This window comes from Lacerta agilis, chromosome 14 (assembly GCF_009819535.1).
Source record: "Lacerta agilis isolate rLacAgi1 chromosome 14, rLacAgi1.pri, whole genome shotgun sequence".
NCBI classification, from domain to species: Eukaryota; Metazoa; Chordata; class Lepidosauria; order Squamata; family Lacertidae; genus Lacerta; species Lacerta agilis.
In genome coordinates, this window is record NC_046325.1 from 49630500 (window position 1) to 49702072 (window position 71573).

Consider the following 71573-nt stretch of genomic DNA (forward strand, 5'->3'; position numbering starts at 1 on the left):
ATGACTATGCCATAAGATCTGGATTCCCTCCATGCAGACTGAAACCATATTTCTTAAAGCTAGACAGTCTCCGCCGTGTCTTCTATTCTCCCAAGGGACACAGACCCCATGGGCTCTTGCCACCACATGGCAGAGAGAGGGGCAGGCACCTGACTTTTGTAACAATATTATAGTTTGGCCTTCCCCATCTTCCTGAGTGGTAATGTTTTGGGGTCACCTTTTACAAGGTCAGCAAAGAAAGTGTACTAGAGCCCTCTGGTGCTTTGGGAATGTCTGTTTATCTCTTTTCAAAAGATTACAGTAATGTGAAGATAAATGAAAAATGAATTGCAAAGCTTTCCCTCTTTCTAACCCACCACCACATTTACCCTAATATGCTAATACTAGACTCCTTTTTTCAAGTGCCTATCCTTATACAGTAAAAAAAAAGTACCCCCCACGAGGGCACTGGGGAAGCCCAAGATTTGCAGAAGTACAAAATAAAAACTTTAGAAAAAATCCTAAGAGAACCCCTTCAAAATAGCCCAATGAGAATTTGGTTGAGTGTAGATGGACTGCTGAATGTGTGTCGGGTGGGGTAGACAAATCTAGGGAGAAGAGAGTCTCCTGAACAGAAGCACTCTACACAGCAACATTTTCTTGCAGGTCCCTCTTGTTCCCTCTTGTAGATGCGAGTGCCAATGCTTACATTGCCAAAGCAACAATGTCCTCATACAAGAGGGAGGTACCAGCAGATGTGGAGGGAATGCCAAGGTTTGCAGAAGTCCAAAGAAGCTTTAGAGGACAATATTCTAAAGGAGGAACCCCCTTCCATCCCCCCAAAACAGCCCAGGCATAACTGAGTGCACTCCATGACCTATGACCACAGGATGTTGTGACTGACTCTTGGGATGTGAAATGGAAAAAGGTGGGTACAGTAGAAAGGTGGGTACAGTAGAAATGGAAAAAGGTGGGTACAATGGAAAACTACAGTACAGTAGAGGACAGGGCAGACCTGATTAGAAGAGTGAACAAGAACATTCCACAGTATTACAATGTTCTGTTGCTGGATCCACCTGTTCCTCTCCAATTCTACTTTCCTACAATCTTTTAAAATGGATTTTTTAAATAATAAAAGCTGACCAAATTCCTTCACACTGCTCCAAAATCTACTGTGAAATACATCTTTTACCTGAGAAGTTTGATAACAGATTTAATATAAAAGCTAAAAGGAGATAAAAGCTCCCTACTTTTAGCTTTTAATATAAAAGCTAAAAGTAGGGAGTCAAGAGATAAAAGGAACAACTGGCAAGTTTGGCCTTGGAGTTCAAAATGAAGCAGGGCAAAGGCTAATAGAGTTCTGTCAGGAGAACAAGCTGGTCATCACAAACACTCTTTTCCAACAACACAAGAGACGACTCTACACATGGACATCACCAGATGGGCGACATCGAAATCAGATTGATTATATTCTCTGCAGCCAAAGATGGAGAAGCTCTATACACTCAGCAAAAACAAGACCTGGAGCTGACTGTGGCTCTGATCATCAGCTTCTAATAGCAAAATTCCAGCTTAAACTGAAGAAAGTAGGAAAAACCACTGGGCCAGTAAGATACAATCTAAATCAAATTCCTTATGAATACACAGTTGAAGTGAAAAACAGGTTTAAGGACTTAGATTTGGTGGATAGAGTGCCTGAAGAACTGTGGATGGAGGCTCGTAACATTATACAGGAGGCAGCAACGAAAACCATCCCAATGAAAAAGAAATGCAAGAAAGCAAAGTGGCTGTCCAATGAGGCCTTAAAAATAGCGGGGGAGAGAAGGCAAGCAAAATGCGAGGGAGATAGTGAAAGATACAGGAAATTGAATGCAGATTTCCAAAGAATAGCAAGGAGAGACAAGAGGGCCTTTCTAAACGAGCAATGCAAAGAAATAGAGGAAAATAACAGAATGGGAAAAACCAGAGATCTGTTCAAGAAAATTGGAGATATGAAAGGAACATTTCGTACAAAGATTACCACAATTAAGGACAAAAGTGGAAAGGACCTAACAGAAGCAGAAGACATCAAGAAGAGGTGGCAAGAATACACAGAGGAACTATACCAGAAAGATATAGAGGTCTCATGCACTCAACCAGGTAGTGTGGTTGCTGACCTTGAGCCAGACATCCTGGAGAGTGAAGTCAAATGGGCCTTAGAAAGCCTTGCTAACAACAAGGCCAGTGGAAGTGATGATATTCCAGCTGAACTATTTAAAATCCTAAAAGATGATGCTGTTAAGGTGCTACACTCAATATGCCAACAAGTTTGGAAAACTCAGCAGTGGCCAGAGGATTGGAGAAGATCAGTTTACATCCCAATCCCAAAGAAGGGCAGTGCCAAAGAATGCTCTAACTACCGCACAATTGCACTCATTTCACACTCTAGCAAGGTTATGCTTAAAATTCTACAAGGCAGGCTTAAGCAGTACGTGGACCGAGAACTCCCAGAAGTGCAAGCTGGATTTCGAAGGGGCAGAGGAACCAGAGACCAAATTGCAAACATGCGCTGGATTATGGAGAAAGCTAGAGAGTTCCAGAAAAACATCTACTTCTGCTTCATTGACTACGCAAAAGCATTTGACTGTGTCGACCACAGCAAACTATGGAAAGTTCTTAAAGAAATGGGAGTGCCGGATCACCTCATCTGTCTCCTGAGAAATCTCTATTTGGGACAAGAAGCTACAGTTAGAACTGGATATGGAATAACTGATTGGTTCAAAATTGGGAAAGGAGTACGACAAGGCTGTATATTGTCTCCCTGCTTATTTAACTTATATGCAGAATTCATCATGCGAAAGGCTGGGCTGGATGAATCCCAAATCGGAATTAAGATTGCCGGAAAAAATATCAACAACCTCAGATATGCTGATGATACAACCTTGATGGCAGAAAGTGAGGAGGAATTGAAGAACCTTTTAATGAGGGTGAAAGAGGAAAGCGCAAAATATGGTCTGAAGCTCAACATCAAAAAAACTAAGATCATGGCCACTGGTCCCATCACCTCCTGGCAAATAGAAGGGGAAGAAATGGAGGCAGTGAGAGATTTCACTTTCTTGGGTTCCATGATCACTGCAGATGGTGACAGCAGTCACGAAATTAGAAGACGCCTGCTTCTTGGGAGAAAAGCAATGACAAACCTAGACAGCCTCTTAAAAAGCAAAGACATCACCTTGCCAACAAAGGTCCGTATAGTTAAAGCTATGGTTTTCCCAGTAGTAATGTATGGAAGTGAGAGCTGGACCATCAAGAAGGCTGATCGCCGAAGAATTGATGCTTTTGAATTATGGTGCTGGAGGAGACTCTTGAGAGTCCCATGGACTGCAAGAAGATCAAACCTATCCATTCTCAAGGAAATCGGCCCTGAGTGCTCACTAGAAGGACAGATCCTGAAGTTGAGGCTCCAGTACTTTGGCCACCTCATGAGAAGAGAAGACTCCCTGGAAAAGACCCTGATGTTGGGAAAGATGGAGGGCACAAGGAGAAGGGGACGACAAAGGATGAGATGGTTGGACAGTATTCTCGAAGCTACTAACATGAGTTTGGCCAAACTGCGGGAGGCAGTGAATGATAGGCGTGCCTGGCGTGCTCTGGTCCATGGGGTCACGAAGAGTCGGACACGACTGAACGACTGAACAACAACAACAACAAAAGGAGATTAATATTACCGGTACTTGCTTAGATTTATCAAGCCATTTTACTGGTGGTGATGCCTTTTCAGAATTTTGCCTTGCCCCTCAAAAAACCCCGTGTGCTTAACAAAAATATTGTTGACGGACAAGTTATATTTACTGCATCGTTCAGTATCTAAACCAATATTCCATTTCCTTCCATTTCTGATTCTGGATGGCAAAACTGTTAGGTGGTGAGTGAGTGCAGGGACTATCCTCATTAGAGCAGTATCTGGGTATGGGGAACTTTTATTGTCCCCCACCCACCCCACTGCGGGACGGCAACTCATCCCTGGTCATTGCCACACAGGCTGAGGCTGATGGATGATGCAGCTCAGCATCATCCAAAGGGTCCAAATTCCCCTGCTGCTGCAGCAGGCAGGGCTTGCCAACACATCCATTTGCCCTGTGCCTTCCAGGCTTTGGTCTGAGAGGTTTACTGCTCACTGCATCATTTTCCCTGGGAAAACCTGCTGTTTAATGCTGAATCGGAGCAAACATCATCTGCAGGAAACCTGATTGATGTTTGCTGTGTTTCAACAGTAAACAGTGGGTTTTCTGGGGGAAAGCGGCAGCACAAGTGGAAGAGAACACAGGACCAGTGGAAGTGTGGGCGAGTCCTCAGTTGCCCCTGGCATATCTGGATGAAAGAGAAAGTCTTGCAGGACAGAGGCAGGCTTTTAAGCTGAGGCACTTAGCAAAATAAGGTTACATGGATGATTGTTTAAAAGCTAATGAATTCCTACAAAATTATTTTTGTTTGAAGAAAATGACGAAGTGCTTTTTATCCCGCTTTCAAACCCCTGTAGAATCTCACCTCACACTTATCTTTCCAAGAAGGCTTCTCACACACTCTGCTTGCAGCTGCTACATTCTACCGAACTGCTGGTTCTGCCACAGGGTCATTTGCTCAAACCACTGGCTCTGCTGTTGCTCAATTGTCTCAAGCTGCTCAGGGAGTGTTGCTATTCCTCCCTCCATCTTGATTCAGGCACACCACTTCTAACACCAGTGTTGCACGCCACTCCAAATCTCTGAGCAGTGCAAGGTTCCAGGTACTTATCCAGGGTTTGTGTTTCCTTTTGTAATGTGGTACAGCAGACACGGTGTTATTATGCATATATACAACATGAGCCTATGATGGAGGGGCTGACAGCATTAACAGCCCAAAAGAGTCTTGCTTCCCCCATAACTGCAGCCTGGGATTCCAGCAGACATCCAGCATCGCTCCCTCACTTGCTCTATAGACTATAGTTTCCCAACCTGATGCATTTCCACTTCTAGCTTCTAGTTCCCATCACTCTCGTCTCTGTCCTTTCTTCTTCTTCTTTTTGTCAGTTGAATCTTCTTCTTGTCATTATTTTTAACTAACAGTCCGTTGAGGGAAGGTATCTGGCAAAGATCCCCTTCCTTTGTTCCCCTAAGGGCCCATCACCCAGGCCATCTCCTTAACACTGCAAGGCAAGCTGGCTTATATTTCAACACTTGCTGGATCCAGGGGTTAGAAGGGTCGTCCACCCAACACCCCCCACACCCTCCTCCTCCATTCAGTTTATATGCTGCCCTTCATCGGACGATCGCAGGGCCTCCGCTCAGAGCTGCAGCTGCCTAAGGCCAGGGCGGAACCTTCTGGAGCGCCTCTGCTCTGCCACCCTTTTCCCCAACACCCCCCCCCCTCCGCAGGGGCAACGGGGACGGGGCTGCAGCGCCTCGGAGGGCATCGTTAAAAAGGCCAAGCCGACCAATCAAAGGCGAGCGCGTGCGCGCGTTTAAATCTTGGCGCGTTAAAAACAACGATGCTAATAACGGACAGAGAGAGGGCGGGGCTGGGAGGTGAGGGCGGGGCGATACGCGAAAAGCCCGCCAATACTCTGCGGCTGCGCAGTGGCGGTGCCGCGCTGCGAAGCACGGCGAGAATCCCAAGGCGCGCCAGGTTCGAGGCGCGAGGGGGTTCTTCTTCGGCGGCCATTGTGACGAGGGGAATCGAAGGCCGGCGGTTAACGACCTGGCTCGGGAAAGAGAGCGAGCAGCAGGAGGAGGCGCCTTTTCCGGCGGGGGAAATGCGGCGCCTGCGGCGGAGGAGGCTCGCGCCGCAGCCTCGCACCTTCCTCTGCGCGCCGCTGCTCGTCGTGGCGCTGTCGGTGCTGCAGGGCCTCGCCTCAGGTGAAGAGGGAAGGCGGGAGGGGGGCCCTTCGGCTCATCCTGGCAGCCACGGCGGGGGAGGCATGGAATTGTCGGGAGGCGCCTCTCCCGGTTTTGCTATCGGCATCGTCCTGGCTGTAATTAATTGAGCTTGTTCGGTGATTTTATCTTGCAAAGCCAACCCCCCTATTTACGCGCACTCCTTGCGTGCGACCTCTCTTACATACCTGTGTATCAGGTTTTCCTCAAAATGTGCAGAAAGTGCGCCCCGTGCGCGGCTGGCATGGTGCGCCCCGATCATGAGATTACCAGCCTTTTTTGTTTTTGAATTAACATTTCTGACATAATTAGAGGAGGCAGCGCGCAGGCATTTATTCTGGTTTGTTTAGTGCAAAACGTAAGTGCTCCCACCTTGCAGTTATGTTTATATGTATTTACTGTTTCCCCTACTTCCTCCCCAAAATACTCCCGCAGTTGTTCATCATGGTAAGGAGGATGCCATGAGAGAGAGAAAACGGGGACTTGGGGAATCTGAATAGTGAAATGGTGGAGCTGTGGGTGCAAAATATTTCAAAAGAGAGAGGAGAATCTCAAGAAGTCAAGGCTTAAAAAAAGAGAGCACTATACAGTATTATTAAATTAATATACCACCCTTCATTTGAAAATCCCAGAGCAGTATATAATTGAAAGTGGCAGGACAGATTACAAAGGATGGGTACAATAAGCCTACCAAGACCTGATTCTTGTTAGAAATGCTAAGAAAGCACTATACAATAACAAGAAAAGGAAGAACAAAATAAAAAATCCTTCCAGTAACACCTTAGAGACCAACTAAGTTTGTTCTTGGTGTGAGCTTTCGTGTGCATGCACACTTCTTCAGATACCACGCACATGAAAGCTCATACCAAGAACAAACTTAGTTGGTCTCTAAGGTGCTACTGGAAGGATTATTATTATTATTATGGCAGACCAACACGGCTACCTACCTGTAACAAGAAAAGGAAGGTGCCCACTAGCCATGTGGAGCTTTTGGCAGGTAGTTCCTTTACTCTTTTGATGGACTTTTCTGAAGGGGATGTTCTCTCTTGGGCAGAGCAAAAAAGAGAAGTATGTGTGTGTATTGTCTGTGTATGTACTGTTCACGTGTGTGCAAGAAAGTGTGGTGCGACCACTAGGTATATTTTCCCTTCCTATTATTAGATAACAGCATCATTGTGTGTGGAAAACATCAATACGGAGTGATCTCTACAATCAGAACCAGCAGGACATAGCTGACTTCTGTTAGTAGTGGGCTGTTGCACTCTTTCTAACGTTGGGACTGGTGTCATGACACTTCCTTAAAATGTAAAATGTGCCCACTTGTCCTCATAGTTTGGAAATCCCTGCATAATCAGATAATGGAATTGTAAATGGGAGGCTTGACTGGGAAGCCGTCATTACATATATTTAGATGCCATGTGAAAATGTTTCTTTGTAACCAGGCCTTTGGCTGAATAACATCGTACGGCCATGGGAAGTGGGTTATTGATTTGCTTTTGTTTTATTGTGTATCTTGTGTTCTCATTTTGTTTTTTAATTTATGAACCACCTGTGATCTTCAGTTGAAGAGTGGTACACAAATTTAAGTAAATTTATAAATACCCTGACACCTTAGTGAACAACATATACATTCAGTATATCTTTATGTCAGGTAGTAACAATTCCCTGCCTCATTAACTCTCTACTTTTCTTCTAAGTACCGGTAATTGAGCTTACAGAAACTTTTTGCAGATGTTACAAAGGAATTGGGAAACATGGAGCTATAGCTGCTTCCCTTCCCAAACTACCCAAATCAAATCAGTCAGTCCTAGTTTTCCTCTACCTTATATCGCTATATAAACTCACACAAACATAAACTTTTAAGAAATACTTTCTTACCCACGTCCACCTGGATTGTTTTAAGTTTAGTTTGAAACCCCTCTGTCAATTACAGTCGTACCTCGTGTTGCATTTGCTGCGGGTTGTGAATGGCACGGGTTACAAACGCGCCGAACCTGGAAGTAACAGAATGGATTACTTCCAGGTTCGGTGGGTCGCGCATGCGCAGACGCGCCAAATTGCGACCTGCGTGTGCACAGAAGCGGCGCTGCAGACTACTCAGGATGCGAACGGGGCTCTGGGATGGATCCTGTTCGCATCTAGAGGTACCACTGTACTGCCTTATATCATGTGTTATACTGTGGCTCAGTTCACACATAAACTAAGCCAAACCATGACTTCCCACAGACGTACAGGTTTCCAGAGAACAGATTGCAGCCCCTGTGTTCCACTAGTCATGCTGTATTGCTGTCAGGTAAGTCATGGTTTGCCTTACCTATCATCTGAACCCAGGCTCATCATTTATCTCCTCCAGAGAAGCCGCTAGTTGTAAACCATGGTTTATCTTAGCATTACATGTGAGCCAGGTATTATACTGTGGACCGTGAATAAATATAAAAAGCATATTGGTATTTATAGAGAGAAAGTGTAGGATCTATTCAAAATCTCTTTATATTCAAAGTGGTTTCAATAACACTTAAATTACAACACTTTTCTAATATATTTTTCCTTGAGTATTGTCATAAGAACTTCCTAATTATATTTCTTTTCTCAAGGAAAATGTTCTAAATGGTTTTTTTTTTTTCAGTCTTTTATACTCGAAACAAAATAGGAAACAAAATAGGAAATTATTTCCAGTAGCACCTTAGAGACCAACTGAGTTTGTTCTTGGTATGAGCTTTCGTGAAGTGCATGCACACGAAAGCTCATACCAAGAACAAACTCAGTTGGTCTCTAAGGTGCTACTGGAAATAATTTCCTATTTTGTTTCCTATTTTGCTTCGACTATGGCAGACCAACACGGCTACCCACCTGTAACTAGTCTTTTATACTGTTTCTGAACTTTGATTTGATGATTTTTTAAACAGCTTTTTTGGTAAAATTTACAAAATAATGTTTAAAAATAACATATATGCATAATGTTGGTGCATTGTAATAAAAAATAACATTAAACAATTCACTACCGAGCTTTTTTATCAGTACATTAATAAATAGACCATGTGTACTGAAAACATGCTCAAAGAAGTTTGATGTATACTCTATAAATCCGTTTTTTTTATTTATACTACTAGTATTTTGTATTAGCAGTTAAAGTGCTCCATCTTGTGGCTCTAGCTATTGCATGTTTTTCTGTTCAGAATATCTGAAACTAAAAACTTAGAAGTATTGAACAGATGGGATGAAAGTAGCTTGAATAATAGATCAAGCTCAGAATGCTGGAAAAGTACAGGTATGTTGCTCAAAACGAAAATCCCGAAACCACTTTTCATATTTGGCTGATGTTATTTGTTGTTTAACAAACACTCAGTTTTATTTACAATGGATCCAGAAGTTTTAAGGACAAATTAAGTTAATTTTATCAGATGGGATCACATTGCCCCTAGAAGCAATTAGATTAAAACTTCCAAGATGTAGGAACTTGTTGAAGTTTTGTGGTACTAGGCTTAGAAGAAATTACTACTCAAATGATAGAGTTCTAAAAGTGTTTAGATGTTTCACTTGATTAGCCACCTGCCCTTTATGGTGCAATCCCTATAAACACATCCACTCATAAGTCCCATTAAGCACAGTCCCATGTAACTAGTTGCTTGTTAAATATTTATATCACTGTTGTAATTCTCTACTGTAAATAACACCCAAGTAAATACACAAATAATTATATTAATTAGATTTAAAATTTCTGTTACAGAAACATTAATGCAAGGGTCTTTTTGATTAATCCACTTATTAAAGTTTGCTGTCTCAATAATACGGAATTGTGATTCAGTAAGTGCTGTGAAATCTTAAATGTGTTGAATATTCAGTATCAAAGATCTATTTTAATATAAACATAGCAGAGTTTAAGAAAAAATAAATAAAGCAGTATCTTTCACATTAATATATTAACTAGTAGATAAACCATGGCAAACCATTGATTAGCCAGGGGTTAACACATAGTAAAGCACACAAGCCTATTGTGCCAAAGGCCATACGGGATTTCCTGTTAATTTCAGAGTTTATCCATAATTGCAAACCTTTTCTTTAGCTAGATCAGATCTCTTCGTGTTTGACACTTGTACAATCAGGAGCTTTGGTAGTTTTGCTCAGAGCATCTTGCACTTTCCAATAGGAAATTTATTTACTGAATATAGAAAATGTTTAAAGTACAGTCGTACCTTGGTTTTCAAACGGAATCTGTTCCAGAAATCCGTTCAACTTCCGAAAACGTTTGAAAACCAAGGTGCAGCTTCTGATTGGCTGCAGGAGCTTTCTGCACTCAAGCGGAAGCTGTGTTGGATGTTCAGGTTCCAAAGAAAGGTCACAAACTGGAACATTCACTTCTGGGTTTGCGGCGTTCAGAGCCGAAACATTTGAGTCACAAAGCAACCAAGGTACAGCTGCACTTTAAAAAAAGAAGATCCATCCTCTTTCCAAATCTTTATCATTGTTATGTGTTTGCCATCTACAGCAGCTCTTCTAGTAAATCTCTCAGACTTTTAAAAATTGTTCTTGTATGCTGCCCTTCCAAGGAGCTCAAAGGGCTTTTCATGGGAATCATTATATTGCATTCTGTAAGGTTACTTAGGCTGAAAGTGAGTGAGTTACCCCAAAAGTGTGTGAATTTGATTCCAGCAGTAGCATCCACATCTGAAATTCTATCCACAGCACTGCACTGAGGCTGTGTTGGAGTTTTGATGTGATGGGTAGCTCTGGCATAATTCAAGGTAGGTTCTCTGCTCCAAAGCCAGCAAGTGACAGGTGGGGTGGGAGGGGGATGGGCCACCATGGTCCTTGACCACTGCTTCATAAGCTATGATTTATTATCATGTCTCTTGTTACAATAACTGCCTAATTATACTTGCTCAAGTTCATTGATTTTGTTATGATCAGTTGTCATTTTTTTATTCCTAAGAAGCTTGAATTTTTATGCTAACTTTTAAAAATTCTGTTTTGACAGTTCATACTTCGGCCAGTACAGATTCTAGTACATTGAAAGTTGTAGGATCAACCAATTTACCAGGTATACAGTAAATATTTTAAATTCATTCACATTAATCTTTTGAAGTCTTTTGAACAATGAAAATGTTACAGCTAGATTTTAAAATACTGTTTTCTTTAAGGTCAGTTATACTATTTATATGATTATTCTGTGACACATCTAACTTGTGAGGAAGCCCCATTGAACTCAATGGGACTCATATCTGAGTAGACATGTATAGGATTGCCATGTTAGAGTGGTATTGACTATTGCAGAATAATATACTCTCCAAAAATAATTTAATTTTTTAAAATAGTATTTAACTACATTAAAACTTAGAAAGAATGAGGGAGCGTCAAAAACATATTCTTGAGCAGTGCTGCTTTCATTTGATAGGTGGCCAAAGCAATATGGAATGATATAAAAAGGTCTGAAGTTGTACATGTGATTTCATATTTTGACAGAACAATTACCAGATTTTCCCTGTTTCCCCTTTATGATGTACACAATTGTTTCCTGCTACTTGTGTCTAGTATGGTTTAGAAAGCCTTGGTTTTATATTTGTTTAGGGTATGTAGGACTGGATCCAGTTGGCTTTTTAGCAAGTGCCATTAATCATGTTCAAACAGTTCTGAGTTTGTAGGAGAGCTGCCTATGTGTTTGTATCTTAAGTGTCAGGAGGATACAGGAGCCGTGACTTCAGCTGCTCATCCTGCCCCACCAGCATTCCCCTCCTGGCTGACTCAAATGAAAACACACGTGAGCTGCGGAGGGGCAGCTGGAGGTGAGCAGCTGTATAGCATTACTCAAACTTCCATGGTGGCCACGTAAAAGGCAAGACATGGGAGTGTTGGGACAGACGTCGCATGAAATTTATGAGCGGAAAGGAACAGATGCTAGAAGAGGGGAAAGGACAAGACAAGGAAGGTAGAAATAAAATAGACAGACTTCAATTAGAACCAGAAAGGAAAGAGACTGATTCTGGGAGTAAGGGAATATTGCAGAATAGCATGGGCTGGTGAATGGAACTACTGTGCTATGGACATTTAGATGTGGGTGCAGGGAGAAAAGCCATACACCTAGGAAATAAAAACAAAAAGAGGTTCTTGTGAGAAAAAGTCATCTCCTAGCCCTTGGAGTAAAGGTTTCACCAGGCAGTCTCTGAGGTCAAGAGACTATGTGAAGTTCTGAGGATCCTAGGGACCTGGCCAAAAAAAAAAAAAATTGACACCAGCACTGGCAACTTCTAAATATGGAGCAGAATGCACAAGAACGGGTGAAGATGCAAAGTACGGCTTGATTATGCCAGAGAATTAACCTTGCAATCAAAATACTTTTCTGTTTAAAGCATAGCCTTGTTTTTATTAGTATAATTCCATTGAACTTTTGATGTACTTTGCTTTGCCTACAATTGATGATTAAATTATACTGTATTTTCAGTCAAAGTTTATGTCAGGTTGAATCATAACAGTCCACGTATTCTATGTGTAACAAAGCGTCTGAGAAATTCAGAATTGATCGATCCAATATTTCAGTGGCATGGACCTGGGGGTGACCTGGTTACAGGTAAGGTTTCTTTCCCTTTTAAGTCCAGCTGGCTGCATTTGGATGTTGTACTAAACTGTGCTTAGTGAGGTGTGACTGAGTCATGCTACTCTGTATCCAAACCTCTGTAACTGCTTAGAGTTGAGGTAATATCCCCCCCCCCATGAAAAAGAATTCAGCATTTCAGTGATTTTTTTTCCAGAAAAGAGATAAATTCTGGTTAAAATGTTTGCTTACACATATGGGCCAGTTTTGCCCTGCCCTTAAAGACTTTGTTGGTAAATCCATGGCATAGCTTCTGTCTGGGGTCTAACTGTGAATTTTAGGGGTAGATTCTAAACTTGAGGTGGTTCTGTCAATTTTGTTATTTTTGCTTAAAATGTTCGCTGGTCCCAAGTACACACCTTTAGCTGCTTGTTCTAGGCAAGGCTTGACATTTGGCTGGCAGATTTTACAAATTTGATGGGGGTGCTAGTTGGTTTTTTTTCATCATCTTGCGTACATTTTTAACAATGAAAAGTGAATTATTCTTTGCATTTTTCCGTTGTATGGAATCAAATACAATGTTTTGGAATTTGAAGGTCTGCGGACTATTAATAAACTTGAACTGACCCACTTCAGAGTGAAGACTGTGAATTGGATTCTTCTGCCCTTAGCGATGGAGTTGCATAAGTGAATTGTATTGGTTGAACTGGATTGGCAAGGCAGCTATAGCAGTGGCTCGCTTCTCTGAAAGGGTATGGGGAAATGTGATGCTAATGTTTAATACCAAGATGAAGGTCTACCAGGCTTCATCAATGTGTTGAGCCCATTGCTTTATGGAAGTGAGTCGTGGACAACTTAAAACTTTCAGGAGTGATGCCTCAGTGCCTTCCACATGTGCTGCGTCAGGAGGATTTTGGGTGCCACAAGGCAGGACAGAATTCCAAACAAAGATGTGCTTTCCCAAACCCAAATTCCTAGCATGTTTACACTCCTGTCTCAGTGACATCTACGCTGGCTTGCTCATGTCCACAGGATGGAAGATGGCAGGATCCCCAAGGACATGCTTTTGGTGAGCTGGCCCATTGGCAAACCAAATCTGAGTTACAAAGATGTCTGCAAACTTGACATGAAGGCTGGCAACATCAATCCTGCCATGTGGAAATCCTTTGCAGAGGACCGCAGTACCCGTAGTCAGTCAAGTTGTTATTCATTGCAGTGACCAGAGGAGAAATGACCACTGGTGGAGCATAGAGAGAAGAAATGCCATGGTGCATCTGCAACAGCACAACTGGATGCCTTCCTCTACCCCAGCTGCAGCAAAACATGTCTCTCCTGCCTTGGTCTCTACAGCAAACAGCAGGTGCTGCAATCTTCCAACAGCTTGACATCACCTGCAAAGGTGCACTCCTCCCCAGACAGACGGATGCCAACAACATGACAATTTCATTTGCTTGAGATTTATTGGGGGGGGGGAAACAGCAGCCTATAATGGCAGTGATTTGTTGTACAAAAAGTTTCATTTAGTAATTTGGACTCTCAAAAGCCTTTCTTGTACAGAATATGTGCAATCCTAATGATTTCTAATGGTGGAGTTGCAAATGCAATTTTTAAATATGCTTTAGTTGCATCTGGAATTTCAAGGCGGAGGCTTTATTTATTCTTGGATTTTCCTCCTCCCAAGAGGCTAAGAGGCCTAAGGCAACTTGAATGTGTCTGAGATCATGACTATATTCACATGGATTTAAAAAATAATAATGATACAATAGTTTTGACTGATCTTTCTTTAAGCTTGCCCTTGAACTTATTTTCTGCTCTCCCTTTAGGCCAAACAGAACTTGCTTGATATTCCAATAATTACTACTAAAAGTTTTGCAACTAAAATAGCCTATTTATTTATTTATTTGATTTTTGTCCCATACTTCCTCCTGAAAGACCTGTGCTCAAATGTTTGTTGCAATCTACAACTGCATAGCACTGACTTAGATTCCTCATAGGAATTAAATGGTCATGTCAGAATGTCTGGATTTCCATGCTAAGTTGTGCCCACCACAGTCCCATATAATGGGATTAAAGTGACTGTAACTCTTGTTGGATCAACATATCTGCTTGCTTAGCCATGAGTTGTATGTGCTGGACCTTCAAATTCTACTTGGCCTATGTATTGTACCAATTTGAGTATTGAAGGTTTTACTAGAAATTGTAATCTGAGTTTGAGTTCCTTAAGTTCTTCATCCAATGGGATCCAGGACAGTTTGAACCTACACTTCCTTGAGAGGGGTTATCAGTGTTCTAATAGGATTGTTCAGTAAATTGGAACAATGATACTTTCTGGGCAGAAATCTCAGCTTAGTATTCTTGGAGAGGCATCCTGGGAGAATGTCATGAGTGAAATGATGTCTATTAGCTCTATTGTGTTTATTTGAACATGGTAACTTCATGTCTACCTATTGTATCCCCAGCAATTCATTTTTATCTTTATTTTTATTTAACATTTTATTAAGAGAATTTCAATTATAAAAAGATATAATGACAAAGAAGAAAGAAAAAAAGTGAGAATGGGGAAAAAAGAAATAATACTGTTATATTACCATACATTAATATACAGATGTGTATATTCTTATTATCCTAATATACATATACTGTAATTGTCAGTAACATAATATATTCTGTGTAAACTCATTCCAGATATCATTGTATTTATCCAAAGAAAGTGTGTATATAAACTCTCTGTTCATATGTTGCCAATGTTGGCAAGTCATTGATTAAGGGGAATCATATTCTTTCAGTTCATCAGTACAGTGGTACCTTGGGTTACATACGCTTCAGGTTACAGACACTTGAGGTTACAGACTCCGCTAACCCAGAAATAGTACCTTGGGTTAAGGACTTTGCTTCAGGATGAGAACAGAAATAGTGTGGTGGCTGCAGTGGGAGGCCCCATTAGCTAAAGCGGTACCTCAGGTTAAGAACAGTTTCAGGTTAAGAACGGACCTTCAGGACGAATTCAATTCTTAACCCGAGGTACCACTGTATCAGTCTCTTGGCCACCATTAGGGTGCGTAAGTTCCATTTTTGCTGTTCTGTTGTCAGTTTTGATACAATGGGTATATAAGAGCACCTCTGAAAAATCTTACATTTTCCCATAGTGTCTTTGTTTATATAGTCCAGCACTTTCTCCCAAAACTGTAAGTGTGGGACACAGTAAAAGTATATGTTTAAAAGAAACATTTGATAGGCCTTTCTTATACTGTACAAGTGTAAGGGTGTTCAATAGATTCTATGTAGTATTTTCTGTTGTGTAAATCTTAATTTAAGATCCATTGATACATCTGATACCAAAGCCAACACATTTCCCCACTGTCTAGGTAATAGTGAACATTCCAATTCTTAATTTCAACAATTGCTTAAACTCTGTGTATGAAACATATTAGTTGATAATTAATATCTGTAAAAAGTAATCACTGACTTTTTAGTTTCAAATGAATTATCCATTTGCACCAAAAATTCAGGTGTCTCAGACGCTGTGAAGGTTACTAAAAGATGTTGTAGCTGCAAGTATTGCCATTGGGCCACCCTCTGGCTAATGGTGTTTTTCTCTCAGAGCATCGTACGTACAAAATTCGTCTTCCTCATCTATCAGTTGGTCCAAGGTCAATACACCTGCTATCATCCAGTTTTTCCACATTACCATCTTTTTTCCAATTATTAAAATAGGATTTTCTCATGGAGTAGGTTTAGCATGTGAAAATGAATCAAATTTATTTTTATTAGCTAATATATTCCATATCTTTCTAACTGGCTTAATTGTTTCAAGATTTGTTGGAACTTTAAAATATTTTGATTGTAATATTGTCCACCCAACTAAAGGTGTTATATATTTATACTCTAAACTTACCCAATTTAGGTGTTTACAACCATCAGTAGGTCTCCAGTGTTTGATACTTGTCAATTAATAAGCATGATGGTATAATTCCAGATTTGGAATTCCAAATCCACCTTCTTTAATTTGTAATTGCATTTTCTGCAACAATATTCTCGGTGCGTTTTCCGGGTGTCCCTAGAAAAATGGTGGGTGGGTGTTAAGCTGTTGTGGAAATACCTTTTTTGGTGGGTATGACGTATAGCCTCACTGAGTTAGGAATGTGTGTGGCCAGTTTAATTCCTGAAAACTAATGAGTCCCTTAGAAAAAGCAATATTCATAGAAATCTATACAAATATGTGAAATATTGGGACCTTCAAGTGTAATCACTTGTTCATGCATAATTTTACTATCCATAAGGTACTGAGATGTAGTTAGCCTTGGAATAAATACTGAAAGGTTGCAGTATGAAGCAACAGTTGGGTGGTAGTAATTTCTTTTTCAATAAAACTAAATTTGTTACATTTTTTGAAATAGAAAATCAGACTGTGAAAATAACACCAACAGGAACTTTGCTATTCCGACACTTCAAAAATGAATTTAGTGGAGTCTACACATGTTCCCTTGTTTTTAAGCCAACCATTGAACAAGATGAAAAAAGCTATTTAATCAAATATATCATTTATGGTAAGAAATTCACCTTCCCTTCTAAACTGTTTTTGCTTTAAAAAATATTAGTGGATTTGTTGGAATTATGAGGGGAAATCAGTGCACAGTTAAAAATCCCAGTTGAGTTTGGTGGTGTGCTTCATTGTCTTCTGCATTTCACCCTTAATGAGCAAAGTCAAAACCATTTACATTTGATCCTCATTGATAGACAACACGTGGTATATCCCAAACAGATTTTCTTTAGTCTTCTCAATCAGAAGTTCTAGACTGGGGGTTACCAACCTGGTGCCCATGGGCATCATGGTGTCTGCAAAGGCCTTTGTTGGTGTCCCCAGGAAGCACTCTCTGACTTTTGAGTTGACAGGGAGCATATTCCAGATACCTGAATCCTAGTTTGCCTAACTTTTAAGCAACTGAAATAAATTTCATGTTTTATTGATTAGGAATGCACTGGGTGGGGGCTTTTTTCCTTTGCTGTGGACTCCCAGCTGCCACCCACGCAAGCTGACATAGCCATTGATCAGGGATGATGGGAGTTCTGTAGGGCTCACAAGTTCCCCATCCCTGCTGTAGTCAGCACTTCCTAGAGATCTGTCCCCCCCCCCCCCTGAATTAGCTGCTGCTTCCTTCTAAACTTATTATTTCATACTTTTCTAGGAATTGGAGTGAAAGGAATTGAATTGGGCAGATCTTATAGTATTGTGGCTCTCTATATCAGCTGAGCAGCCCTGTGGTGCAATCGACATCTGACCCAGAGCATGCATAGGTGTAGATGCTACCTGTCAGCAGAAATCTGAGCATGGTGGAACATTTCTGATCTGCTGTGCTCATGAGAAACACAGCTTAGAACCAACCCCTGTAATCATGGGCATGCTGAGTCAGGCATTGTATCCATTGCACTGTGTCTGTTGGACTGCTCAGTACAGAGGTATTTTCAAAAGGTTGTTGAAATTACAATTACAGTTCCAATAAAACATTCTGAACAGGTGCATCTGACTGCTTCTGTTTCACTGGCTTCTACTAGCTGATACAATCTTTTTTGTTTTGTGAACCCAATCATTCTTTTGGAGTCTCTTGGTTTTTAAAACAAGTTATCTCTGAGATATTCTTATGTACCATTTCCCTGCAATTATCACTACATTTAGATCCTCCCCTTCCGCCAAGGGAATCAAAGTGACACATGGTCTTTCCTGGTCCCTCCCCCAACAACCCTGTGAGCGAGGATAGGTTAACGTGTCATAACTGACTCTAGGTCATCAAGTTTACTTTGTAATGAAACAGGGATTTTGGCTTTCCACTTCTAGTCCCAAATTCTAACTACTACACGAAACTTGACAAATCAAAACAGATTGGAGACTGAGTTGTAATGTAGGCCTGAATCGGAAGAACTGCATGAAGCCTGGGTGATGAAGAAATCTTTGGATTTCTGTTTCTTGAAGAGTAGCCCTTACGCTGCTGCTAAACATCTTTTGAAACTAGGGGATGTTTCAAAAAGCAATTTGATGTAAAATATACTGTTCATAAGAAAAATAACCCACAGGGCTTGCCTAACCACTTTGTTGTGCCTGTTGTAGTTTGGATCTTTGGTGTAATCTGTTGCCTGGATGGCATTTTCCAAGCCTGCGTGAAAACCAAAAGGTGTATAATAAAAGCATGTGTTCATTAATCAACAGTTCAAAATGTAACTCAAATAATTTTATAATACCACCAATAAAAGGGGAAAGCTGAAATGTTAATCTTGTGTTTTTCTTCTGCAGCTTTCTCTGACCCTAACTTTTACTATGAGTTTACAGCACGATATCATGCTGCTCCCTGCAACAGTATCTATAATACTTCATTTGAGAAGAAGTTGCTTCAGATACTGACCAAGCTTGTTGTTGAGCTATCCTGTGAGGTTGTATTACGCAAATCAGAATGCCATCATGTAAAAATGCAGAGAGCTGGATTGCAAAATGAAATCTTCTTCACTTTTACAGGTAAAATGTATTCCCTTTTGAAGAATTGCTTGAATAAAAAAATGTTGTGATACATGCATTAAAAACGTTTTAGTGCCATCAGCCAAATATAATGAAAGGCACTATTTGTACGAATGCTGTCTGAAAAGTGTATATAATAAGTAAATTATTTGAATGCACAGTTGATACTGCATTTTTGGTAACCTTGCTGTTTTGTTAATTGTTTGGATTATTTTAAAATATATTGTGAATCAGAGCATACTGTTTGAGATTTCAGTTGTTTCTTTGGAACAGATTTTTAATCAGTTTTGTGAAAAAAAACACTTTCTCATTTATTGACCCATAATGGCCTGGTTCTCAAGCCAAACTTTTTCTGATTTGGGGCTCATGGTTAAGTTCTCTTCTCACTAACCATGAGCTATAATCAAGGTTTGTTCCTGGTTACAGCTTGTGTTTAGCAACAAATGAGTGCAAGAAAAAGAACCAGGGATGAGCAGAACAGCTGCAAATTCTTCTCCAGGAGCCCACACATGTTTTGCTCAACCAAGGCTTAGTTTAGGTTGGTTAGGGTGAACCAAACTAAATCTTTGGCTACTAAAATAATAGTGATCTAGTTGCCCTTCAAAATGTAGACTTTTTAGTAGCAAAATATTGCAGTTTGTATCACAGACCATAATGGATGCCAATCTTGAAACTATTGCAAGACTTTAAAAAAATGTGTCTGTGTTGTCACTGAAAACAGGTGGGGTGCTCTTTCAATTTTCTAAATATGCGAGAAATATTTCACTCAGATATTGTGCAAATAGAGTTGCAAATTGAGTAGTTGCTGAAGGTCAGAGAAACAGAGAATGATGTTACGGAAATGATACTAAAGAGTAATGTTAATATGACATTTTTATTGTATGGCAGCATTTTAGTTCTTAGAAGCAATAACACAGGGTGGTATCCAATGCTGGTCATACCTAGAATAGGCCCATGTAAATCACTGCACTAAATACATTTATTTCAGTGGGTCTATTCTAAGTATGACTAACATTACACAACACCCACAGTTTTTCCACATTTTTAAGCCATTGCAGGATTGGTGTACGGCTTTCAATTGATTTTTTTTTTAATGTCTTGATTTCATAGCAAGATCCATCTTCACAGTTTTGCTTTATCACTGCTTTTAACATTCTAAGCTCTGTGTCTGGGCTAGAGCAGAGTTAACCTATTTAACATCAGAATGGGCTTATGACAGATGCCATCAGGCCCTTCCCTTAGTCCTAATCAAAAGTATGTGGAAGGAAATGTATGGCTATGTATATGTATTTCTTAAAAACAAGATGAGAGTTAAGGGACTTAGAAATGTGCAAAAACACATTGAAGTTGTAAGTTGAGGTGTTAAGTTTTGTGCAAAATGTTTTCCAGCAGGCATGGGAAACTATCCTGTGGGTCATACATGGCCCTTCAGGCTGCTTTCTCAAAACCATGCTCACCTGCCCCATACCTGGCGGCTGCAGAAAGTAGGCTTGCACATCAGTCCAGTTTGAGTAGTATCCTTCCCCCACCTCCAACTTCGATAGGTGGGCAAGACTACCCGCCTCTCAATTACCTGGTGGCGATATGATGCCAGATGATTGACAGGTGGGTGGTCTCACTTACCTGTCATAGTTGGCCCACTGGGGTGGGAGAGAAAGAAATTGCCTGCCAGGCCCAAACATTTCTCCAGAGAGAGAAAAGTCACCTGCCAGGCCCAAACAGACCCCCTGTTTTACAGTGCTTACAACTTAGCCTCCAGGCACTTGCACTTCGTCTTTAGACCCGGTCCTCCCAGTCTTAGGTCAGCTCAGGCTAATGGTCCATTTAGTCTAGTATTATTTACTACAACTGGCAGGTGTCTTTCCAAGGCCTCCTGTCTGCAGGATACATGCTCATCATTCAGCTTTGATCTCATCACATACTTCAGTATGCCGTTCTTTGCATGGTTTATCTGTGATAGTGCATATGAAGCTGACATTGGTGAAACTACATCCTTTTTCCATTGTATGGGTATAAGAATATAATTGTAAAATCCCTAACAGTTGATGACCATTGAATAAAAAATAGGGTGGTTGTTTTTAATCAATCAAGTGGTATATAAATAAATAAACAAACAACAAAGATTTTTTTAACTTCATAAAATTCCTGAGATTTATTAAGAAATGTGATTTAAAGGTTTGCATTTAAATGGATGCAGTTAATGCCCTTTGGAAAACATGAATGTTTTATGCTGTGCAATGTGTGTTGATTCCCATGTAAAGCAGAACATTATTTTACAGTTACTTCTTTAGATGCAGAGAAAGGCAAAAGTGTGTGTCAGAAAAGTGCCTGCGACGTCACAAGAAGATTACGAAAGGTAGTGTAGATCCACCTTAAAGGAAATAAAAGTCAGGAGAAGTTTACCATTGTTTCTAACTCTTCATCATTTAAAAAGGGATTGGAATGTTTTTAAAATTCTTCCACCATAAGTAGTGATTAGGTAAGTAGATAGGCAATTAGATAAGGGTTTAGGTGAGTAGGAGATTTCCATGGTTGAAATGGTGAGATGAGGGGCAGTTGCAGAAAAAAGGGACAGGTCATATAATGGATCAGTGTTAAAGAACAGGAAACATAAGTAATCTGTATTATATTTTGTTCATAAATGACCTGGCATCAGAGTAAGGTAGCCAAATTTGCAGATAACCTGTTTGTTTAGGATGGTAAAAACACAAATTGACTGAATTGCTTCAAAAAGATCTCTTCAAACTGGTTGAATGGGCAACAGAATGGCAAACAAAGTTTGTAATTAACTGCAAAGTAATAAATAGTGGGATACAAAAAAGCATTTATCACATTTACATTGATGTTTCCTGAACTGGTGGTTACTAGCCAGGAAAGAGATCTTAGGGTTGTGGGGGATATCTTAGCGAAAACATGAACTCAGTCTGAGGTAGCATTGTAAAAGGCAGATTCCATGGTAGAAATTATTGGGAAAGAGACTGATAATAAGGCAGCCACTATTGTAATGTATTTATATACACCTGTGGTCAGTTTTTGAAATTCCCTGTATTTTGCTATTGTCACGTGTCCAATTGCAACTACGTGGAGATTTCTGGCCGCCAAGTTGCCAGCTGACATCTCCACCGAGCCAGCTGACTTTGTGTACTGCAAAAGACTAACATCTTGCATACTGGGACAAGTGAATTGTAAGAGCAAGCTACAGTCAGGCAATGTAGTTGAGGTAATAGAATCATAGAATTGTATAGGAAGGAACCCCAAGGGTCTTCTAGCCCAACTCCCTGGTGAATAGATATTCCATTGTGACCGCAACCTAGTTTCCAAGGTGCCATTTGGTGCCTAGCTTATATATCTGAATTTCTAACACTGTCTGTGGCTCATCTGCAATTGCAATGTTGTGTACAGTTCTGGTTGTCCCATCTCAAAAAGGATATTGTAAAATTAGAAAATATGTACAAAGAGGCAGCTGAAATTATTAAAAGGAGGAAAGCATCTTCCATTGAAATAAACATTATAGTATTTGGGATATTTTTATTTAGAAGAGACACAACTAGTGGAGATCATGATAATGAAGATCCATACAGTTGTGCATTGCGTGGAGGAGAAAGTGGAGAGAAACTTGTTTTCTCCCTTTCCATAATGCTAGAACATATAGTCACCCAATGAAATTTTAGGGTAGTGAATTCAGGATGGTTAAAAGAAATTACTGCTTTATGCAACTCATTGCTACAAGGTAATAATGATGACCACTTGCTTTGATGACTTTAAAGGGGGATGGGGTGCATCTGGGTTAAAAGGCAGTAGACCTCTGAATACAAGTTTCTGGGAACTGTGGTGTTTAGTCTTTGTGTTCTGTTTATAAGATTTCCCCAGGTACCTAGTCAGGCACTGTAAAAAAAAAAACAGGATTCTGGACTAGATAGATGTTGGTCTGATCTAGCTGTGCTGTTGCATTGTAAGGTTATGAGAAGATGGTTCCAAATTTCCTAATAAGTCCTTGCACCCTCAAAAAATTGTTTTAGAAGCCAGTTGTTGGCACACATTATGCAGTAGCATTACACAATGGATTTGAATGCATAATGGAAGCATGTGCATGGAAGGAGGAAGCAATTGCTTGCAGCATGTTGAGTTCTCCGTGGCTTTTATTGTGCAATAGTGGGTGAACTGAATGATCTACAAAGCTGAGAGAGGGCAGAACTTGCTTCAAGCTGAAAAGACTACAGGATGTCAGATTTTGCTCCAATGAAATGGTGGTTCTGACTGAAATCCTTTGCTTTTTCCCATAAAGGTGAATGACCACCATTCATCCATATGGAGAAATACAAAGCACTGAATAAGAAACAACATAGCAAAAGCTATCCATCACTACAATTTTATCTGGCAGAGGTTCCCCAGCATACAGTCTTTCCACAAATATCCTGCCGGTCATAATGATGGACTTCTCACTATTTAGAATTTGTAGTAATATTACTGGCTATTGCTTCTAATGAGGTATTTTTTTCATGATATTTTCTAATATTAACTTGAGAGTATTAGAAAACATTGGAAACACAGAAGCTGTGTCGTCCACATACACAGATTAATTAAACAAAGAATAAGATAAATTGAACTTATTCTTTGGTCTCTGTGCAGTCACACACAATGGCTATGATCAAGAAGACTCTGACCAGTGGTTTTCCTTCTTACTTAGGGAAAGGCAAAAGTCATCTCTTACATAGTACCTTGCATTTCGGAAAGAGAAATTAGTGAACTTGCTGGTTTTCTGTACTGCAAACAGCAATCCTCATCTTGAAAAGGGCTTCCATCTGCAGATCAGTCTTCCCAATGTGTGCCTACCCATAAGGAACTCTGTATTGAGCACTAGTGGGTGGACACACATCACTCCTACAGTTATAACTACATTTTCACACAGGTGATTAGCGCTGTCTGCCACTGCTGGTTGCCTGATGTGGGGCTGTGGGTGGAGGGAAGAGAACAGCTGCAGGCATTGCACATGGCACCCAGCCACCACCCTTCATGCAGAATGCAAGATTGGCACCTACAGCTGTGCATTAGGATCACTAAACAAGGCCCATGTATAAATAAGCTTCAATTGGGTGCTGGGCTATGAACTAAACTCTTCCCATAAGCTATGGTTATCTCAAAATGTTGCTGTGTGTGTGATCGCACAGAAACAGACAAGAATTGTTCGATCCCAGCTATTCAAGACCATCCCCACTCTCTGTGTGGAGAAGGTAAATTTGCTGGACTGAGTCCAACTTTGCATGATTAACCAAACTGAACACCAGTGCTACATTAAATTATTTTGTTGCCTTACGCCAACATCTTGAGTTTTACACGTGTGTGTGTTTGCACATGCACGCTACTCATTATCCATGTCAGTCATGGCTAATAATTTTACTAAGGTTATAGGCTATTTAAGAAATAAAGTACTTTGTTTAAATGCCCAGTTTAAATAACCATATTTAGATATAGATAGTTTTGGTGTAATATATACAGAGGACAGACTAAAGCTCAAGTTAAATGCAAAAAAGATTCTCCTCTCCCCCCCCTCCCCCATCACTTCCTATTAGAGATGTGAAGGCCCGGAAAAAATTGGGGGGAAATGGTTTTTTTCCTGAAGCCTTTTTTGTTTTTTTCTGGAAAATTGGAAAAATTGAAAAAAAAATAGATTATGTAATGTTTTATTTTAACATGATGAATAACATATTTTAATATAAAGGGGTTCAAATATTTTATAAATGATTTCTAAAAGATATGTATGGTATCAGATTATTCTAATTTCTGTGAGGACAAGCAAGTCCTAGGTTACAAACTGAACTCTACATTGCAAGAACAAGATACATTTCTTCCTTTAGGAGGTGCTGTTGTTACCAGAAAAGAAAAAGGTTTTGGTTTTGGTTTTGCATGCGTGTGGTATGCATTGGTTCTGTTCCTCTTCACTAGGCCACAAAGCACTGGAAGAAAATATAGAGCAACAAAAAGGGCCTGAAAGTATGTACTTAATTACAGCTCAGAAAATGATTCTGATTAAATTTCATGCCCATTCATTAAAACTTAGTCCCACTTCCTTCTTCAGTTCTTTTTATGAGAATGTTTTTTTTTAAAATACTATGGAGAAGAAATATGAATAATTGTTGCTTCTGGATTTTTAAAAATTGTTTTGTGGAGTTTTTTATTTTTTTTTGTTCCACATAACTAGTAAACAGTTCAGGAGATTGTTGCTCCATTTGTTACAAATACAAATAAATATTATTTTAAAAGTAAATTCTGCTTGTAATAATTGTTTGGATACACTATATTTTTAATATGCTAGTTGTGATAATTTTATGCCCATTAAAATTGTCCATAGTTATATTTTATGTTTCTAAAGTAACAGATTGACTTTCAATCTGGAAAAGAAAAAAGAAGTGCTAATGTAGCATTTTTTTTCAATTTTTCCAAAAAATTCCGGTTTCTCCGAGCTTCAAAATTTCTGGAAATTTTACATCTCTGCTTACTATCTTCAAAATATCAATGATACCTCTCAAATGATATCAATATATTCTGGGTCTCTTCTGATCAATTGGTGCTCTTGGAATCTTTATGGACAAAATGTGTGAAATGTATATTATGTATTTTAGGCTATTTTTTATGCAAGTAAAGTGTTTGGTATTTTTCAGTGGAAACTCAGTACAAATGGCTAAACATTTTATCAGTGTACTTGTAGGCTATTGAGCAAAGCTGTCTCATTTAGCATTCAAAATGATACCAACAACCTATAGACTAGTTCTAATACAGTGGTGCCCCGCTAGACGAATGCCTCGCTAGACGAAAAACTCGCTAGACGAACGGCATTCGTCTAGCGGAAGCCGCCCTGCAAGACAAAAAAGTCTATGGGGCTGCTTCGCAAGACGAAAAATTTTCGTTTTTTTTTTTCCGTTTAGCGGAGCGCGGCTGCCATTGCCGCTCCGCTAGACGAAAATTTTCGCAGGACGAATTATTTTCGTCTAGCGGGGCACCACTGTAATGCCTCAATGGGACTTATGGTTCACCATGGAAGAGGGAACGAAAGGAAATTCTTACCATGAATTTCTATTCCCAGAGACTCCTTGAGGACAGCCTTTAAGCTGGGATGGCTACTCTCTCTGACTGGACAGGCAGGGTCACAAAGATCCTTGCTGGGGGAGGAGTCATTCCATGGTCCCCAGACCAGCTGATCAAGCAGGAAAGAACCCCCCTCCCCATATATTGTCACGTTGCAGGTACTTTATTTGCTGTTCCCCGCTTTGGTTGGCATCTTTCATGAAGCTCATGTCCACTTCGAGTTCAAGAGTTTGGTTGTATCCCCAGCCATGTGTGAATCTCCCAGAGTGGTGGGTGCTGTCCTCCAGGAGTCTCTGGGAATAGAAATTAATGGTAAGAATTTCCTTTCATTCCCCAGAGGCTCCTGGAGGACAGCCTTTATGCTGGGACTACCTGAGCTTCACTAACTAGAGGCATTATGGCTATACCACCCTTTGCAGCACCTTCCTACTGAAGGCTGCGTCAGTGGATGCTCATTTGTCCAGTTAGTAGCGTCTTGTGCTCTGCATATATCCAAGGCCTATATACCATATTTTTCTGTGTATAAGATGATGCTTTTTGCTAAAAAATAAATAAGGGTGTTTTCATATACATGGATATTGAATGCAGAGGGGGGACGTGCGATTAATGGCAGTGGCAAGCAGGAGATTGGCAGTGGCAATTGGGCAAGTGATTGGTAGCTGCAGCAAGGCCTGCTGGTGATTGGCTGTGGCTGCGGAGATTGGCAGGTGTGGCAACGCAGGCAGGCGATTGGTGGCTGCGGCAGGTGGGCTGCTGGTGGCAGCGAGTGCACAGATAATTGGCTGCGGCGAGGTGTGCAATCAGTGGCTGTGGCAAGCGATTGGCAGTGGCGGGCAGGTGGGTGAGCGATTGGCGGAAATGACCTCCCCCTTCCCCACCCCAAAAGCTAAACAACTTAATTTCTTAATTTTGGGTTTAAAAAAATAGGGGTCGTCTTATACATGGAAAAATACGGTGTGTGTGTGTGTGTGTGTGTGTGTATTCAGCAGCTGATTGATTGCAGCCTGTTATTATATGCCGTTTCAGGAGCGCCTCATAATTAACACCAATATTCCAAATTAGTGAGGAACTGATCACAAATCATTCCGGAGATGGAGGTTCATCCATGGCAGGGACGCACTTCCCAGGGCGCACCCATTCTGCCTTTCAAGTTGGCAGATACAGGCTTAAGTAACACCGCAGGATGCAGTAAACTCCCCAGAACCTCCTGAGGAGCATTACCAGGAATTTACCTCATAAATCCTGTCTTTCCCCTGCCCAAACAGCTCCACTGCCCTGGAGGGCAGCAGAGCGTGATCATCATAAATTGTGATGTCACCTGGAAACATCCATGGCCCCATTGAATGCTGTTGATGGCCCCCCCCCCTCATGGAATGTGCTGTCAGCCCTCCCAGGGGCGTTTTTCCTGGAGCTATCTGGAGACTGAGGAGGTGAAAACTACGCCCCTGATTATCTCCACACTTGAATGAGACAAATAGGGCTTCAGGTTTTCTAATGGCTGCTGTTCTATCTAAGTAAAACTGTAGGGCCCTACACACATCTGGTGAATGTCAAGCCCTTTCCTTGTCTGTCTTTGGGCTTGGGCAGAATGAAGGTGGTACTACCTCTTGTGCCCTGTGGAATAGGGAATTAACCTTAGGAATGAAGGGTGTAGCTGCAAGACCACCTTGTCCTTGTGGAAGATGCATAACTGGGGGTCCAAGGATTGGGCTATGGTGAGGAGGGAAGTGCATTGAGTTGGGTCCTTGTGGGCAAGGTAGGCCCAAGATGGTGCCTGCAGCTGTGTTGGCCAGTGAGGTTATGGACATGGGCCACACTGCTCTCCTGCCCCTTGCTAGCCTCCAGATCTGCAGTTGGCTTGCAGGTGGAAGAAAAATCAGGTTAAAAAGCAGTCCTTTGGTTCTGTCAATGGGAGAGACTCCCACCTGAGAGGTGGGAAACACGTTTTCATTGGAGCTGGTCTGCATGTCTTTTCTGATTGCTCTGTCCTACTTTGCTCAGTCCCTCTTGACCCAGAACGCTTCTGCTACTCAGAGGGAGGTAGAGCTCTCCCTTGCTCTTGCAGGCAGTCTGAGGCATGGAAAGGGGGAGTGTTCCAAAATTCCCTTGAGTCTGCTTTAGTGCCATCTATGTGGCGTTGAATTGAGGCAGTTGAAAAAGGGAAGGTAAAGGAACAAAGTCTTGGCGGAGCAGGAAGACTGTAAAAGTAAATTACGGTAAATTCAGGTAGAAGCCAAAGAAAACCCCTCAAAAGGAAAAATAAGTAAGTCCGTAGAAAGGCAAATCCAAGCAAAGAATAAAGGAAGTTTTTAGGATTGCTGAATTTGTTCAGCACTGGAGAAAAAAACCCATCTGCCCAGCTCAAAAGGCAGGGACAGTCTGGGGACCGTGGGATGACTCCTCCCCCAGCAACGATCTTCATGAGACCCTGCCTGCCTGTCCAGTCAGAGGAGAGGAGTCGTCCCAGCATAAAGGCTGTCCTCCAGGAGCCTCTGGGGAATCCTGCGTGTACAAGGGTGGAAAGGAATGGGTGAGCCTTGGACTTTGTTTATGCAACACCAAACTGGAGAGCTACCCATAACTAAAATCAATATTGTTTCAGTCATAGAACACCTTTATTTTTCCATGTGTGGAATTAATACATAAAAACAGGAAGGATAAGTTTCAGATAAAATTTAGTTACAGTTAGAAGGTTATTTATTGCTGCCCCTTATGTGATTCAGAGGAAGACTGAAACCATTGTAACTTTACCTTTAACAAATTATGTGTTATCTCAGACTACAGGAACTCATTGCACTGAATATAACTTGCCAGAATATCCATACAGTACAGAATATCAATGTATTCTGTATTCTTCTCTAGTTAAATAAGAAAAGTATTGCTTTTTATTTTCTCCCTCCCCAAGAAAACCATTTCTGTTTACTTCAGGCAAAAGACCTAATAGAGAAATTTTTTAGCCAGCAAGTTGAAGTTCTTGGCAAACGGACAGCACCGCTGCCTGAGATCTACTATATTGAAGGCACTCTGCAAATGGTGTGGGTTAATCGTTGTACTCCAGGTTATGGAATAAATCCTCTACTACATCCAGATTGTCCTAACTGTTGTGGTAGGTAGAAAGTATAACAATCTCCCAGGTTATAAATCTTAATTTTTAAGAAATACTTTTTATTTCAATGGAATTGGCAGTTGTCCTTTCATCATTTCAGGTAATGATGCATATGCTGGAGGTATTAAAAATACTAATTAATTGCAAATTTATGTTAATTACTAATTGGTTAATATGGTGCATTAGAATGTTGATCGCCACTTAAGATGTGTCTGCAATTGTTGGCCTGTCTACATTTAACTTGCTACATTCATACCCTTTTGAGTAGTGTTAGAATGATGCTTGATGAGATTGCCTGTCTGCCAAGGGATCTTGCATTATGCAAAATTCATTGTAACTGAATGCAAGTTTGGCTAGGAGACCTAAAATTGTGCTGATAGATAGTATTTGAAGTGCAAATTTAAAAATACAGCAGTGGTTGTGTTGTGATTATTTTATTTTAAAAGCCTCGATATAAGGCTATGAATTATGTCATCAGTATTGTGGTGAATTTCATCTGAATCTGCCCTTGAGTGTCTCATGTTCTGTTGGAGGTATGCAGTATGGGTGCATTTCTGTCACATTTTAGCCATTATAGACAGACTTTTAGGCTGAAGGTGCAGTCATCCAGATCTAAGCCTGTGGACTGAAGCATGATCTTTTATTATGAAAGAGTCTTTGAAATTTGCTTCCATAGTGGTATAATTTCACAGGGAAAAGGGAGATTATTTCAAAGGGGAACATATGTTTAATTACCAAGTTCTCAACTATTTGTCCATCTAGCTCAGTGTTGTTTACACCCCAAGAGCTCTATAGGGTTTTATGCAAGAGTCTTTTCTAGCCCTACCTGGATATACCAAGGATTGAATCTGGGACCTTTTGCATGCAAAGCATATGTCCTGCCACTGAGGTAGGACTCTGTATAATATAGCGTATAATGTAATCTGCATTGTATTTGCTATAAATCAAATAGAAAATGTCACTTAGAACCATTTAATATGTTCAGTGCACTAAAATATTTGTAAGGTGTGAAACGGCACAATAGACCATAAAATAAATCAAGTAGAATATACTTGTTGGGTTGAAACAGCACCATGGAAGCTGATGTCCCCTAAAGACAACATAGGTATAGTTTATTTATTGTGTAGATAACTGCTATTTACTTTCTCAGCAGTGATCTAAATAAGTGCCAGATCACCCATTCAAGTTCCCCCTGCTTGCCTTCTAATAGACCAAAATTATGCTGTGTTCAAAAATGCAAGTCATTGCAGATCTAGATCTTTCTCCCATTGATTTTACTTAAGAATCCTATGAAATCTTATATGAACTCTTGGGGCCAGTTAGGAAATAACAAACTTGGCTTAATAAATGAAGTTTGTGAAGCAGAGAGTGATCATTGTACCTTTGTGCTCCTCCTTGCATTGCAATTAAACCCCTTTCCCATATTAATGCAAGTAGAAATTAACAAACCCTAGAATTTAATTCTATCATGTGAAAAAACCACAATACTAGTTCTTGGCTTTATTTAAGCTGAGTCTTATGTCTGAAACAGCCCTTGCTATTAAGTTGAAAAAGGAGTAGAGAGTAGAAGTTAATCTTACTGGTTGATGGAGTGCTAAGTTTGCTCTGACATATTAAAGGATTATTTCCTTCATTAAAAACAACTTGATATTATTTAAGACTATGAGTTATGTCATCAGTATTGTATTACTGTACTGAATTACTTCCATCTGAATCTGTGGTACCTTGGTTTAAGAACGATTTGGTTTACACTATTTCTGCAAAACCAGAACTAGTGTCTCGGTTTGAGAACTTTACCTCAGTCTAAGAACAGAATCCAAATGGTGGAAGGGCACCGGCGGCGGGAGGCCTCATTAGGGAAAGCACACTTCAGTTTAAGAATGGTTTTTGTTTAAGAACTGATTTCTGGAACGGATTAAGTTTGTAAACCGAGGTACCACTGTACTAGATTCCTAGTGTATGCTTTGGTGTGTATTTCTAAAGTACTGCAACTTGAGTTGTACCAAAGTAGCATTAATGTTTTGCTTTTGAGTTTTGTTGTTGCTGTTGAAAAGCACCTAAAGCATGTTGTTATATGTAAATGGGGCACAGTTGAAGTTTTTGTTCAATTGATTAACTTTTTTGAGCTGTGCGCTGTGTGGTTGTACATGGACTGTACAGTTCGCTGAAGCCTTGAAACAAATCATTTTAGGTCTTTTCACAGCTCTGAGCTGGGCTAGGATCCAAGATTCAGGGCTAATCCACACTTACCGTTGCCCTACACTTTCTAGGCACCAATCCATGCTTTAAAACTCCATGTCCAAGCTCTTCTTCTTTTTTCTTTTTCTTTGTCCCACCATTTCCCCCAGGAATTGGAACCTGCTTCTTTACTGCTGAATTGGAACAAACAGCAATTCAAGCTTTCCACAGATTGCCATTTGCTCCGTTTCAGCGGTAAAGAGCAGGTTTGCACAGGGAACAAGGAGCTTTAAAGTGTAGCCCTGTGCCTAGAAATGCAGCCCAGAAGGAAGTGTCAATGAGACTTTAGACAAAAGGAAGAGAAACCTCTCCACTTCTCATGCCATCTTAAACATTTGAAAGGTTCTCCTCTTCCATACCATCCTTGGAGCTGTATGGAGCAGAAATATTCAGGCAGCTAAATCATAGAATCCTTTGTTTGTTTGTGTTTAGTGTGTTAGCTCACATGACTCACTAAAGCCACACAACAGATTCCACAAGCACACTAGTTTGCCTGAACCTGAGTCTGCCTTGGGTACTGATGAGGGTGTTGTGTGAGTGAGGGAGCTGAACCTGCTTCTTGCTTTCCTGTCCCTTCTTTTTCATCTTAAACCCTGCCCTTCTGAATATATAGCTTCATAGAGCTATAACCGTTAAACCAATTTAAAGGACTGTTAGTTTAGACAGCAGCCTAGGGCAGTGTTTTTCAACCTTTTTTGGGCAAAGGCACACTTGTTTCATGAAAAAAATCACGAGGCACACCACCATTAGAAAATGTTAAAAAATTTAAGTCTGTGCCTATATTGAATATATATAAAGTAATTTTTCAATTTTTCCCACGGCACACCAGGCAACATCTCGCGGCACACTAGTGTGCCGCGGAACAGTGGTTGAAAAACACTGGCCTAGGGGGTCTGTTGCCACATCTAGTTTGACTATTAAACTGCTTGAACAGTCTCCTGGTGGAAGGGCCTTGGCAATTAAAAGTGGTATTAAACATTGTGTAACTAGGGCTTAAACAAGAGCCACAAGGGTCAAGATAGGGTTAAACTAAGACACCCTCCTATTATATGGCTGGGGGAGCCCTGCTGTGGATACTCTAAATACTTCATTATGCAGATGCTGTTTGAAGAAATTCATATAAGTGGATGCTGAGCAAATTCATCCCCTGCTGACCAATTTATTTAGAGCAACTGTTGATTATATTATGCTTAAAGGAGGACATGGATCCCACAAATGTTATACTTCTTAAAACTGAAGTAGCTCATGATGAATGCCTGTTTATTTGACTCTATGCCAGATAAGCTAACATAGGCAACTGTTGTTCTTGCAAAAAAATAGTAGTAGTGATATTTATTTATTTACTTAATTAATTTCTAATCTACCCACCCTTTCACTGACAGGTGATTCCAGGGCAGTTACTACTTAATGAAAACAAATGCTTATACCATAGTTCAATTAAATTGATTAATATAGTATTAATTTTTCATTAAAATACTATTCAAGTACTGTTTGGTAATGGTTAGTTGTAACTGGCTTGCAATATTTTGATCACTAGGTGGAGCTAATGCTATTTAATAAAAATCTACAATATGAAAACAAGAGGATAAGGCAATGCACTTCCTCTAGTGTATTTCTCTGAATACGGTACTTCAAATAACAGCCTGGGAATCTCTTGGGGAGAGTCCTTTTTCCCTCAGCTCCAGCTTGCAGGCTTCCCATTAGTATCTGGTTGGTCACTGAGGACAGAGTACTGCATTTAGATGGGCCTTTGTTGTGATCCAGCCAGACACTTGCGTTCTTTTCTTAAATCTCAATAAGTCCAGTGCAACCTACAAGTAAATATGCATAGTGTATGTAATGTAACATTGTCCATATCCTAGGAGTTATTTCCATACCAGCATCCAGCATTATGTCTGCACCAATGTTAGACACTAGTTTGCAAACTCTGGTTATGTTTCCATGTCCTAAAAATCACTTACACTGAATATGGAACACATACAGGTAATGTGTTTCTACTGGCATGAATGAAACTAATAGATCTAGGTGACCTGCTGTTCACTTTTTGGGACAACTGACCAATAGGGGGAAATGTCACAATATTGAATACATAACATACAGGTTCTTGCGTGTCTTTTATAGACATTGCCGCTTCAGCGTATTGAGAAATCCATGAGAATAATAGAAACCAGAATGAAGAGAACTCATAGCATACGTTGAGGCTATATGGTTCCAAAAGAGTAATTCATGGAATTCAGCCTTCATTATCTCTCTACAGCATGTGTTCATGCCTTCAGAAAATCTGTATATGGAAACTGGTCTACACAAATCATTTTCCAATCATGAAGCTATCACTGCAGCTTCTTAAAAATTTAATTGTTTGCCTAAAAGTAATTCAGAAAATAAGGCAGGGATGGGGAGCCTGACGTGGCCACCCTTACCCTCATATGCCACATTTGGCGGGTGGGTGAGGCCATCCAGTTGTCAATTGTTTGATGTCACAATGGCATCAGGTGATGATTGTAAGGACTTAAAGCACCACACAGGCCTTGCAAAGACCCCTGCATAGTGCTTTGGAGCAATGCTCATCAGCAGGTTTGAAGTCATGGCCCATCAGCTTTTGGGCTATGACTTTAAACTTGCTTTCTGTAAGGATTGGGTGCTCAGCTGAGCTCCTCATGAAGAGCTCAGTCACACAGTTGCTCCAGATATGTCTGTCTGCTGCACACTGATTGTCCCATATGATGTCAAGTGGGCCTGCTTTGGGGGAAACAAACTTGAAGACTCAGTTGGGACCCCTGCCAAGCCACAATTGACCCATGAGCTGGAGCCTCCTCACTCACCCCGATACAAGAAGTTAACTTGGTGGCCATTTTGACCAGGGTAATTTATTCTGACTGGCAGAATTTGAACTTTATATGAAGAATTAAAGCAGAATGAAATTCAGTTTAAAAATCCTAACAAATACTCTATAAATGATTTTTTAAATGATTGTTCAATGTATTTGTTTACAGTGGTTTGCAGTCCAGGATCCTATAACCCTCATGAAGGAACTCACTGCTTTCCATGCAACAAAAGTTTGGAATATGGAGCAACACATTGTTAACAGAATACCAGCATAGACCTTGTGCTATATTTAGTAGCACTGATGTACCTGATTTATAATATCTTTGTAATGCAATTAAAATTATTTTTTAAACTCCAATTTAATTGGTATTAAATTTGCATTTGGTTGAATGAAGAATGGTATGAGATTGCTGGCAGTAAAACTACAACCTGTTTTGATGCCTCTGGTAGTTTCACATATTCTTAAGGGCAAAGGTATGTGTTATTTTTACCAAGTTCTCTTATCTTAAGACCTTTATCAGACCTGTGTCTGATGTAGTAGATAATCCGAGTGCATCCATTTGGACTGAAGAGATCTGGATCTGCTCAACCCTTGTGCTTACCTTGGGTCATTCACTAGCACTCACCCTGATCTGCTTGAGAGTTACAAAAAGGCAGGATATGCTCTCCATAAAGAAATAAATATCAGGGGAAAACATGCTAGCAATGCATGTTCCCTAAGTTCTTTTGGAGGGATATAAATAGGGTGCAGATGTGGCAAGTAAGTGATATTTTCGGATATGGAGCCAAGACTATTTTTCGTGTTGTGAAACTCTCTCTGTGAGGGAGCCTTCCCAGACCCACTGAAAGAGGCGGTTATTAAACCGTTTTAAAAAACCATCTTTAGATGCGGCCAATATGGCCAACTATCACCCAGTCTCAAATCTTCTATTCTTGGGCAAGGTGATTGAGTGAGTGGTTGCTGAACAACTCCAGGCACACCTGGAAGAAACTGACCATTTGGATCCCTTCCAGTTGGGATTCAGACCTCATCATGGGACTGAAACTGCATTGGTCACACTGGTCGATGATCTCCGGCAGGCTAGGGACAAAGGTGAGAGCTGTTTCCAAGTTCTGCTGGATCTTTCAGCGGCTTTTGGCACCATCGACCATAACATCCTTCTGGACTCTAGAGGGGTTGGGAGCTGGGGGCACTGTTAAACAGTGGTTCCGCTCCTTCCTCCTGGGCTGTGTTCAGAAAGTGGTGGGAGGGGATGTGTGTTCAGACCCCTGGGCTCTCACTTGTGGGGTGCCTCAGGGTTCTGTCCTCTCCCCCATGCTTTTTAACATCTATATGAAGCTGCTTGGAGAAATCATCAGGAGGTTTGGGCTGGGTGTTCATCAGTATGCGGATGATACCCAGCTCTACCTCTCAAATCAGAACCAGTGAAGGCGGTGAATGTCCCTTGTGAGTGTCAGGAGGCGGTTGGAGGATGGATGGCGGCTAACAGATTGAGGTTGAATCCTGACAAGACAGAAGTACTGTTTTGGGGGGACAGGAGGTGGGCAGGTGTGGAGGACTCCCTGGTCCTGAATGGGGTAACTGCGCCCCTGAAGGACCAGGTGTGCAGTCTGGAAGTCATTTTGGACTCACAGCTGTCCATGGAGGTGCAGGTTAATTCTGTGTCCAGGGCAGCCGCCTACCAGCTCCATCTGGTACGCAGGCTGAGACCCTACCTGCCCGCAGACTGTCTCGCCAGAGTGGTGCATGCTCTTAGTTATCTCCCGCTTGGATTGCTGCAATAATATGCTCTATGTTGGGCTACCTTTGAAGGTGACCCAGAACCTACAACTAATCCAGAATGCGGCAGCTAGGCTGGTGACTGGGAGCAGCCGCCGAGACCACATAACACCGGTCTTGAAAGACCTACATTGGCTCCCAGTATGTTTCCAAGCACAATTCAAAGTGTTGGTGCTGACCTAAACGGCCTCGGTCCAGTATACCTGAAGGAGCGTCTCCACCCCTAGCATTCTGCCTGGACACTGAGGTCCAGTGCTGAGGGCCTTCCGATGGTTCCCTCACTACAAGAAGCCAAGTTGCAGGGAACCAGGCACAGGGCCTTCTCGGTAGTGGCACCCGCCCTGTGGAATGCCCTCCCACCAGATGTCAAAGAGAAAAACAACTACCAGACTTTTAGAAGACATCTGAAGGCAGCCCTGTTTAGGGAGGCTTTTAATGTTTAATAGATTATTGCATTTTAATGTTCTGTTGGAAGCCGCCCAGAGTGGCTGGGGAAGCCCAGCCAGATGGGCAGGATATAAATAATAAATTATTGTTATTATCATCATCATCATCATATTATTATTATTGCTATGTACTAAAATTATGAAAGAAAGTTAGCAGCCCTCCTGAAATTAGCTTAATGTAATTGTAGAACAATACAATTCATCTGTTGTTCGCTGTAATCAAGTGATGTATTCTGGGCTATAGGGCTCTGAAGTGTGCTGGTTCATCCTGCTATTTAAGTCATAATATGAAATGGCTTTTGCAAACTGTAAAAGGTCAGTATAGAGATTCATGTGGAAAATATAGGCTCCTTCCATTGAAATAAATTAAAGATTCTTGTACCGTATATCGCGGCGTATAAGACGACTTTTTAAGCCCGAAAAATCTTCTCTAAAGTCGGGGGTCGTCTTGTACGCCGGCAACATCATGCGATGTGACCCGGAGTTCCGCCCCGCCACTGGCTGCATGGAGCCTCTCCCTGGCGCTCCAGCCGCAACCGCTGCCTCAGCCGCCATGGAGCCCGGGCTAGGCGTGGGCGGAAAGCGGGAGGCTTCCTGTGCGGCGACGGGGAGGTTCTCCCCGCTGCCCCAGGCGTCGCTGCCGCCGCCTCAGCAGCCATGGAGGCCGTCCTGCGCTTCGGCGGCAAGCACGGAGGCCTCCTTTGGGGCGACGGGGAGGTTCTCCCCGCTGCCCCAGGCGTCGCTGCCACCGCCTCAGCAGCCGTGGAGGCCGTCCTGCGCTTCGGCGGCAAGCGCGGAGGCCTCCTTTGGGGCGACGGGGAGGTTCTCCCCGCTGCCCCAGGCGTCGCTGCCGCCGCCTCAGCAGCCGTGGAGGCCGTCCTGCGCTTCGGCGGCAAGCGCGGAGGCCTCCTTTGGGGCGACGGGGAGGTTCTCCCCGCTGCCCCAGGCGTCGCTGCCACCGCCTCAGCAGCCGTGGAGGCCGCTGTGCGCTTGGGCGGCAAGCGTGGAGGCCTCCTTTGGGGCGACGGGGAGGTTCTCCCCGCTGCCCCAGGCGTCGCTGCCACCGCCTCAGCAGCCGTAGAGGCCGCTGTGCGCTTGGGCGGCAAGCGTGGAGGCCTCCTTTGGGGCGACGGGGAGGTTCTCCCCGCTGCCCCAGGCGTCGCTGCCGCCGCCTCAGCAGCCATGGAGGCCGTCCTGCGCTTCAGCGGCAAGCGCGGAGGCCTCCTTTGGGGCGACGGGGAGGTTCTCCCCGCTGCCCCAGGCGTCGCTGCCACCGCCTCAGCAGCCGTGGAGGCCGTCCTGCGCTTCGGCGGCAAGCGCGGAGGCCTCCTTTGGGGCGACGGGGAGGTTCTCCCCGCTGCCCCAGGCGTCGCTGCCGCCGCCTCAGCAGCCGTGGAGGCCGTCCTGCGCTTCGGCGGCAAGCGCGGAGGCCTCCTTTGGGGCGACGGGGAGGTTCTCCCCGCTGCCCCAGGCGTCGCTGCCACCGCCTCAGCAGCCGTGGAGGCCGCTGTGCGCTTGGGCGGCAAGCGTGGAGGCCTCCTTTGGGGCGACGGGGAGGTTCTCCCCGCTGCCCCAGGCGTCGCTGCCACCGCCTCAGCAGCCGTAGAGGCCGCTGTGCGCTTGGGCGGCAAGCGTGGAGGCCTCCTTTGGGGCGACGGGGAGGTTCTCCCCGCTGCCCCAGGCGTCGCTGCCGCCGCCTCAGCAGCCATGGAGGCCGTCCTGCGCTTCAGCGGCAAGCGCGGAGGCCTCCTTTGCGGCAACGGGGAGGTTCTCCCCGCTGCCCCAGGCGTCGCTGCCGCCGCCTCAGCAGCCATGGAGGCCGCTGTGCGCTTGGGCGGCAAGCGCGGAGATCTCCTGCGTGGCGCGGGGGACGCTCTCCCCGCCGCTGCCGCCGCCTCAGCAGCCATGGATCCCGGGCTGGGTGAGTATACCCCAAACTCTGTTTTTTCACATTAAAAGTTGGGGGGTCGTCTTATACGCCGAGTCGCCTTATACGCCGCGATATACGGTACATACAAAAAATGTGTTGTATATGAACACAGAGATCTCTATCAGAAATAGTTTTGTGAAAGCTGGTTAGACCCAAAGATTGTTACTGATCTGTGTTGCTGGCATAGAAGACAGTGGAGGAGTGTGCCCTTGGGGGTGAGGTCAGACTGCTGGATAGTTGATGCAGACCTGGTCTGTCAACAGCCTAGTGCCTGAGGCCAGCTCTCCATAGAGCATGTCCTTGGGGTTCCTGCCATCTTCCATTGCAGACATGACCGAGCCAGCATCTGCTTCCTTGTGCTCTTATACATTGTCTGATTTTCTGATTCACACGAAGGAACAGCACACCAACCTCTCTTCAAACAGCAAATGCCACATTAAACCATTCCTAGCTCAAAAGCTTTCCTTTATGTTGAAAAGGCCACTGGGAAATGGCTGTTCGTGGAGAGCGGATAAAAATGTTTTTTGTTGCACTCACTTTTCTCTCTCTGACTCAAAAGAATAATCTTTGGGCATTTTCAGTTTCTATGTTCCTTCTAGGCGTTTGCCTTGCTGTTGGCATTGCCAGTCCAGTTGCTGCCTGGAGCTGTTAAGTTTTGCTGAAGTCTGCCTACTACGGATATTCTTTAGTCTGTCAGCTAATTTCACACTGAACAGCCATCAAATGTTATGGCCTCTTGCTAGCTACAATGGAAGCTAGAATTGAGTCCAGTGACCTAGATGGGAAAGACTTCAATGCCCATTATGAATCCCCTGAGACATCTTGTCATTGCTGCTAGTGTGGTGTAACCACATCAAAAAGCAGAAGGGCATCCTTGCTCCACATTGCAGTGATGGTCATGCAAAGATCTAGGTGTGAGTAAGAGGAAATTCTATATAAAAAAAGCTAGAGTTCAATAAAAAACATTTTATCTTCAGCACCGTGACATGAAAAGCTTTCCAATTTATAATTTCAAAAAAAAGATCCTACTGAGGTCATTAGGAAAAGGGGGTACGTACGCATGTTGACATTCTTGTTTTAGCAGATATTCTGCAACACGTGCATGTAAGACTAGCTGACTGCACAATCCAGTGAACTCTCACACTGAAGTTCTGTTCTATTGAATGTACATTTTTTCCATGGAACACCATGACTTGCCCTATAATGCTCTTGTGTGCCCCAAATTTTGTGCTCAACATAGCAAGCTTATCTTGTGTCATTCTGATGCTTTTGCTATACTCTGCACTCAATGATTTGAAAAATAAATTTTTTATTGATCTATTAAATGCTTGTTTTGGCCTACTACACATTTTAAAATTGATGTCTAAAAATGCAAACCTCTGTTGCATTTCAAAGGCTTAATTAATGTCAGTGGGACAGCAGTGCGACCCTAGGCATTCCTACTCAAAACTAAGATTTGAGTTTAATGGAACTTAGACCCAGCTAACTGCATGGGACTGCAACATAAGATACATATAAGCAGGTACAAGATGGCAGCTTAAATGGCTGGCAACAAATTATCTTACAATATTACAGCTCTGCACCCCAATTCTTTTTCAAAAACAATAATTGAAAGAGTATTAAAAAAAACATGCTATAGTCTAAAGTTAGGGATAATATATGATACTTCCAAATAGCAGACTTACCCCCATTAGCTTTGGTGATATGGTTTTAAAAAGTAAAGGGACCCCTGACCCTTAGGTCCAGTCATGGACGACACTCGGGTTGTGGCGCTCATCTCACTTTACTGGCCAAGGGAGCCGGCGTACAGCTTCCGGGTCACGTGGCCAGCATGACTAAGCCGCTTCTGGCAAACCAGAGCAGTGCACAGAAACGCCATTTACCGGTACCTTCCCGCCAGAGCGGTACCTATTTATCTACTTGCACTTTGACTTGCTTTTGAACTGCTAGGTTGGCAGGAGCAGGGACCGAACAATGGGAGCTCACCCTGTTGCAAGATGAGTAAAGCAAGATGAGCGCCGCAACACCAGAGTCGTCCGCGACAACCCAACGGTCAGGGGTCCCTTTACCTTTAATTATTTGTATATTACCATGAACATTTTTGGTAAAGGCTAACAGTACAATTCTGTACATGTCTAGTAAGTCCTATTTTCAAGTGTGTTTACTCTCAACAAAATGTGTAAAGACTAATATATGTATAACTTGTCAAGATATCAAGCCAGGTCACAGAGTAACCCAATTTTGGCCAGCCAGAATATATTACTGCTAGTGTAATCAATGTTGTCCCACATCCAAGAAAAGAAAACCTGGCTCACATTTTGCACACGCATACACTCATAAACTCACTGAAGTCAGCAACAAAAACCCCAGAGGCTAGGACTGAACCTGTTGTAAACTTCTCAAAGTAGACCTTCGTCAAGTTCTTATCATTTTCTGATTTATCATTTCCCTGCCTTTTTGTGCTCCTCCCAACAAAAACAGCTTCTATCACAAAGTAATGTTTTCTTTTAGTCAAGACCAGGTATTCAAGAAGACAATCATTTATCTCTCCCAACATTTATTTAATCTCTCAACTATATAAAACATTTATTTTAAACTATAATAGGATTATAGAAATAATATAATCTTTTAATGTAATTTACAGTACTCACCTTGGAAATATAACACATTTAATAAGATGTGAACAATCAAGTCCAAACCTTCTTTTGCTCAAATACTGTTCTACTGTGGAAAAAGAAGACTCCTTTGTCCTCAAGCAAACCAATAGTTCTTTTGAAGATGTTTCTCGGTTCACTCAAATATCGTTTGGAGCATGGAAGTATTTTAATAAAAACATCTCGAGGCATTGGGTTTGTGGATCTAGATGTGCTTGCAGTCATGTCTGGTACACATCGCCTGCCGTTCAATTCGCCAAGTCACTTCTTCGTAGGTACAGTGGCATATAGTGCAGTCGTCCGTCTTTACCTCTCGACCTGCAGGGATGACTGTAGTCTCTGCAAAGCAGTTGGGCCCTGGAACAGAAGGAAAGGGGGGGGCACTGTGTCACGTGATGCAGGCTGCGCCAGGTGCACCAAAGGTGGGATGTGGAGACGGCCTGAAATCCTCTCTCTGACTCACAATGTGGACTCAAGCAAATCACAGCCTTACAGCCCACAAACACGTCACAAAGTTGTGGTGAGGATCCGTATGGTAAGAACGGCAAAGCTTTTAGTGTATTCCAGTTACAATGGCAAAGCTTTTAGTGTATTGCAGTTATTTTTAGTAATGAATGACCCTTAGGGAATCTCCAAATGCATTCTGAAGCAGAGTTTATTTTATTTATTAATTTCATAAAATGTATATTCCCTTTGATTGTTTAAAAAAAACTTCAAAGTGATTTACAAAAGAAAAAATATCAAGAAAAAATCACAGTCATACTTTAAAACATAGAATAGTTAAAGTACTAAAACAGATTTAAATTACCTCATCTTTCTAAGCTTCTGGGTAGGCTTCTCTAAACAATAATGTTTTTAGCAGGTGCTGAAAAGAGTACAGTGAAGGTTCCTGCCTGATGTCAATAGACAGGGAGTTCCAAAGTGCATGTACAGCCACACTAAACAATTGTGTTCTTACAAATGTGAAATAGGTATTGTGTGGCACCTGCAGTAGTGCCAATTCTGCCAATCAAAGTGGTCCCAAGCTTTTGTGGCGCAATCAAATGCTTCACCAAGAATGCATCAAGGCTGTCAAGACTTAAGTATTCTTGCTAAAACAACATTAAAGTTTTAAGGACCTATGAAGTGAGGGGGGTACAACAGGCTGCTGGTCTTGAGCGGCAACCAATGGGCAGGGCCTCCCCTCCCCTTTACCAACTGGTAAGGATGTGCACTCATATCCTGCTATCTAAACACCCATTGTTTGAGAATTCACTTATCCAAACATGAGGAATCTGTGCCCAAACCTCACTGCAGATTCACATACCCAAACAGCTGGACCTGCACGTGGTACTTTAAACAAATAAGCAGCCTTAAACAAGCCTTCCTTTTTGTGTTTTGCTGGTTCACAGCAGCCATTTCACCAGAAACCATGGAGGGAGGCGGGGAAAAAGTGGGAGATATCAGACAAATGAGAGCATTTTCCCCTTCCTTGTTTGCTTTTTGCAAAGTTTCAGTGGATTTTCCTGGGTTTTCCCCTTCATTTGGGGGTCAAAATTCCATGGTCGGGAACACATTAGAAATTTCCCCATGGGAATTAACAGAAATCATTGACTAGTTATGTGAGCGCCCCCCAACAAATGATTTCTTGAGGGCGCATTGCGTTCAGAGAATGAGACCTGTGTGTCCTTATCTGCACTGTTACCAAGGAAACTTCTCCCCACTGCCTCCGCTACTCCACCATCCTCTGCTCAAGGAGTCCTGCTATTCCTCCCTCCATTTTCAGTTTCAGGAGAACGTTGCTCCTAGGCCTTCTCTCCAGGAAGCACAGATCCCACTTCTGACACCAGGGTTACAAAAGGTGGGTGCCACACCCCACTCTGTCAAGCGATAGCAAGATCCCAGGGGGTTCCCGGCACTCACCCAGGTTCTGTGTTCCTTTGGAGAATTGAGACACGGCAGATACTGTCTTAGCTTTAAGAAATATGGTTTATTCACCTATTTACACCTTCGGCCTGCATGGAGGGAGTCCAGATCTTATGGCATGGTCATTTCAAGAGAGGCTTGTTCCCCACAGCAGCACAGCCCTGGAGGCATTTCTCCCAGTCATCTCTGCAGCCAGCCTGCCCAAAATGGATGCCAGTCTCCCTTCTTCCCAGAACACCCAGTATTATAGATTTGGATGGGGGACCCCCTAAACCCTAGAAATTAATAAATGGTAGGGATTTCATTATTTGGTCATGTGAAGGGAGAAATACAAGCTGCAAGGAATTCCTGGGTTAGCCTAGGCAAAACAATCTGGCCAAGCAAGCCCATTAAGAAACAAGAGAGGGCCATTGAGAGCCCTTGGCAATGCAAGAGAGCTGTCCTTGCCTTGAGGTGTGAACAGATACTGGGGGGCCGGAAGGATGCCAGGGTAACTGGGTGGGAGGTGACAGGAATAAGTTGTGAACACTAGAAGATTCTATGGAATCAGGAAGAAATTTCTGACAGCTAGAGCTTTTTATCTTTGGAATGTTCTCCCTCTGGAGGTGGTGGACTCTCCTTCCTTAGAGGTTTTCAAGGAGAGGTTGGATGGCAATTTGTCAGGGAGGATCTAGTTGAGATTCCTGCATTGCAGGGGGTTGGACTAGATGACCCTTGGGATCCCTTCCAACTCTTCAATTCTAAGAAAATATGAAAGCTCTAATCAGCTAAATAATCATATTGATAAATGTAGATTTCAGGTTTTAAACACCCGTGGCGTAGTGAAGCACTTTCCCTGAGGCATCAAGCCTCAGAAAATAAAACAACTCTATACCTGTAATTACAGGACTCATTTTTGACTAATTATGACCTATTTATTCGTACTAAATAAAACTGTTGGCAGATTGTGACTGAATGCAGACACCAACTGTCAGGAAAGAGACAAAACCTTAAAATAGAACAGAATGTTTGCTCTGGCTGACAGAGACAGCAGAATCCCACCTTTTCTAGTGTGACATCTGCCACTCAGGAGCCCATCACAGGCGAGTACTATTTTGCATTTGGCTGACTTAGCCCCAAGGAAGGGGCGAAACGTGTAAGATATTGTGTGGGGATTATGGTTGGATTGGCGCTGGCAAGCCACGTCAATTCTGCAAAGGTTGGAAAAACAGCGCTGGCAAGCCACGCTGACAGGAGCGCCAGGATGGGGATGCACGTGTTGGCAGGGACAGGAGAACAAAGGAGTGGTTGGGAAAGTACTGGAAAGTCACAAGATGAGCAGCGGGAGGGGCGCATGTGTGAGAGGCATGGAGGATGAGCACGTACGCAATGGAGATGTCATGGGAGGAGTTTGGGGGTGTCACCAAAGGAACCCAGGGCAGGAGCATTTCCTTATATGGTGTGGGTTCCCACCTTTGGGTGAGGAGTTTCCTTATTTGGTTCTGAAACTGTCTGAGTGTTAATCATTAACCACTATGTAAGATTACCAATAAAAGGGAGCCCGCGGGCGCTGTTTGTGGTCGCCTTCCCGTTGATACCATCCTGTCCATCGCATCGTTCTTTGCCAGCGCAACAATATTGGAAAGGATTGAAGTCAGGTTCAATGAGAGAAAAGGGGGACTGAACAAGTCCCTCCACTGATCCCCGATAGCCCCATTCTGCTGCTAAGCTTTAGGCATTAATTTAATAAATAATAATAAGCTAATATTAGAAGGTGCTAGAAGAAATCAGGCGGAGTGGCTCAACACTGTTTCTGGCTACTATTCAAGGCTTTAAGGGTGAAACCTCAAAGGTTCAGAAAGCATACCCACAAAATTTAAAACTGATCACAGAAGGGTAAGTGCACAGCATCCAGCCCACCATCTTACACTGATACCACCTGGAGCAAAGGACTATGGCAGACAATCACTCAGCATAGTAGGAACATTCTCTGCTAAAAGCACAGAACCAACATTTGGACTCCTGCAAAACCAGGATTGTCACTAAAGGCCCTGCCCTCCTTAAAACGAATAAAAATCCTAATGACAGTGGAATTGGCCTCTCGCAGTGGAAGAGGTTAAGAAAGGAGGCATCTGACCCAGCCCAAGTGATGTGGACAAGCCCTTAATCCACAGGTGTCAGACACAAGGCCCGCGGGCCTAATCCGGCCCGCCAGACCTCGTCATGTGGCCTGCGCGCGCCTCCCTCCCTCCCGCACCGGGGAGGGAGGGCGCGCGCGCTCACTGCATGCAGGGCCGGAGCTGCCATTTAGGCCAACTAGGCGGCCGCCGCGCTCCTGGCCCTCCTGCGCCCGCCCACTTCTCCAGCTGGCCGGCGGCCCGCCTTCGGGAGGCTGAGGCAGGCGCTGCTGCTGCTGCTGCTGCTCTGCTCTGTCATGCGCCCTCCCTCGTTTCTGCCAGCGCAGGCGCAGCAGCAGGCAGCAGCAGTTTCCCTCCTGTTTGGCGTGGAGGCGGAGCTGCTGGCTGGATTCGACGCGAGGCGACAACGGCGAGGTAAAGGCAGCTGCGGGCTGGGCCAGGGGCGGCGGGCGAGGGGGAAGCCCTCTTTCTAAAAACAGGCAGCGGCGCCACTACTTCCACAGGTAACTCGCTGCTGGAGTCTCCAGCACAGCTTTGCAAGTGAGTTGCGAGGCTGAGGCTGTGCATGCCTCATGTTGAAGAGGGAGCCTGAGCCAGCTCCCGCAGATCAATGGTCTCCAGTCTCCGTGGAAGCCCGTGCCTGCCTTTCCCTCATTGGATCTGTCGATCACTTTCCCGATCACTTCCCCCCTCCCTCTTGTACCGCGCCTGGCTGCTGCTGCTGCTTGAGGCTCTCTTTTTCTCTCTTGCGGGGAGGGGTCTGGGGAGGCGAGGGGGGTGGAGAGAAACGTTTCATTCAGGCTAAACTGGCAGTAATTTAATCCGATCCCTCTGCTGAGAACAGACAGCAGTCGTGGTCCTTTAGAAATTCAGACAGCTCCCCCTGCCCCCCCCCACCATGTTTTTGGTGTAATACAGATTCAACCCTAAAGCCAAATCGCATCGAGGAGCCCCCTTGCCGTGTCGTTGCTGGGCGTTTGCCTTGCCCGGTAAGTACGGCTGAGGTGTGACAGCGCAGGTCTAGCCGTGCCTGCTCAGAAGTAAAGTAATGAATCGCCATTCATTGTGGTTTATCTTATTTGTCTCAAGCCTTGCGCACCGATGAGACGCAGAAGCCCCTTGTGCGAGCAGGCAGGACAGGACCCCGCCCGCCTCTCCCCTGCCCTCTGTCCCGCCCACCTCTCTCCTGATTTCTCCTTTTTTCACTTTCCCCTCTTCGCCTCTCCTCCTCTTTATGGTTTACCTGTTTTCCCCATCCCCCTTTTCCCTCCCCCCCCCTCGGTCACATCTTTTTCCAGCCTTTCTTTCTCTTCCCCACTTTCCCCACTTACCAAATTCTATTTTCCTCTCCTCTTTTCCACATCCTTCCTTTCCCCTCTTTCTTTCTTTCTTTTTCTCCTTCCTTCCTTCCTGTCTTTCTTCCTCTCCCTCATTCTTATTCTTTCTCTCCCTCTCCTTTCTTTCTTCTCTCCCTCTTTCTTTTTCTTTCCTTCTTTATTCCCTTCCTTCTTTCCTACTCTTCTTTCTCTCCCCTCTTTCCTCCCTCTCTCCCTCCCTCTCCTGCATGTAACAGATTGCTTTGTGCCTGGGTCTTCTCACATGGTGACTATTCAGTAGGCATGGTGCTTGTTTACTAATTAATGGGTTTGTGTATGCTAGTCCTATCAGAAGGGCCATGATTTACACCAGTGCCACCGTGCTCTCCTTTCACCCCGAGTTAAAATGATTGAAGTAGTGCACGGAGTGGACACATAGTCCTACAGATAAAACCGGCCCTTTGAGGGTGACCAAACTGCTGGTGCGGCCCCCGATGAATTTGAGTTTGACACCCCTGCCATAAAACAACTTAAAGCACCAAAATCCCTGAAAGAACAAGAAGCTGTTCTTGGGATGGTGTCACACATATCAAAGTTCATCCCAAGATTCACGGAAATCACAGCTCACCTGAATGGTACTAAAACAACAAGACGCTTCAAAACACAAAAGAAGTTATCACCCGACTGAAGTATTGTGTTGAAACAAAGGAATTAACAGCTACTGCCTCACAGGCAAGAGTTGTGGCTGCGCTGCTGAAGGAAGGCCCCTTGTGGCAGGTACTTCAAGAGCATCAACATCTACTCAGCAGAAGTATGCTCAAGTTGAAAATGAACTACTTGCTATTTTTTCTGGGTGTCAGAATTTTCAACAGTACACTTAAGGGTACTTTGCAACTGTAGAAACTGATCACAACCTCTTGCAAACATACTAGAGAAACCTCTAACCCATGGGTAGGCGAACTAAGGCCCAGTGGCCAGATCCAGCCCAATTGCCTTCTAAATGCAGTCTGCGGACAGTCTGGGAATCAGTGTGTTTTTACATGAGTAGAATGTGTCCTTTTATTTAAAATGCATCTCTGGGTTATTTGTGGGGCATAGGAATTTGTTTATTCCCTCCCCCCCCAAAAAAATATACAGTCCGGCCCCTCAGCCCCCTGCTGAAAAAGTTTGCTGACCCCTGCTCTAACCTCTGCTCAGCTCTGATCCTGAAATGAATTCAAAAGTAACACAAGCCTGGAATGACACCCCTTCAGCTGATCTGCTCTCACACAACCGTGCAGAAGGAGAAAAGGCCAAAGAGAAGGGACTCGGAAGAACAGGTGCCCATGATATTTCAACACCTCCCTGCAACCACAAACTGGAAGAAATCAGGCAGAACAGAGAGAGGCGAGGTCAAGTAAAACAAAAAAATGTTAGTGCAGAATGTCTTGCCTGCAAGCATCAAGTTACACTGGCCATAAGAGAATTCTGGAACGATTAAGGCAAAACTCACAGCAGAAAATTGTCTGATTTTTGAAGGGGAGAAGGTGGTAATCCCAAAGAAAGGAGTATTTTAGTATTTTAACTTCTTGAATATTTTAATGTATTGTAAGTTTTCCTGATTTCATAGTTTTATCTTGTTATAAACCACTTTGAGGTGGTTTTCTTTTTTTCTTTTCTTTTTTACAGTCAAGTGGTATATGAATTTTATGAAATCAAATGATCAATAAGAGATACCCTCTCCTGGCCTAGCATGGCAATGCCTCTCATTCTTCCACTATTGTTGCCAGCTCATGGAGGGGAAATCTACACACATATAAAAAAAAGTTCTGAAAATGCTTTTTTAAAAGCGTTTTTAAAAATACACTGAATTTTCCATAAGGCTCACTATCGCTATCTAGTGTCACATTGTATAAAGGTAAAGGTAATGGTACCCCTAACCGTTAGGTCAAGTCACATACGACTCTGGGGTTGCGGTGCTCATCTCGCATTACTGGCCAAGGGAGCCGGCATACAGCTTCCGGGTCATGTGGCCAGCATGACTAAGCCGCTTCTGGCGAACCAGAGCAGCGCACAGAAACGCCGTTTACCTTCCCACCTGAGCGGCTCCTATTTATCTACTTGCACCTTGACGTGCTTTCGAACTGCTAGGTGGGCAGGAGCTGGGACAAAACAACGGGAGCTCACCCCGTTACGGGGATTTGAACCACCAACCTACTGATAGGCAAGCCCTAGGCTCTGTGGTTTAGACCACAGCGCCACCCACGTCCCTCATCACATTGTATATTGCACTTAAAACACACTTAAAACATTTTATTTGCAGCTGTATAGATGAGTCCTGAGTCTTCAGAAAACTGCTTGCTTGCCTACCTACCCCTTTGCAGGAAAAAGCTCTGTGATGCATGCTCATGGCGTATGAATTGCCTATGTGATAAAAAAAAAAAAACTGCAGCAATAATTTAAGCTCAATGACACTTCCAAAGAAGAGATTTAAGCAGCAGTTACATCATAGATTTCTAGCATAGGAAGGAACAATAGCTAGCTGAATAATATTGTTCAACAGTCTGCACTCCCCTCCAGGTAACCTTGGGTAATTTCTTCAGAGGCAAGAGTCATCTCCACAATCACCGAGATTATTCCTCTCTGATACTTCCATTTATTTCTAGAGATCTCCCATAAAGTCAAATCCTACAGCATTTGTAGTTCTAATAAGTCCACAATATGAATGGGAGACCTTGCATGCTACCTGTTTCAACAGAGAACACTAGAAAAAGCTCCCAACAGTTTTAATATGCCAGGGCTGGCCCACCCATGAGGCAAGGTCAGGCAACCACCTCAGGGGGCAGCAGATCCCAATAGATCCTGATGCAGAACTTCACTCACCCCTTCTTCCCTGGTGGGGAGGGGAGCACCATACTGTGGTTTGCCTCAGATGTCCATATGTCTTGGACCAGTTATGGTCAATGTACTTAGAAGTTACCGTAATAGAAATAGCACCCCACTATTCAACACAACCTTCCAGTTGAGCCAAAATAGCATTTTCTTCAGTGCGAAAGTAAAATGTCTTGTTAAATCTGAAATCAATAGGACTTCAAACTATTTTAATTTTGAACTACACTCAATGTTTGTTTGTTTTTTAACCAAACTTTTAGGCTTCTTAAAAGACTGAAATTAAAGTATTAGTAATTTAGAACACTTCAAAGCTTTGTCCTCGAGGTGGTAGCTGAATACAGTAATATGACACAGATTAAAATGCAAAGAAGGAGAGGGAATACCTCACAGGTATCCAAAAGTCTAATTTATAAATATTAATCAGGCTGAAATTTTATTAAAGGACTCTTCATCAATAGAACTTATAGAGCGAGGCCTTGTTATTTCCATTAGGTTTTACTGTGTATGAAAGCTGGAATCATTAATTCAAAACCCGTAACAAATTCTACAGGATACGCCTACTAATTGCATCATCATCATTAAAACAGGCTTGCTTGAAAGTGCTTGAGTGCTTGATAGATGACATACAGTGGTACCTTGGTAGGTACTTGAATGGCTTGGCTCCCAAACAAATCGGCCCCCAGACGCTGCAAACCCAGAAGTAAGCGTTCCAGTTTGTGTACATTTTTCGGAAGCAAACATCCGACGCAGCTTCCGCTTGAGTGCAGGAAGCTCCTGCAGCCAATCAGGAGCTGCGCCTTGATTTTCGAACCGTTTTGGGAGTCAGACAGACTCCTGGAATGGATTAAGTTCGAGAACCAAGGTACCACTGTATAAAATGAAGATTTTAAGATCATTTTTAATTCTGCGTGATGTAAACTTCCAAGATATCAAATGCTGAACTGTTATTAAAACTGACTTTCCATTTTAATGGTCATTCAATTTCCTGTTTCATTCCATTCCTTATTTCCCATTCTGCCCTATATTTATCTCTATTTGTTTTGTTTGAAATTATATTTTACAAGTGAGACAAAGATGGATTTGACATTCTGAACCTAGTTTTGCTGGAGGCCAGAATTTCAGCAAATAAAAAATTCAGCTCAAATGAAAGGTAATATCATGAAAGCTAATAAAAAGAATTTATTTCATAAAGCTAGGTTAACATAAACCTATATATCAACTTCTATTTGTGTCAATAACGTAAAGATTAGCTAAATTTGCACAGAAGATGGGAGGTGATCCTGGAGTGGCTCCCTGCCACTAAGCATTTATTACATTTTAATCTCTCTGTTTGTTGATGGAATTCCAGACCTCTTCAGGCTTGCACTTCAGTATATAGTGCAATATATTTTAATGTCTTTCACTCTGAAATCTTTCACTCTAAAAAAAAAATAGCACTACTATACTCAGTATATAAAAGAGGGAAGTAGATTTCACATAAAACAGTCCTGTTTTGAGGTTTCTAAGATCTCTATATCCATCTATATCTCATGGATGCCAAGAAAAAGGGTGGGTTCTTTATGCTTTTGTCAATGAGGTTAACACATTTGTGCTTGGCAGGAACTATTTATATGTATAGTTTGAGGTGGCCCTCCCATGAGTTTTTGCCTTAATAGTCTTTGACAACAGAAAGCATTCACATTGGTTCAAAAATAAACAAGGAATTAATGTTTTTATGTGTTATGTCTGTTTTTAGCGTAAAACAGATTTTCTGTTAGCTACTTGATTAGAACAGTGGGGGCGCTATGGGAACATGAGACGGCCATTTGCAGCCCTGTCAGAGACCAGGCTGAGAGCTATTCTCCCCCTCCCCCTGCTCCTGCTCCTGACCAGGATCCTGAGGCTGCCCAGGAGCAGTGGAACAGTATAGATTTGGAGCAGAGGGATATAGTTTGGAAGGCAACAGCTGGGCAGAACTGAGTGGGGAACAGCTAGGAGAAGAAGATCAGGGAGAGAGAGAATTAACAGACTTCCTTTCGCTGGAAAGTGTCCAAGCGCTCAGTCCAAGGTCAAGGAGAGCAGATAAGGTAGCTACACAGAAGGTTGCGAGATCAGGTAGCCAGACAAGGAAGTGACATGGGTGGCTCGGGGGGGAAGTGGGTGGAAACCTTAATTGGGAGCACCTTTCCTCCAAGATGGAGTCTTTGTTCTTTTGCTGTGAACATTAAATTCTCTTTAATTGGTAAGAGACTATTTTCGCATTGTTCTGCTTATCCACGGCCAAAGAGAGGGAGGGAGCCGCTTCCCCGAAGCCTGACAAGCACCAACACAAGTCACCAGACACATTGGCATTAAATAAACAGTTTCATCCTGTTCAGATCTGTCCGGTGTCAGCATCTGATGGAGCTCATGGTTCCCTACGGCACATTGCCATCAGACCTCATTCTCAGCAGGATGGTGGTGTCCTTCCTATGCCAGTCAGCCAGAGAAAGTGTGCTGGTGCAGCTACAGAGGGCAGTGACACAGGCTGCACCTTTAATTTTGGATATTTGGAGAAGCTAGGGCGGAGAGCCATTCCTACCAGTGCACACTGGTAGAAGCTGGGGGGATAGGAGCAGCCAGCACTTGTGGGACTAGTCAGAAGGCGGGGTATCCATGGGGTCCTATTTCAGGGAGAGGTGATGGACCACTGCCACATGGAAATTGTACTGTTCATAAGACACATGCTGGCCAGAGCAAGCTAATGTAGGGAGTCTGCTTCATGAGCTCCAGGGAGCCCCAACTCACAAAGCATCAAAGCGAGTGCAGCAGACAGGCATGTTCAGCAGCAGCGCAAAGAGGCCAGGAAACCCCATTTCGCCCTCCTTTCCTTGTCCTAAAGGAAACCCAAGCTCTCCATGAAGAAACTCAGTAAGCTACATGGACAATTACGCACGTTGTGTGCCAGCCGGGAAGTGGGGACTTCCCAGGGTCTGTCACATGTACAACTATCTGCCTATTGTGAAAGGGACCCTAATGTGATTAACAGGGCCCATTAAAAACTTAATGCAGAATCTGAGGTTGGCAGTGCATGAACAGGGAGGGTCACTAATTCGCTCCCCAGATATCATGCCCAGTAACACTGAACTGCTTAGGCCAGATGGAATTCACCTCACAGGTGTTGGCAACAACAAATTTTTGACAAACCTTCAGAAGGGCCTCCACAAGAGAGACTGTTCTCGACTGGAGAAAAGGCTGACTAAAATATTTCTGTCCCTTTTCTGGTGGTTAGGTATGAGAAGGAAAAGAGTTAAGTTTTAGCCAAGTGACCCCCTGAGGCACCTTTCCTGGTGATGGCCTGGCCTTGAGGTCTGCTCTCTAGGTTATGGGGCCTTGGAGTGGGATATGAGCCACCTTTGAGGCCCACCTGCCTCATCTGCCTGGATCTATGGGGGGGGGGGGGGTGATGCATCAAGGCCTATCTACTCTCCCTTCATGGTGTGGCCTGGGGAAAGGCAGTCCTACTTCCATTTACCAAAGGCATGAGCTCCATCACACAAGCAGCTGCGGTTTCGCCTTATGTTACAGTTAGCTCCTGCACAAATAGTTGTTACCCTCTGCATCTGTTTTTTATTGATTTAAACTTAAGTAAAGTAGTCCTAGTTCATACAACTCTGGGTGCTGGACTCTTTATTTGGCCATCAGGTAACAAATACCATTCCCTACAAGAAAGGCAGAGGGACATGGGTGGCGCTGTGTCTAAACCAGAGAGCCAAGGGCTTGCCAATCAGGAGGTCGGCGGTTCGAATCCCCACGATGGGGTGAGCTCCCATTGCTTGGTCCCTGCTCCTGTCCACCTAGCATGTCAAAGTGCAAGTAGATAAATAGGTACCGCTCAGGTGGGAAAGTAAACGGCATTTCCGTGCGCTGCTCTGGTTCGCCAGAAGCAGCTTAGTCATGCTGGCAGACAAACGCCAGCTCCCTTAGCTTATAGAGCGAGATGAGCACCGCAACTCCTAACGGTCAGGGGTACATTTACCTTTACCTTTACCAGAAAGGCACATACATACATGTCAAAACTGCACTTTTGTTAATGTTGTAAAGATAGTTTTTTAAAAATAGCTGAACCTTTAAGCCAACTGCAGCTTGAATTTGTTGCTTACCATTTTTGCAGATAGGACAGCACTGATCTGGTTCATATTCGGGATCCACGCAGTCCGTCTGAGGACATGCAGACACTGTACACACTACTTCGCCATTGGCTTCACAGCGGCATTTTTCACAAGGCGAAACCTGAAAACAAAACAAACTGTGTTTCAGCTTAGGGACTGTCAGATTTCAGGTTTGAGGTCTACTTTGTTTTTACTAGAATCCAAATGGCCACCAACCAGAGCCGGGTACAAAGTAGTTCCTTGGGGAAGGAGGGTAGCTCAGGGGACAGAGCCAATTGCCTACTGCACCTCATTGGGATTATTACCAGCTTCCATAAATGTGCCCATGTTGGTGTTGCTGCTAAGCAGTATTGAACCGTAAACTCCTGGCCAATCTACTTCAGACCATTCGACATATACCAATAGATCCTCATCTATCTTCTGCGTACCCTTGTTTTAGTCAGCATATTTCAACAGGTTAGGCTCTTAAGCGTTTAATTTCATGTTGAAACTTCCTCTTCATAGTAATTTGAACAAGGAGATAGCATGAGTTCATGTGAATATGCTGATGCCAGATGCCCCCCTGAAAAATCCCTAGATCCCTAGATCAGCCAGAAAATCCTTAGATCTGCCAAATCCAAACTCTCTTATCTCATCTCAGTTCAGAATGTGCTGTAAATGAATTTGAACCACAAACAGAGTTAAGGATAAACATGTGCAAAAAAGGAGGGGGGAACATGACAGTACAATAAAATTACTCATTCAGACTCCTTACCAGCATTACAAATGTTAAATAGGAAAAATGAGTTTACAGCTCTGCAATCCCAGTCTCTGCACTCTGCTGTAGCTGAAGGACGCCACTGGTGGATTCTGCAGGAGGAGAGTCTGTCCAGGTGGGGGCAATGTGCCTGACGACTGATCCCACTGCTTGCCCAATTTATAAGTCCTTAAGAGCAGCCTTGTTCATGGACTTAAATATCTCAGCTGACAGATCAATTGAGTGCTTGGTTAACTTTCTATTAGGAGACCCGTTCTCTGACATTTCTGAAAAGGCAGGTTGTTTTGCCTTCAGAGCAGCAATTTTAAGGAGAAACGTTTGTGAGGGTGCTAAGTTAAATTCTTCGGTGGTGCAAATTTCTATTTGGCAGAATGCCTATTTTAAATTGTTATTTTAACTGCGCAACATATTTTATTCTGTTTGTGTGTATCTTGTTTTGGCTTCAGCTACACAAATGAATAAACAATGACAATAAAATACCTGCAAGAGGCCAAATCATAACCATATATGACAACATTAGACAAACGCATTTCAACAGAGAAGTCCTTATAAAAAGCCTAATATACTAACAGAAACCTGAGCAGAACAATTATGTAAGAAATAAAAATAGTGATTGGAACAGCACTTCCAGAATTAAAAATAATCACATATTTAAGAAACTCACAAGTTGCAAACTAAGACTCACCAACTGGCTTTGGCTCTTGTATGTGAGACTTCAAAGAAGGAGGGCAAGACCTGGAAATAGACTGGGAACCAGTGCAGATTAAAAAGTGCAAACTTAATATGGTCAAGCTGTTCATTGCAATTAATCATCTTGTGGCAGTTTCCAGACTGTTTTTTAAAGAAAACACCACGCATAACACACTGTATGTAATATGTCAAGATCTCCTTCTCCCATGCCAACCTGCCCATGCATTAAGATTAGCAGATTGGGGCTCCCTGTGGTACACAAGATGTGGGATCCCATGGAAGGGCCTTTTCAGTAGTGGCTCCATGTCTGTGGAATTACCTCTCCACTGAAGGGTGTCTGTCTAGCACCAGCTTTGGTGTTTTTTTTAGATGCTCACTTTTCTGCTATTTTTATGAAGCTTCTAGTTATGTAATAAATTGTATTTAATAATCATTGTTTTTGATGCTCTTGCATATTACATTTTAAAGGTAAAGGGACCCCTGACCGTTAGGTCCAGTCACGGACAACTCGGGTTGCGGCACTCATCTCACTTTACTGGCCGAGGGAGCCGGCGTACAGCTTCCAGGTCATGTGGCATGACTAAGCATGACTAAGCCGCTTCTGGCGAACCAGAGCAGCACATGGAAACGCCGTTTAGCTTCCCGCCGGAGCGGTACCTATTTATCTACTTGCATTTTGACGTGCTTTCAAACTGCTAGGTTGGCAGGAGCAGGGACCGAGCAACGGGAGCTCACTCCATGGTGGGGATTCGAACCGCCGACCTTCTGATCAGCAAGCCCTAGGCTCTGTGGTTTAACCCACAGCGCCACCCGCATCCCTTCATATTACATTTTAGATCACCTTATATTCCTGTAAACTGCCCTGTGAGCATGTTTGGCTAATAATAAATACATCTGTAAGTCAAACTGTCTCCATTCAAGGAAGGGCAAAGCTGGTGAACCAGCTGATGCTCTTTAAAGGTGCTTTGACCACAGGGTCAGTTGAGCCTCAAAAAACAGTGCTGGATCAATAAGCATGCCCAGGCTGGGGAGCTGGTTTGGGGAAAGTGCAGTCCCATCCAGAATATTCACCTGAGTGGATGAATCAACAATTAGCAGTACCTCAATCTTGTCTGGGCTAAGACTCCATTTATGCATAGAATCACAGAACGGCAGAGTTGGAAGGGACCCCAAGGGTCATCTAGTCCAACCCCCTGCAATGCAAGAATAGAATCATCTCAACTAAAGCACACATGGCAGGTGGTCATCAATCTGTCCCTTCTGAGGGAGTCCATACCACTGTCAAACAGTTATTATTGTCAGAAAATTCTCCCTGGTGTTTAGTCAGAATCTCCTTTCTTGTAACTTGTATCCATTGGTTCGGGTCCTACCCTCTGGAGGAGGAGAACACAGGCTTGCTCCATCCTCCATGTGACAGGCCTTAGATACTTGAAAATGACTATCATATCAGTCTCCTCTTTACCAGGCTAAATGTACCCAACTCCTCCCACTGTTCCTCATAAGGCTTGGTTTCCATCTCATACAGGCCATTACTGGTCAAGGACAAGCACAGTCTAATGAAAAAATAGATATAAAGCCTGATGTCATATACTACAGTAAATACTAGCTAAACCCTGGGCTAAATTTCTGGATGAATGTTCAACAACACAAGAGAAAGACTAGATATCTATTGAGCTCCCCCAAAATTACTGCTAAGGGTCAAGCAGTAATCTTCCAGTCCACTTTCTGGAAACATCCATCCGAAGTGATGGTGTTTCCTGCTTGGCAGGGGGTTGGACTGGATGGCCCTTGTGGTCTCTTCCAACTCTATGATTCTATGATAAGTATGAGGGGAATTACAGCCATTTAGCCTGGACAACATATCCAGAAGGATACTGTGATTCATAGTATCAAAGTATTGATACTTTTTTCTCAAAGGGACTTTGGGAGACAAGCACCTTATATAGTTCTGCTGTGTGTTCTCCAACATGGTACTTTAATTCCACCTTGCTCACTTAAAATACCACTCTGTAACCCATCAGCGATTCTCTCTTACAATATTTTCAATTAAATGTGGACATTGGTCTGGCATACCCAGTAGTCTAGGATGCTCCTTTGTGGTCCTTTGTGGAGCCCCTACAGACAAATCTATTAAATAAATAAATAAATAAATAAATAACCTCATCCTATAACAAAACCCAATTAACCACCAATATCCTGGAATTAGAATGGAAACAGAAAGCACACCAGTTCTCCAAGGGACCTCAAATATCGTTAATCTAAGAGGTGCATACTTGGAAGCTTTAGAATTCAATGATTGCTACGTCTTTTATTTATGTTAATAAAGAATACTACAAATTTTAGAAACAAGAATTCCAAACTATTGGCTAATGTGTTTAAAAGGTAAAGAGCTACACACAAGATCTTATCAGTGAATGACCTTTCTGGATCTTAGGTTTAGGAAAGTATTTGTGAATTGTTATTGCTGTTGTTTTATTTTTTGTACCCCGCCCATCTGACTGGGCTGTCCCTGCCACTCTGGGTGGCAGCTTCCAACATATATAAAAAAATAATAACGCATCACACATTTAAAAGCTTCCCTATACAGGGCTGCCTTCAGATGTCTTCTATAGGTTATATAGTTACTCATCTCCTTGACATATGAGGACGTTCTACAGGGTGGGCATCAACACCAAGAAGGCCCTCTGCCTGGTTCCCTGTAGCCTCACTTCTCGCAGTGAGGGAACTGCTACAAGGCCCTCAGAGCAGAACCTCAGTGTCCGGGCTGGGCGACTGGGGTGGAGATGCTCCATCAGGTATACAGGGCCAAGGCCATTTAGTGCTTTAAAGGTCAGAAGAAGAAGAAGAGGAGGAGGAGGAGGAGTTTGGATTTGATATCCCGCTTTTCACTACCCGAAGGAGTCTCAAAGCTGCTCACATTCTCCTTTCCCTTCCTCCCCCACAACAAACACTCTGTGGGGTGAGTGGGGCTGAGAGACTTCAGAGAAGTGTGATTAGCCCAAGGTCACCCAGCAGCTGCATGTGGAGGAGAGGAGATGCGAACCCGGTTCACCACATAACGAGTCTACCGCTCTTAACCAATACACCACACTGGCTCTCAGCACCAACAAATCTGAAATATTATGTAGACATATACTTCCCCACCAATCCAGATGTTGCACAAATTACAACATCTTTTTGGACTCACTCTGTCCCTATTTTGCACCTTTCAGTCTCTTCAGGGAAGCTCTTTCTCAAATAATTTCTAAGAAGGAAACAGACCATAATTAGAAAGCTTAAAAATCACAAGTCACCGGGCCCAGATGGGACTTCTGGGTGATCCAAACAAGTGTTTGGAGCCTCAGCTTCAGGGCTGATTTCCTTAAAAATTGATAGGTTTGATCTTTTTGCAGTCCATGGGACTCTCAAGAGTCTCCTCCAGCACCATAATTCAAAAGCATCAATTCTTCGGCGATCAGCCTTCTTTATGGTCCAGCTCTCACTTCTATACATCACTACTGGGAAAACCATAGCCTTAACTATGTTGTTGTTGTTCAGTCATTCAGTCATGTCCGACTCTTCGTGACCCCATGGACCAGAGCACGCCAGGCACCCCTATCCTTCACTGCCTCCACAGCTTTAATTATATGGACCTTTAAAACAATACACGAATATAAGCTGCTCCCTTAAAATTCCACAGGCACTCACACCTGTTCCATTTTACTGTTTCAGCAATGGTATCGTAAAAGCCAATTTTTGTGAGGTCACAAATTTAAGCCGCACTTTAACGTTTCACAGTTAGAATTTGGGGGGAAAGTGAGGCTTATATTAAGGCCAATATGGTATGTAGAAATTATCTGTTGTATAAAGCAATTTAACGTTAGCATGAAGAGGAACTTTTTTAAAAGTAATACTGCAAATACTAATGACACCCCACTATGATCCTTGCTATTTCCGACAGACAAATCCTAACTATAGGAAACTGGTGCAACTTACATGACGGTAAGCTGCCCCTATCCTAAACTCTGTTGAGGAGCACCTGGGATGGGGCTAGTGCTGGCTGAGTGGGCAGGTGAGTGTCGGCCTGAGGATTGGGTCCTAGGTCCAATGACCAAGCTGAACAGGATTCAGCATAGGTGCAAGACTCTCCTTGCCCCATCCTCCTCCTGCCACTCCCTCAGAGCACCCCTGGGCAGAGGTTCCACCGGCTGAACTGGGGTGAAGGATTTATGCCAGTGTTGCCACAACTCAGCTGGGAAATCCTAGTGGATTTTGCATTTGGGTTGCACTAATTGCTTCTCAACCTATTTGTTTCACCAGTAATCTACATAATTAACTCATGTTCCTGAAGTTATGCGTCATTAAGATGCTCTGGGCAACTTTCCAAATTCAAATTTGTTACTAGTTCACCACAAGTATCATCCAAAGAAGAGAGTGGGTATGCACCAAAGACTAGGGATGGGGGGGGGGGAATCTGTTCCAGTCCAAAGCTCAAACAGAAGTTCTGCTGCACAAAATGCCCTTACGACATCATTAACAGAAAAAGATCACTTTCAACATTGGTTTTATTTTATTCCATTTATGCTAGCTTCTCTGGGTGTTCGTCACATTGGTACTGTGGCAAATTCAGTCAATGGAATGACAAAAACAATGTTGGTTAGAATTCTGATGCCTGAAGCAAAAACTCTGAACACACTGAATGTGTGCAGGGCACCAACCATAATTGTAATGAAGAAAGGTGAATGAAAGATCCAGCTGCAGTATAGATTTCATGAGGTTTTAAGAATCATTATTATTGTTTATATACTGTTCAATGCCAAAATAGGCTTCTAATGGTTCAGCATGAAAACCAACTATTTTAATATTTATTAAATTTATTTAATATTTAATGTATATCAAACTATTAATATACAAATATTCATAATTAAAATACACAATAAAACAGAAGGTAAGTGCATGGGACCTACTAACTAGAATTATAAGAGCATGCAATCATGTACAGGTTTACTCAGAAGTAATTGTGTCCAGCTGGATTTACTCCCAGGTGTACTCCCACACACACACACCCCTTTCTACTGGTCCTCACCACATTACTGTTCACAACACATACAAAAACCTGTTGGGGGGGGGGTCAGCTCTAGGTATAATTACTTCATTTAACAAACTCCCAAACAAGATATGCTTTGGTACCATAACCAGTCTTTAGTAAAGATTACATCCTTTGACATCAGCATAAAAAACCATGCAGTCGTGAAGCTCGCTGTGTGACCTTGTGATGGTTTAAAAACTGGAGCCTGCCATGCAACCTCTCAGAGTTGTTTGTGAACCATGTGTTGGTGGCTGCCAGATGCTTGAGGACTAGTAAGTGTGTCACTCACACTTGTTCACACTCTAAGACCAGGTCAGAAGAACAGTGCATGGATTGCAATTCAAAACATGGAACAATATATTTAGGAAAATCACGAAAACAGAACAAAACCATTCACCAGGGTGCTGCTATGCACAATAATAAAGTTGGTGTAAATTTTCCACAAGTGCCCTTTTCAGCATCGCCTCAAACTTTTGAGGTTCAACCATTGCAATATACTTAAAAATAATACCGTTCAGATGAGCAAGCCTCATCACATCTCCATCATCGCGGGGGGGGGGGGGGAGCACAGCCATGTTGTTTGTATCCTTTCATCATTCACGTCCTACACCAGAGGTTTTCAACCTTTTTAAGTCCATGGCTCCCTTGGCCAACTACATTCTTTCTGCGGCTCCCCTGCAGGGAAATGCGCTCTGAGCCTCAGAAGCGCAGCCCTTGAATGCAGAGCTAGCAGCCTCCTCTCCTCTCCCCTCTCCTTGGGAGTTCTCCGGGCATCCACCATAGCTGCCCCTACTCTCTGAGCTGCGCCCCCCACCCACCCCAAACAGGGGCCTGGGAAGACAATGCCCCCAGCCTTAGCGGCCCGACGGAGACTGGCCAAAGGTGAACGCCAGGCCAGCACCTTACTCACCTTGGGAGGCACCAGTGGCAGCATGGGCACCCGCTGGACCAGCATGGCAGAAAGACTCCCCTTTGGTACCGGTCACTCAGCTCCCAGGCAGGCATTGAACACAGCAAGCCAAAAAAAAGGCCAGTGTAGCACCTGCCTGCCTGCCCAGCCTCCCACTTGTCTGTCCATTTCCAACAGCAAGGGCTGGTGGACTGGCTGGCTGGGCTCCCTCACCTGCTTACTTGCTTACTCCGAGGCTGCCTCAGTTCCTGCCAACTGGCACCTCCTGGCCAGACCCAGAGGCACCATTCACATGTGGAGCTTGTAGCTAGAGCTGCTGCAACAAACAGCCATGCAAGTCTGGGGGAGGCAGAGACGCGAGGGGGCATCAGAGGAGGGATGGGAGGAAAGAGGGATTGTTGCCCACGGCACCCCATACCACATGGGCCTAGCTAGGATTTTTGTTGGGGGCAGGCTTTCGTTGGGGCAGCAGAACCTCATATTTGTATTGATTTTTATTGATGGGGGGCAGCTGGCCTCTGCTCCCCTGGCTACGCTCGTGCCTGACCATCATTCAGGGCACCCCAAGGTGCCACGGCACACTAGTTGAAAACCCCTGTCCTAGACAGCCAATAACCCTTCAGGCAGATGGCTACCTAACAGGCAATTAGATGGGTCATTGATTTGTGAATAGAAACAAATGGAAAAAACAGCAGCTGTACTGGAAGTTGTATAAGATATCCATGTAAGGGACAGCAGTAACATTAGATTTGGCCACTATAACTTGGTAGGACATTAAAGATCTATTTTGGGAGACTGCAAACACCTACAGAAACTGTCTGTTGGATAACCCCTGAAATGAAAACATATGGTATACTACTTCCTTCTAAAGAACACGACGTGCTGCTTACTCTTTTGGCTTTTGTAATGATGGGTGCTTGTCTGCTTTTGGCATTGTTTATTTCTATGAATCATGCCATCAGTGCAGTTAGAATGAGTTTAATACAAAAATATATTTAATCAATTATCTGTGACCCAGGTACAAGCTCCTGTCTAAGACCTAGCTTGGAAGGTACAAGCAACAATCTTGACCCTTAATGCTTACAGAAAGGATCAGCATAATGATCTGGTGTTGACCGGGAAACTTAAATTAGCACCCTTATGTAAGTAGGAAACAGGACAATGAAGTTCCTTTCAAGATGCCATTCTTATTCAGGAACTGGTCATATGGTATTCCCAAATTAAAGACCCCGTCCCCTCAACTTCAAAATACAGTAGTAGCACGTATAACCAATGGCTGAAAGAACTCACTAAGGAAACCCTCTCTCTTCTCCATAAGTACCGTTGGCCCCAAACTGTACTTAAACCACAGATTTTCAAAGCTTGGGTTGCTCACAATCTCCACTGGTATCCCCTTTTTGTTCTACACTCTCAAGGACCAACCTTACACTTTGATGGATCATAAGCAAAGGAACAGGTGAGAAACCTGTTGCTTTCTTGGCATAGGATTCTGAAGGGGGGAGCCTAACTCTCACAGGAGGTGCAGATCTCTGATCCCTGGCTTTCCGCTGTGCCTGCTTCTAGATCTGAATCCCTCCCTATCTTCTTTTAATGTGGGTCTGTGGCACATTGTTGCTCTCGCTCTTCAGGCTTAGGTACTTAGAGACTCTCTTTGCACCCTGTAATTAAGGTGTATAAATGCTCAGTGACTGTATTTATTGCCCGCAAATTTTGTTCCCTGAAGCAGCATCTACCGGTATGTACTCTGTCTCCTTCAGTTTCATGTAATAAACCAATCTTTCTTCATTCCTTTGGTGTATTCCTTTATTGAGCATAAGGTAAAGGGTAATCACAGTTTTTTATCTGCAAAAGAATCCGGTCCTTTCTGAGTACACCTGAGTGGGTGGGGGGTTCAGAGTGTTTGCAAGCTATTCACAAAATGGGGAGACAGGCAGTATAAAACTTTTAGCTCCGGTTTATAGCTTTCTATGAGCTTTCCCTTAACTGCCAATTGAGAAAGTGTGTGGGTGTGGGTGGGTGGGTGGGTGTGTCATGTGTCTAAAGTTTTAGGGCTTTCAAGCTAAACCACATTGATTTAAAGGTTGAGGGCTTTGAAGCTGAAACCAACTAAATTTAATGTCAGAGTTGTTGGCCTGGGGACCCCTAAATTTATGTAATTTACCCATCCCAGCTTTCCATGCAAATACTTTGAATATTCTTTCTTTTGAGGTTAATCATCTCATGGGAGGGTTTGTACTTAATAGGCAGAGGCTGGTTTTGCAAATGTCTAGGGTCTTTGTGGAAGACTCAATGGAATCCCTAATTGTTCATGTTCCATTAAAATTTAGGTAATTTTCTTTCTGCAGTTGCCTTGGAAACACTTATCGACCATTGGACAGACTTAATACCATAGACAGAAGAACACAAAGGAGTGTCTCAATTTTTTTCTTTAATACATATTGTATTTTGGAACATTTTATGTGGTTCTAAACTATATTAGGTGATATTAACATGGGTCTCAATATAGTTTATTTCCTCTTTTGAAGGCTTGGGTGGCCTCACTTTCATAGAGTGCCCGGGAACACAACTCCTGGCCACAACTGCATCTGGGACAAAAGCCAGTTTTAGAAGGAGAAAGCATTTTCTGAGTGTGACATAAGCAACAGGTAAAACTTTTCACGATTGCAGAAAAATCTTAAAATCTTGTCAGAACAACCAACTGCCACACCAACGTGCTGTCAAGAGGTTGCTTAGCAAGGAAGGAGATGTGACATTTCTAGAAAGCCTCCCAGTGAAGTGTTTGTGCATTTGGGAAGATGAATGTTTTAAATCTGACAGGCCACTAAAACAATCAAGTAAGGTGTATGACTTTTTGTAAGGCCTGCTAACATTTAAAATTCAGTTATTTGGGGATTGGTTAATGCTTGCCAATTACATGAGACATATTTCAAGTATGTTAAGAAGTAACCAGGAGAGAGGTTTTGAGGAGTTAGGGAAGTTCATGGGGAATGAGAACAGCAAGTGGAGGAGGAAGCTGAGCAGAAGAGGCTCAAGGAGGACAAGACATTCACATCTTCTACTTTTTTTAAAGGAAGCTCAAAATCTGTGCCCCTTGCAGCCCTGCCTCCTGGTGCAATGGTACCACTGGTAATCCAGTCTTGCTTGAACCAAGAACTATGGTTAATGGCTTCTAAGCAAGTCAAAATTCAGAAGCCAACTTTAAAAATAGTTAACTGGTTTGTTCTGCTAACCGAAAAGGTTACTTCAATTCTTTCCACCTTCACAGGTTTTCTGCTAAAAAAAGAAGAGTTAAGCAGTTCCTCCCCCATTGGTCCTCCGCTGAAGACTGCACTCTCCCATGGCAGCTTGTGGTTTGTTTGTTTTTAAAAGAAGAAGTTGGGAGAAACGCCAACTCCCTGCATGTCACATATAATTTCAGCCTTAGAAGCATGCTTTCCAAGTGGCATGTCAATAAAGTGCAGTTCTCCACATACTGATAAATAAGGACTCTTGCAAACAATAAGCAGGCAGCACATCGCCCAGTATTTTAAAAAATAAGTTCCCCTGAAATCAACCAGCCTAAAGTACAAATCATTTCAGTGTTCTGTCAAAGATTAATTACATTTCTCAAGTTAATGAAAATATTGCCTCATTAGAGTTTTACCAGATAGAAATGTCAACCCTGATTAAACTAGCCATATCATGCTCACTGAAATATGCTCTTAGTTTTAGACTACAGACCAACAGACCTGACAGAAAGATTATATAACTCTGACATCCTCATTTGAAGAGGCAAAAACAAGAGAAGATGCAGAAAGCCAAATCAGAAATACTGTGTTCTTAACCGCAAATAATATTCCTCCACCTTCCCCCACAAAACCCCTTAATGCTAATGAAATACAGGAACAAAAAAAATATTATTCTTAAAATACAATGGACATCCACAGGACATCCCAGCTATTATTAAATTACTTAGATGTGATTGTGAGCTTTACAGGTGCTTTTAGAAAATTATATAACAAAGGAATTGAAGAATGATCAGAACCTCCTTGTTAAAATATTGTGCTTTTGTCTAATGTAAAAGCTTGTATTTTTGGAGGACTATAAAGTGCAAGAAAGGATGTGAAACAGTCTCAAAGAAACCATTCTGTGAACACAAAAGCCAACAGGAGGGCAACGTCACGACAACAAGCAGCTTTCTGCTTACCCCCAGCGCCACTTTCTCCTTACCGTGAATTCTTCCAGTGTTCGGTAGGTTTTGCCCCGGAACTCACAGTAGTTTTTCCTCTCTTTGCACTGCGGGCAACACTGGCTAGTGTCCACATGAATACAGCGAGGGTGGAGTCCGGGGCACTCGGGCTGAATGCACAGGGGGCCCTCTTCAGTGCAAAGGCACGGGCATGCAGAGGGACCTGGTGTAAACTTCTCCCCAATCGCATAAACAAAGCCACTCTCGTCCACACAGCCTTTCCCACGGTAATCTGGATATGCATAATCCTCTGGAGGCTCAGGGGTACCACCAGCAACATCCAAAAAGGAAGACTCTTCAGCAGCTGGAAACTCTTCCTGAACAACTTCCATTTGCCCTTGGGCTTGGAGACTCCCAAACTTGCCACTTGTTGCCTGGCTACTCAAAGCTTGTTTCTGCTTAGTCCAAGATTCCTTATTGGAATAATTTCTGCTGCCCTTGCTTTTCCAGTCTCTGGTGCCCTCCTCCCTCCCATTCCTGCCCATTTCGTTCATTTTCCCAGGTCTTGTCTGATTCTGGCTCTCCCGGGCTGATGTGTGATCCCGCTTTTCTTGGCTTGGTCTTACCTCCTGCTTGTCTTGAACTTTTGCCAGTTTTGGGAAAGATGCAGCGGAACTGCAGAGAGCAACCATCAAGCAGCAAGTCACAAGGAGAGAGCCAGAGAGAGCCCCAATTGCCATCGCAGAAGAGCGTGGCATCACCTAAGGCATCCCAGAAGGGCAGGGCACGCTTCATTCACATCCAAGGGAACCACTCTATCAGGCCACAGTCCCTGGAAAGAGAGCGGTTCAGACAACTCAGTTTTCAGCATGCATTTTTTGTTCATTGCAAACAGAATATATACACCTTTATCTGTCATGTATAGAAAGTCAAGGTATGCCAGTTAAAGTCTTGGACCTGGAGTTTCGAATTACAACACAGCCATGGGTTTGTCTGGCATTCTTGAAACATGATCTGCACAGTTAGCATATTTATTTATTTATTTTTAAAAGATAGTTCAGATATTTGGTATCTTATCATATCATAGGATCAATGAAAGAACACTGAGGGTCATCTAGTCCAACCCCCTGCAATGCAGGAATCCTGCCCATAGCTAACCCTGGATGGGCTCAAACCACCAACCTTCTGAATAACGCACTGACCCATTTTGCCAGGGGCTCACCGTAAATCATTAGAAAGGATAAATCAATATAATGCGTATGAGAATCCAAAACATCTGGATAAATATATAGTCATACAAAAATGAATGCTATTTATAAAAAGATTAACAGGGCAGATGCTGAAGACTGGAGAGGGAAGTATTACTGTATCTTAGTACAACGAAGAGCTCCAAATAAGATAAGCTTTGCATAGCTTTAAACCGTCTTTCTTTCTTTTTTACACTCTGAAGCAGGAACAAACTTCACAGATGCCTTTGTTTAAACTGTATGTCCATGGAAGGAAATGAACCTCCTCAAATCACAACAGACTACATAACAAGCATCTGTCAATATTTCCATATTCTGACTTCATGTGCCAGCATTTTCACTAATTTTTCATTCAGTCTGAGTAGAAGAGTTGCATGCCAGGGAATAAAATTATAATCTAGATTTATGAAAAAAAGCCTACACAGAGAAAAATCTCACAGTCCAACAAGCTACCGGTAAATTCAACAAACTAAAACCAAACTTGCATGTGAATTCCATGCAACAAAATTTCCTAACATTTCTTTCTCCTATACAGAATGCTTTCTCATTAGAGAACTGTGGTGTATAATTTAAAATAAGTTAGAAACAGCAGTCTCGAATAATAAATTCCCTGGATTAAATAAAGGTGAATCTAGATGTGCCATCAATTACCCTCCACATTAATTAGCATGTAGAACATGCAACCTCTTCTGTTGCTTGCCAGTGAAAAGAAAATACTTCTTCACACAACAGATAGTAAAACAACTGAACTCGCTCCCACAAAATATAGTGGTGGCCAGTGGAGGATCAGACAAATTCACGGAGGAGGAGGAGAAGGCAACTGGTGGCTCCTTGTCACGTGGATTTCTTCTCTTATGTCTCTGAGTACCAGCGGATGGGAATCACCAGAGGGAAAGGCGCTCTTGCATTTAAGTCCCCCTTATGTTGTTATTATTATTTATTAAATTTGCATACCACCCTTCACCTGTAGATCTAAGGGCGGTTTGTAAGATAAAATTACAATATAGGCTTTCCACAGGCCCATGGTTGATCACAATGAGAACAGGATGCTGGACTAGATGGGTCTTTAGCTTGATTCATACAGTGGTACCTCTAGGTGCAGACACAATCCGTTCCGGGGTGCTGTTCACACCCCGAAAAGTCTGCAACTAGAGTGGCGCTTCTGCACAAGCGCGGAGCACAATAGAGCGCTTCTGTGCGTGCGGCGAAACCTGGAAGTATACACTTTGCCGCATTCGCAAGACACAACATGAAGCTAACGCAACACGAGGTATGACTGTATGTTCCTATTTATAAATCAATCAATCAATCAATTGGTTAAAGATTGGTTATAAATTAATACTCCCACCATTTCCACTCAGGTCCTCTATTTTTAAACATAAATACACCTGATCTCACTTTCCAAGTTCATTCACAGCAGAAAGGTTTCATGTCGGCAGCTGAGTCGCCATGCGCGTGTAAGGGCCCCACCAGGGCTGATGTGACTTTGCTGCAGCATCGCTCCATTCTCCTATGTGCAGACATAAACAGTGTATACCTGGCTACAGAAGCTCATTTTATTATTTTTAAGCATACTACCCTTTTCTACAAGAAAAATGCTTATAATTCAAGTAAATTCACACCAGGGCAGCAGAGGCAAGTTCCATTTTATTCCTGTAATCATTATAGTGCTATGATTTAAGAGAGTATAAAACGTGAAAATGACCATGCTCAGAACTTTGTTTGATTTTTGTCTGGGTTTGTATGCTGCTTTTTGTTCATCATCCCCCGCCCAACACCAGGAATGCAGAAGCAATTGTAAAGCATGGAATGGTGAGTGGGGAGAAATGTTTACTAGGTGCCTCACAGATGACTGTGGGGAGGGCCTGCAAGATCATTAAGTCCAAGGACTAAAATGATCTTGGGGAGAATGCAAACTCATACATCCCTGTCCACAGATGTTGAGAAGCCAGAAGGAAAGGAATGAAAAATAAAATGAAGAACCATCGTGGTGTGATGGATAGTGGTGGATTTGAGACTCCTTAGTTCAAGTTCAGCTGAACACGTCAGTTACATTTGCACACCTTAAAGACTACAGTGTCCTGAGCGCTCCTACTTCATCTGTTCAGATGCTTGGAAACAGAGGCCATTACGAAGGGTCTGCTCCATCTTCTCACACTCACTTCTGGTGATAAAACGTGAAAAAGGCCCCTTAAAGAATGGCAAAAAACCTGTATGTGCAACTCTACACCATGGAAATATCTCTCCCAACCAGGGCTTTTTTTGTAAGAGAACGAGGGAGGCGCTCCTGCTGAGTTCCGGTACCTCTCTTCCTAGGAAAAAAGAGCACTGCTCCCAACCCACTTCTAGTTCTAGCACAGTTGTTGTCTCCTGCCTTTAATTTAGTTAGCATCTTACAGCTCAACTCACCTTCAGCCTCAGTTTCCCTGAGAAATAATACCCCAGGTTGGTAAGGAGTATGAAGACTGTAAAGCACTTTTCATGTTTTGAAATTTCATGAAGAAAATGAAGAGCAGTTCAGGGTTCAGACACTTGGGAACCTGCTAAAACCTCAGAGTTGAAAAACAAGGCAAAACATTCTAATACATTTTTTTAAAAAAATAAAAATCAGTAATAAAGACTGCATATACGCCTTAACTGTAGTTTGTTATGGGTGCTTTGAATTGTAGCTCTGTGAGGGGTACCCTACAATTCCCGGGATTTGGGGCAGGCAGGTGTAACATGTATGATGTGAATGCAGCCACAGAGTAATGGCCTCTTTGAGAATGGGAAATAATACCCCAGGGATTGTCAGGAGAATGAAGACTGTAAGGAACACTTCATGTTTCAAAATGTCCCAAACAAAATGACAAAACAGCGACAATAACAGCTCAGGGTTCAGGGAGGCTACATACCAGCACCCATTTGAGGAAGAGAACCCTCTCTGCCCCCTGGGGGCTGTACAGGGGCTGGTTGGGGTTGTAGCTCTTTGAAGGGTAAACTACAGTTCCCAAGATTCTTTGGAGGAAAATATGTGCTATAAAGGCGATGGTTTGCAAGAGAAACACACAGACAGACGGACAAACACGCTCACACCGTATTTGAAGACAACCCTGCTCCTCCCGGGGAAACAAAATGCAGGTTGCATCTCCATCTTCGAGCCAATTCCAGGTGGGCCAAGCAAGCCGCTACTTCCAGGAGCCGCATTTGGGCAGCGAGGGAGGGAGGGCTGTGTGCGGCGCGTCCCGGCAGCAGGAGCGGGGAGAGCGGCCGAAGGGCAGCAGCGCAGCGGGCGGGGGGGGGGTGGGCTAGCGGGGCTGCAGCTGCACGGACCCGGCCCGGGCGGGGGAGGGGGGCATCAGTCCGGGAGTCGGCTGGTCCAGCGGCGGCTGCCGCAAAAGCTGGCGGCTCCGTGGCGCTGCTTGGAAAGGCGCCGCGAGGCTCTCGGCTGCGGAGGCTGATGGGGGCTGCCGGCGCCGCGACACGACCCAGCCCCCCCCCCCCCCCCGCAACTTCCCTGTTCCCCAAACAGGCAAAAGTTCCCGCTCGTGAGGGGGAGAAGAGAGGGGGGGACCCCCTTCCTCGCCCGCCCGCCCGCCCGCCTGCCGGCGTTTACCTTTGCGCGCATAGCCCGAGCCAAGCAGCTGCCCTTCGTTTCCCGTCAGCGGCGGCGGCTCTCCTCGGGGCTGCCTCCCATCCTCGGCTGCACGAAGATGAGCGGGTGGACGGGCCGCCGCCGCCGCCGCCGCCGCCGCCGCCGCCCTGGCCTCTGGCCTCTCCTCCGCCTGGCCGCGGGCGCAGAGAGGCGCGGGGCCGGGCTCCTCCCTGGGCGTCTTGGCGCTGCGGTTCCCTGGCTCCGGAGGGGCGCGCGGCGCGGCTCGTCTCGGCAGCCTCCGTCCTCGCTGCCTCCGTCTGAGACGCGCAGCGAGCGGCTGACGCGGGCGGGGCGGGGGCGCTGGTGTCGCGCAACTCGAGCCGCGGCCGAGGGCGCCGCGCGGAGCCGGCCGCTTCCCGCCTGCTTTGCGCCCAGCCCGCTCGAGGAGGCTCTCGGGAGACGGCGGAGCGGAGGCTGAGCGAAGCGGCGAGCGGGTCCCAGGCGGGTTAGTTAGCGCCTGAGGCGAAGCCCCCACTCGGCGCCCCGCCCCGCCCCGCCCCGCCCGCCCGCCCGCCAAGAAGGGCCGAGGGAAGGGCTCCGTCGGGATCGGCTGCCCCGGGGGAGCCTGTCGCGTCCCCTGGGGCCGGCTCGGGGACGGGGCACCGGCAGCCGGGCTCCCGATTCGGCGGCGGCGGCGGCTGGGAAGGCAGCAGCTCCGAATCCGTCGAGCCCAGCAGGAAGATCACGCGTTCGAAGATACAACACCACGCGCATTATTACTCTTGTTATCCATTTATTTGTACCCTGCTTTTTTCTGCTGACGGGGACTCAAGGAAGTGTACAGATGAAAATAAGAACAGCTAAAAACGCACAAGGGGAAGGAGGAGAACCAATAATTTAAAAACCATTAAACATTATAGAAAAAAGACTCTTTGTATATTAAAAGATCTGTTACAAGCATACAGTATTATTAATATTGGTTGCTTGATGGCATCTGTCCGTCTCAAGAGACAACGGAGTGTGCCTGCAGGGGTGATGTAAAACCAATGTTTGCCGCACCAAAGTGACCTTCCTGGGGCACAAGCCTGGGCAGGGGGGATGGAGGTCCTGGGCTGCCAGATGACAACCTCGCTGAGGTGGTCCAAAGGAAAGCAGGACAAGACATTTGGCACCAGATTGGCTGCAGCAGGAGTTGCCAGAAGGAGGTGTACAAGGACTCTACTCCAGATTTGTGGAGGGTTTACTCCTGAGCCTTTTCTTCTCCTGAGGAGATCTTGGAAGCCAGCAGAGACTTAGGATCAGAGTTTCCCTTCTCCTAGGTGGTGGGCTTCCTTCCCAGGTGGACGAGCCCCATCTTGCCCCCCTCTTCCCTCTACAGCGCATGCAGAAACTGCCTTCTTGACCATTGGACCCACTCTTGGTCTCCTGTGCCTGTCTTTGCATGCAGGGGAAGTCCTTAACTCACCAAGGGATTAAGACCCATCAGCCAACCTCACCTGGTCTAGCTACAGTGAAAGCCGTTCCCATAAAAACCCAAATATGTCAAATGGTCAGCCCTTCTGAATAAATAAACCCACATGAAAAACCAAAAAACTATGCTCCTCGAGCATATAAAGCTTGAGAGGAAGCTGACAAAAATGAAAATCACTTCAAATCTCCAGTGTAAAGTGAATACAGTGGTACCTCGGGTCAAGAACTTAATTCATTCTGGAGGTCCGTTCTTAACCTGAAACTGTTCTTAACCTGAGGTACCACTTTAGTTAATGGGGCCTCCTGCTGCCACCGCACGATTTCTGTTCTCATCCTGAAGCAAAGTTCTTAACCTGAGGTACTATTTCTGGGCTAGCGGAGTCTGT

General features: G+C 43.6%; 2 protein-coding genes across 5 annotated transcripts; one reads left to right on the plus strand and one right to left on the minus strand.

Moving 5' to 3' along the window:
* The first annotated feature begins 5648 nt into the window (after nucleotides 1-5648).
* Nucleotides 5649-34512, plus strand: ZPBP (zona pellucida binding protein). Of its 4 annotated transcripts, none has more exons than XM_033170049.1 (8): nucleotides 5649-5852; nucleotides 10846-10908; nucleotides 12307-12432; nucleotides 16794-16943; nucleotides 18683-18901; nucleotides 21181-21257; nucleotides 28913-29090; nucleotides 34322-34512. In XM_033170049.1, exons 1-8 carry the CDS (start codon nucleotides 5750-5752, stop codon nucleotides 34411-34413), a joined length of 1008 nt encoding a protein of 335 aa, XP_033025940.1. In that variant the 5' UTR covers nucleotides 5649-5749; the 3' UTR covers nucleotides 34414-34512. The 4 variants fall into 4 exon arrangements, with proteins under 4 accessions (XP_033025940.1, XP_033025941.1, XP_033025943.1 ...); XM_033170050.1 differs by having other exon boundaries at nucleotides 18719-18901; XM_033170052.1 differs by lacking the exon at nucleotides 16794-16943 and having other exon boundaries at nucleotides 5690-5852; nucleotides 18719-18901.
* Nucleotides 34513-40800: 6288 nt separating this feature from the next.
* VWC2 (von Willebrand factor C domain containing 2) lies at nucleotides 40801-69824 on the minus strand. Its single transcript, XM_033170161.1, has 4 exons — nucleotides 69739-69824; nucleotides 64938-65728; nucleotides 53295-53424; nucleotides 40801-41321 (listed from the first exon to the last, which is right to left on the minus strand). Exons 2-4 carry the CDS (start codon nucleotides 65652-65654, stop codon nucleotides 41170-41172), a joined length of 999 nt encoding a protein of 332 aa, XP_033026052.1. The 5' UTR covers nucleotides 65655-65728; nucleotides 69739-69824; the 3' UTR covers nucleotides 40801-41169.
* Between the last annotated feature and the right edge of the window lie 1749 nt (nucleotides 69825-71573).

Excerpts from the sequence above, each read along its gene's own strand:
- ZPBP (XM_033170049.1), top strand. The coding sequence starts at position 5,750 with ATGCGGCGCCTGCGGCGGAGGAGGCTCGCGCCGCAGCCTCGCACCTTC. Across the intron at positions 18,902-21,180 it reads AATCTTCTTCACTTTTACAG|TTACTTCTTTAGATGCAGAG; the intron begins GTAAAATGTATT and ends ATTATTTTACAG. Across the intron at positions 29,091-34,321 it reads AGATTGTCCTAACTGTTGTG|TGGTTTGCAGTCCAGGATCC; the intron begins GTAGGTAGAAAG and ends ATTTGTTTACAG.
- VWC2 (XM_033170161.1), bottom strand. The coding sequence starts at position 65,654 with ATGCCACGCTCTTCTGCGATGGCAATTGGGGCTCTCTCTGGCTCTCTC. Across the intron at positions 53,425-64,937 it reads GAACACTGGAAGAATTCACG|GTTTCGCCTTGTGAAAAATG; the intron begins GTAAGGAGAAAG and ends TTTTGTTTTCAG. Across the intron at positions 41,322-53,294 it reads CTGTCCTATCTGCAAAAATG|GGCCCAACTGCTTTGCAGAG; the intron begins GTAAGCAACAAA and ends CTTCTGTTCCAG.